This window comes from Saimiri boliviensis, chromosome 10 (assembly GCF_048565385.1).
Source record: "Saimiri boliviensis isolate mSaiBol1 chromosome 10, mSaiBol1.pri, whole genome shotgun sequence".
Lineage (NCBI taxonomy): Eukaryota > Metazoa > Chordata > Mammalia > Primates > Cebidae > Saimiri > Saimiri boliviensis.
The window spans coordinates 7,795,805-7,851,476 of NC_133458.1; the positions used below are offsets into that span (position 1 = coordinate 7,795,805).

Here is a 55,672-nt window from a genome sequence, read left to right on the forward strand (position 1 = left end):
ACCCGCATGCATGTGCGTGTGTGGTCCTAGTGTAAGTGATGTCTGCGGCCACACAGGATGCTGACTGCGTGTGTGACTCGTGGGCGTGCAGATGCAAGCAGACCTACGACACGTCTGTGTACAGGCTGAAGATCACAAAGGGTCTGGCCAGGGTCCGCCGCCGGGCTCCGAGCTGGCGAGCACACCGACTGCTGGATGGGGCGACGCTTCCTGCTCCGGTCCCTAACTCATTATTAAGCTCCTCGCTCTTTGCAGACGCTCCCTGCGCCTCCCCCGCTCCGGGCTGCAGCGGCGCAGGCGCCGGGCCGAGCTGAGCGCCGAGCGGGGAGCGGGCGGCCGCGCTCCGGGCCGGGGTCCCGGGGGAGCAGGTGAGCGACCCGCGCCGCGCGGCCCCCACGGCCCTTGGCTAAGGCGCCTCCCGGCCGCGCTGCGCCAGCGCCCCCGCCTTCCCTGCCTGGCAGTATCCGCTCGCCTCTGTTGGCATCCTCCTCCTCCCCCTGCCTGGCATCCCCCTCCTCCTCCTGCCTGGCATCCCTTCTCCTCCCTGCCTGGCATCCCCCTCCTCCTCCTGCCTGGCATCCCTTCTCCTCCCTGCCTGGCATCCCCCTTCTCCCCCTGCCAGGCATCCCCCCCTCCTTCTCCTGCCTGGCACCTTCCCCTCACCTGGCACTTCCCCTCCTCCCTACCTGGCATCCCCTTCTCCCTTCCTGGCATCTTCCTTCCCTCCTCCTTTCCAGGTATCTCCCCCACTCCCGACTCTTTCCGTCCTCCCGCCTGGCACCTCCCTCCACCCCCACCCCAACCTGGTACCTCTTCCTCCTACCCCTTCCTTGCACCTCGTCCCTGACTGGCAGACTCCCATTCAGCCCCTCTGTGACACCACCGCCTCCCCAGCTCTGCCTGGCATCTTCCCCTCCTTTCCTCTCCGGTACCTTCCTATCCTCCCTCCACCTGCATCCCCTCCTTCCCTCGTCTGGCACCCTCCTGCCTGGCACCTTCCCCTCCTCCCTCTCTGTCTGGCACCACCTCCTCCCATTGCCTGTCACCTCCCCCCTGCCGAGCACTTTCCCAACCTGCTCCTGCCTGGCATGCTCTGCTTCCTACTCCCCCTGTCTGGCACCTTCCCTCCCTCCCCTGCCTGGCATCCTCTCCCTCCTTCCCCTACCTAGCACCTTCCCATCATTCCCCTGCCTGGCACCTTCCCTGTCTCCACTTGCCACAGTCTTCCCTGGATGCCCCTCTCTGATTCATGTTGTCCCTCTGTCCCCTACCTTCTTGCAGGGCACATCCCCCCCAACCCTGGACTGGTAACCCCTCCTCTACCGCATCCTCCTCTCCTCATCCTCCCCTCTGCTCTGTCTCCCAGACCCCACCAGCTCCCCTATCCCCAGCACTCCCCGTCTCCAGCCTCTTCCCTCCTCATCCCCTTTCCTCCCAACCCTGCTCAGGGTTAACCCATGGGCAGCAGCCCCTTTTGCTCACATGGCTTCACCGGATCCTGAGCCACTCTCAAGCCTCACCCTGTCACCCACCCCCCACACCTACAGCACTGCCCTCTTCTGAGCTCCCATGGCCCACTGTCTGTCCAGGGACTTCAGTTCAGAAGTTGGGTCCTGACCCCAGCTGGAGGCCTTCCTGCTCTTCCAGAAGGGAACGAATCTGGGAGGACAGGACAGGGCAGCACTAGCAGGGACCAGCACGGGGGTGCGTAGGCCAGCCTTGGTCACGGAGCAGCCTGACTGCCTGCTACCACCCCTGGAGTCTCTCCTGCTCCCGGGCTCCGGGGCCATCCCAGTTACAGTCTTGACCTGCCCTCTGGTCTTGCCTCCAATGCCCAGCTCTCTCCCTCCACCCGTTGCCACACCCCCAAAACTGGCCACTCCAGTCAGGGCTTGGGGTCTGCCTTGAGTCCCTGCTCTGTCTTTCAAGTTCTTTGTCCTGCAGGACCCTAGGGCCGGTCTCCATCTGCTTCCCACACACACCGCTCCCATCCACACCCTGCCTCAAGCCGCCCCAGCCCCAGCTGGCCCGTGCTGGTTGTCTCCATCCCAGCCCCTTTCTGCACAGTGCCGGCTCTTCCGCAGACCTCCGCGCTGCGGAGTTTGGCTCCTTCCCAGCCTTCCCAGGCCTCCTTGAATCTGCCTTGGGGCTCAGGGTCTGGCCTCTCCTTTCAGATCCTCAGAAATGGCCCTTGGTGCTGCAGGCGCAGTGGGCTCTGGTCCCAGGCACCGAGGGGGCACTGGATGACTCTCCAGGTGCAGCACCCTGCCATCTATGACTCCAGGTCTTCAGCACCCACCCACTTCGGTACAGGTAGGTGCTTCCTCCCCCACCAGCCCAGGAGCAGGAGCTCTGGGGCCCCACGGAGAGTCAGCCAGCCCTCGGCCCCTGCCCCGGCTGTGTGCCCCCTCCTAGCATTTCTGCCCCCAGCTGGACTCCTCAGTGCCCATGGCAGTGCCTCTCTGTCCTTCTGCCCACCCGGGCTGGCACCTGTCATTCATGTCCTTTCCTCCATCCCACATCCCTTTTGCTGCGTGTCCTCTCACCTCCTGGTGTCCCAAAGCCATTCTGAGCCAGGGAAAGCTAGCCTGAAACCATGTGTTGGGTTCATGTGAGCATGGTCTGGGCTCTGGCGTGCTCCACTTCCTCCTCAGCCAGACACCCAAACAACACCCCATCTCCTCTCACTGTGCACATGCAGAAGCATGCACATACGTGCACACGCTCACACGCACACACACCACATGCTCTCCGAGAGCTGGAAGGAACCTGCTGATTCCTTGGCACAACTTGGGCTCAGAAACCTATCCCTAGACATGCTGTGCAAACTTCTAAAAGCCCTGCAGGGCCCCAGCAGGGTTCTGCTTGTGGCAGCCGTCTATGGCGCAGCCTGCGGTGGGAGCCAGCCCTGCCCTGCCCTAGGCAGACAGCTAGCTCTGATGCACTCTGGGGCGGTTGTTTGCTTGTAGGACCCTCCTAAGCCTCCTAAGCCTCCTCCCCAAAGAGTGAGAGGGAGATGGTCTGCTGGTCCCATATCAGTCCCCACTTGTTCGAAAGGACACACTGAGGCTCTGAGCAGAAAAGCCACCTGCCCCAGAGCCCCACCCTGCATGGAAACAGATGGGAGCTGAAGTCTGATCTGAGCTCTGTCTGTCCAGCCCCACCCATTGTCACCCTGGCTGGCCACAGCGGTGGGCATCACTTGGCAATCGGGTGGGTGCTGTCAGGTCCTCACGGCATGGGGAGCCCAGTCCCTGTCCTCAGGGCCTGCTGCCTTGGAGAGCAGCCTTGGCAATCTGGCAGAAAGGGCTGCAGGACACACAGGCCTCGGGACACTGAGGAGGGAGACATCAGGAAAGTTCTGGAAAGGTGCAACTGGAAATGGCTCTGAGGTCACTGGGGTTTGGGGAGGTCTGGGGCTGTGGGCGGAATGGGAGTGAGTTCTCTGCTTCTTCCTCAGAAGAGGGCAGAGGAACTCATCCTCCTGCCGGGCTGCACTGAAGGCTAGGGACGGTGCTGTTCCCTTCCAAAGTCCTCCAGTGCCGCTGCTCTCCCAGCGAGGTCCGGGCCCAGAGGAAAATGGGGCAGGACTCTGGCTGCTGGGGAAGCTGGGCTGGCCCAGAGGATCCAAGCCACTCAGGGCAGCAGCAGGTGCCAGTCACCTGGTACCATCACCAAGGAAACACGCCTGGTGCCGGCATGCCCAGCCCCACACCTGAAGCCCCTGACCACCTGCAGGAAAGTCAAAGCCTCCAACCACCTCCCTAGCACCTGAGGTGAACTGGGGACTGGTTTCTCAGTTTGTGGTGGTTGGTTTTTTAGCTGAAATTCATAAAGCAAATGTGTGAACTGGTATATGAAACCAAGCACTCTACAGTTCTGGGGTATCTGAGGGCAGAGGCCAGGTTGAATTGGGGGCAGGCTGATGGGAGGCAGCTAAGCTCTCTGGGGGGTACACCTGAGGTGGCCCCCACGTGGAGAGTCCTCCTAATACTTGACGTGCACTGAGCTAGGCCCTAAAGGGCTCCCCAGCAGCAGTTGGTGGGAGCCCTGGGCTGTTCCAGACCTCTCCTGAAGGGTCGCTGCAGGATGGGCACAGGGGCGGAGGGCAGGGGAGGCCTGTGAAGATTGGACTTGGTCCATCCTAGTGACACCCGGCCCCAGAATGGCCCTGGCCATGAGTCAGAAGCCCCAGCTCCAAGAGTGACAAGGTGGGAGAGGTTTGGCATTTTATTTTGGAGTCACATTAACAGGCAGCCGGTGGTGTGCGCTGCAGGCTCTTGGCAGCCAGGCACTCGGGCATTTAGATGGTGACAGGCCCTGGTGTGGTATCTAGGCGTCGGTCCTCACCCCACGCTGGCAGTGTGATTGCAAGTGAGTGCGCATCATTAGGGAGAATTAACTGGCGGAGGAATGAGCTAGAGGTGTCACCAGGAGGAGGCTGAGCTGCCCATTGGAGGTGAGTGGGCTTCCCTCAGCTGTGGCTGGACTCCCAGCCATCTGGAATTGCTGTACCAGAGGGGCCAAGCTGAGGCCACTGCCTGCTTTTGACGGGCACTCGGCTGAGGGACATCTCGTAGGGAGTATAGCTGTGTCCCCCCCACCTCCACTGTGCTCCTTGCTAATGAGAGTATGGGAATCCTTGGTGACTTATCAGGGATCATAGAGGAGGGCTGATCATTTCAGCCAGGCCCACCTTTTGGGATAGCACATTCTGTTTATTGAGTTTCCAAACTGCGACACCAATTCTTGGCACCCTACACTTACTTCCAGGGATTTGAGAATGTGCCTCGTGAGCGTGTGCCCCACACCGGCCTCCTACTGGAACTTACAAACTTGGACCATCTCCCATGTGAACCTTTTTCCCAGACCGAAGAGCATTCTGGGAAAATGCCCTGAATGAGGAGCACTGTGCCGGGAGGGAGGGAGAGGAAGACGCAGGGAGGTGTTCTTACGTTCCACCTCAGTTTCAGGTAGTTTGCAAAGATACATGTAGTGAGGAAACTGAGACAGAGGGAAGAGATAGAGGAGGGAGAGCATGATGTCACCAAGGATGCAGTTACTGCATCAAATGCAAACCATGAGGCCTGGAGACCGTGATCCCCTCAGAGAAGCAAGCAGTTACATGATTTCTACTGTGCATGAGATACAAATCAAATGACTTGCTCAAATCACTGTGATTTCTGGTCCCAAGCCCCGGGGACGTCTCTCCTGTATGAGGAAATGAAGGGGATACTAAGTGAAAGAGTTACACAGTGTCCTCAACAATGTCACAATGGCTTCCTAGGGCTAAGGCAAAGACCAACACAGTACTGCTCGGCCATAAACATATTGGTAATATTGCTTAATCCAAACATAACATTCAGAGCAACTAGAGGAATGCACTACCACCTTCATGAAATACTCCTGTCTTTCTCTTTTGTAAGAGACAGGGTCTCACACTGTTGCTCAGGCTGGAGTACAGTAGTGTGATCATGGCTCACTGTAGCCTGTAACTTCTGGGCTCAGGCGATCCTCCTGCTTTAGCTTACTGAGCAACTGGGACTACAAGCTCAAGCTGCAATGCCCCCTGGCTTTTGTTTGTTTTGTTTTTATTTTAGTAGTGATAAGGTCTCACTGTATTTCCTAGCCTGGTCTGGAACTCCTGGGCTCAAGCAATCCTCCCATTTCAGCCTCCCAAAGTGCTGGGATTATAGGCACGAGCCATGGAGCCCAGCCAGGAAATACTCTCTATGTTGATATTTACAACAATGTTTCTGATAAATAGCAGGCAGCAGGAAGGTATATTTAAAGTTGGAAATTAAGTACAGAGTGACATTCTCCAGGTAGGGGTAATATCCTGATAAAGAGCTCCTTCAGCACATAAGCCCCACAGGTGAGTTTGGGTATGAGGAGGGACCAGTCCTGGTCTTTCCCCACAGGTTCTGAACCGGTGGAAAAAGAGGCACAGGCATCAGTTAACTTAAGGGCAGGGAAAGCTGAACTGAAGAGAGGCTTGAACCTGAGACCCAAGTGTAGGAGACAGGTCCTGTTCCCTAACCGGGGTTTGCTTACCTGGGCATGGGCACAGAAGGAGATAATCTGTGTCCTGCAACAGACTAGCCCAGAAGGGGAGCACTGGCCACAGGAAAGCAGCCTTGCCTTCAGTACCTCACCCCAGCCACCTGGGAGAGGGATTGTCCGGCTGGTACAGCCCTTGCCACCTCATCGGACACAGCCTCCTCCCACGGGGAAGAAGCGGCAGGGGTGAGCGCTCGGGTCATTCCAGCATCTCCTCTCCTGGGGAGTAAGTTAGATGTTTCCTTGTGAACATGTAAAGATGAGGGAGTAGGGCCCGTCAGCAGCGGGGTGGATGGGACACATTGCTGGACAGTGACATCAAGGCTCAAGTCCACCCCTTTCTTATCTCTCCATCGAAACAACTGCCACATCCTTTTATTTGATTTTATTTCCTAGATAAGCATCAAGTCCATCCACTTCTGACTCCCACGTCACAGCCCTAGTCCATGCGCAGTTGTCTTCTGCCCCTATCTAGGTGCCACATACCCAGCCTTGCCCCTGCCTGCATCAGACCCCAACCCAGCACAGGAGCCAGAACGAGCTTCCTAAACACAAATCTGATTTGTTCAGCCTTCCACTTCCTCGTGGCTTCATTCTTATGCCCTCACTCAGGGTCCTCACACATGCTGTTCCCTTCACCTCCGACACCCTTCCCAGCTCCCCTCACCTGGCTAATTGCCCTCATCCTTGAAGTCCCCACTTATGTTTCACGTCTTCCAGGGGGTCTTTCTCCCAGCCCACCCACTCTCTTTGTCTTGCCGCACCTACCAGAGAGTCTAAGACTGAGTTGCAGGGCTCCATAAAGGCATGGGCTGTATCTGTCTTGTTCCACACAGTGCAGAGAAGTATTTCTTGACTGAATGAGCAAATTGTGTGAGGCAGTGGGCAGAGAGAGGGTAGCTTCCCAGCTCCATGGCTGATTCTAAAATGAACCCCCAATGACTCTTGGTGCTGTCAGCCTCACCCTCTCTACACCACCATGATGCAAGGGTGAGCCTTCCCTGCCTGCCAGCCTTGTCCTGCTGTCACCTGAGCTGCCCCATGCCCTGTGCCCAGCAGCTCCTATAACTGTGGTGGGAGAAGTGCTCCATGCTCATTCCCCTTCACTTACTCCTCTGGTGAGGGAGAGTGTCACTCCCTCTGACCATGGTTTTGCCTTTTGGAGTTGCAGGGAGAAACCCCTTTCTCTCTCTAAGCCATCTGATACCGCGTTTCAGCATTTGGAGGCAGTTTTCCCATATGCCCTGCGTCTCCTCCTGGAAACTCCAGCTCTGGCCCCTTCAAATATTCGCCAACCCTGTGCACCCCTGGGGAGCACTGGAGAGGCTGTGGCGTATGCTTGGAGCCACCCGGGCCTGTGCTAGGAGGTGAGCTCTCCCTGTCCAGCCAGGCAGATGGGGAAAGGGTACTCAGTTTTCTGAGTGACATGTCTCATCTGTAGAATGGGACATTCTGGCCTTCTATAAAGAAGCAAGGGTAGGCCGGGCGCGGTGGCTCAAGCCTGTAATCCCAGCACTTTGGGAGGCCGAGGCGGGTGGATCACGAGGTCAAGAGATCGAGACCATCCTGGTCAACATGGTGAAACCCCGTCTCTACTAAAAATACAAAAAAATTAGCTGGGCATGGTGGCACGTGCCTGTAATCCCAGCTACTCAGGAGGCTGAGGCAGGAGAATTGCCTGAGCCCAGGAGGCGGAGGTTGCGGTGAACCGAGATCGCGCCATTGCACTCCAGCCTGGGTAATGAGAGCAAAACTCCGTCTCAAAAAAAAAAAAAGAAGCAAGGGTGATGCCTGACCTTCTGCACAATGCCTGTATTCATCAGTGCCCCTTGCCCCTACAAGGCTTCAGATGGGATGCTGAGCTCTGTCCCTGCTCCAGGTGTCATCTGTGGTCCCCGAGCACCATCTAATGCCACCGATGCCTTCCTTGGCTGCAGGTCCCAGCCTGCCATTCATGCTGCCTGCATATGCCACTGGCCACCACCCAGAAGTCTGTTTTTCCTGTTCCATATCTGTGAGCCCCAACATGGAGCTAGCTTAGCTTTAGCCCATCATTCCAGCCTGCAGCTCCCATCCAGCCTGGTGCAGTCTACAGGTGTGAGAGGCATTTCTTCTTTGCCTTTCATTTTTTTTGAGACGGAGTTTCACTCTTGTTACCCAGGCTGGAGTGCAATGGCACGATCTCGGCTCACTACAACCTCCGCCTCCTGGGTTCAAGCAATTCTCCTGCCTCAGCCTCCTAAGTAGCTGGGATTACAGGCACGTGCCACCATGCCCAGCTAATTTTTGTGTGTGTGTGTATTTTTAGTAGAGATGGGGTTTCACCATGTTGACCAGGATGGTCTTGATCTCTTGACCTTGTGATCCATCTGCCTCGGCCTCCCAAAGTGCTGGGATTACAGGTGTGAGCCACCGCGCCTGGCCATTATAAAGTTTTTAATTGGAAAAAAAAAAAGGTGAGCCAGCAGGGTCCAGGATGGAGCCCTGTGGTCCCTGAGATGGCTCAGTGTGGGCCGGCAGCTGAATCCACAGCAGGAGCCTTGATGGTCGGTGGGCTTGAAGGAGGTGTCCGGGAGTGGGAAGATGACCCCTGTGGAAACCTAAGTAGATGCAGGGGAAGCTGAGCTCCAGCTTCAGGCCTACAGCTTCTACTCCACTCTTCCCAGCAGGAAGCAGCACTGTGCTTTTCTGTTTTCCTGCCTCAGTTTCCCCTGTAACTCCCCCTTCACCATCACCTCACTTGCATCTTACCCAGGCTTCTTCCTTCAGAAAAAAGTCTGTCTTTGAGACACTTTTGAAGGTGTATCCATTCAGTGGACAGGGATGTCTCCCGCTGCCACCCACCATCACAGCCCCAACCTGAGATTCAAGAGCAGCTGCCACAAACATGGTGACCTGCAGGAAACGAAAGAGTAAAGTGGCTGCAGGCAGAGTAATAGCAGCCTGTAGAGCTGAGGGCTCATTGTGGGTTTTGATAACTATTTCAAGAATTTTAGCCTGGGCGCAGTGGTTCATGCCTGTAATCTCAGCACTTTGGGAGGCCAAGGCAGGAGGATCTCCTGAAGCCAGGAGTTCAAGACCAGCCTGAGCAACAAAGCAAGACCCCATCTCTACATTAGAAAAAAAAAAAAAAAAAAAAAAGAATTTTACATGGTTTAATTTATCCTAACCATAACACTATGAGGCAAGCGTTGTAATCATCATCACTCCAGATAAGGAAACTGAGGCACAGGGCATGAAGGAACTTTCCCAGTGGTCAAGGCAAGAATCCCAGCTGGGGGTCTCTCCACCACATTTAGCCCTCAGACATTTGCTGTGCCCAAAATTCAGGGGACCTCACAGGGACAAGACAGCCACTGCTTTATTCAAGGTCTCAACCCAGCCCCTCCTCTTTTGTCCCCAGCACTGAGTCTCAAGGTCAAAGGCCATTGATCATCTCACACACAGCCTGTTCCACTCATCAACCTTCACTCCTGTGTCCCTAGGGTCCTTTGAGTTTGCAACCCTTAAAACGGAATGGGGAGGAGACACGCCGGTCGGAGGGCTCTTGCCCCTCTGCAAAGGGAAAGCCTCTCCCCACTTCCACCTGATTGTCTCTAAGTGGACTGGTGCTCTGGTCTTGCCAAGTTTCTCAGTTTTTAACAGATTCTGGAAATCTGGCTTGTATGCGAAATCTCCCAATCTTTAACGTTGGTGCCTAAGTTTAAGTGTTTAGGACACAGCGTGGCTCAGCTAAACCTGTGACCCGCCCAGCGCACGGCACCCACCTTAAGCTTGACTTGCCTGCCACTTGTACCCTGCCCTCCCTTCTATCCCCCAGCTCAGAAAACAAACCAGCATTTTTCACTGAGAACTCAGGGGCCCGAGTTTGAGAAACACTGCATTAACAATTGCTGTCACTTATTTATTTGTTTGTTTATTTATTTGTATATGAGACAGGATCTCAGCTCCGTCGCCCAGGCTGGAGTGCAGTGGTGCAATCATGGCTCACTACAGCCTCGACCTCCCAGACTCAAGCAGTCCTCTCACCTCAGTGCCCCAAGTACCTGGACTATAAGTGTGTACCACAACACCTGGCTAATATTTTTGGATTTTAATAGAGAGGAATCTTGCTATGTTGCCCAGTCAGGTCTCAAACTCCTGAGCTCAAGCAATCTGCCTACCTCAGCCTCCCAGAGTGCTGGAATTACAGCCTCAAGTCACTGCACCTGGGCTGCTATCACTTTAGTTGGTTTCTTGTCAACAATGAAATTATAAACAAATGCGGAGTCTTTTCAAAAACCTGAGGACCCTCCCGCCAGAACAGATCCGAATCCCAGTTTGAGAAGCAGCACTCATAAATCCTCATGAAGGCTGCTAATGGGAAGGGCAGGGCTGTTGTAGAATCCCTCTCAACTTGTCTGTGCCTTAAACCCAGAGTATTAACCCCTGAGGACTTTGGGGTACATTTGATAACCAATGGGGGAGCAGTCAGGTAGTGACTCAAAAAGAACGTGGACCTTATGATCAGAAAACAGGAGTTTGAGCCTCGCTTTTGACACCAACTCGCTCTCCAGCTCTGAGTCAGTCTTTAAAGAACTCTGTGCCTTGTGTTCCTGTCTTTAAAATGGATGTAGTAATAGTCATCCGTTCGGCTTCCTGGAGTGTGTAGAGAACCAAATTGGATAATGCATGTTGAACCATTTTGTAGGCTAAGCTGCATGAAACTCTATGTGTTAATTTGGAGGTGTTTGACAAAGTGTTTCCCTGTATCTTTAGGGTATGATACATAAACGTGGGCTGGATGCAGTGGTGTGCTGATAAATGTTTAACAACTGGCTCTTGGCAGGATGGGGAGCAGGAGCAGAGCTCCGATTTGTATTGTTCGCCAGTTCCTGTAGTCTAAACACTTCCCACTAGCTGGGTGCAGTGGCTGAAGCCTGTAATCCCAGCACTTTGGGAGGCCACTGTGGGAGGCTCGCTTAACGCCAAGAGTTCAAGACCAGCCTGGGCAACAAAGCAACACCTCATTTTTAGAAAAAATTTGAAAAGTTAGCCGGGCATGGTGGCATGCAACTATAGTCTCAGCCACTCAGGAGGCTGAGGCAGGAAGATGGCCTGAGCCCAGGAGGTCCATGCTGCAATAAGCCATGATCACACCACTGTACTCCAGCCTAGGTGACAGCCAGACCCTGTCTTGAAAGATAATAACAATAATGCTCCCACAGTGGCTGATGTTAAGTTACTGACATGACACACTAACACATTGCTGGCTGGATGTTACTATAATTGGGCAAATTTGCTAAGAATTGAAGAAAGACTAAGCCCCAGAGGGTGTACATTAGTCTGGAGAGAGCCTTGTCTTGCTTCTGGTCCCTTTCTCAACACATTCAGCAAAGATTTAGATGCAGATTGATGGTCACACTCACTGGATTTATGAATGACACACAGCCAGAAAAGATGGTGAATATTTTGGATAACAGAATTAATATTCAAAAGCTGTCGACATTCACCTTCTAAGAATTATGGGCTAATTCTTAGAAGATGAATATTAACAGGAATAAACATTAAGTGTCCATTCTTGAGACAAAAAGGCAACTTTACAAGTAGGGGACAGGGAGACATGTTTTGCACAGAGCAGAAGAAAAATTGGCTGGGCGCAGTGGCTCGTTTCTGTAATCCCATAACTTTGGGAGGCCGAGGTGGGCAGATCATTTGAGGTCAGGAGTTCGAGACCAGCCTGGCCAACATGGTGAAACCCTGTCTTTACTAAAAATACAAAAAGTAGCTGGGCATGGTGGCATGTGCCTGTAATCCCAGCTTCTTGGGAGGCTGTGGCATGAGAATTGCTTGAACCCAGAAGGCAGAGGTTGCAGTGAGCAGAGACCGCACCACCGCACTCCAGCCTGGGCAACAGAGTGAGACTGTATCTCAAGAAATAAAAAAAGAGGTCGGGCGCGGTGGCTCACGCCTATAATCCCAGCACTTTGGGAGGCCGAGGTGGGTGGATCACGAGGTCAAGAGATCGAGACCATCCTGGTCAACATAGTGAAACCCTGTCTCTACTAAAAATACAAAAATTAGCTGGGCATGGTGGTGCACGCCTGTAGTCCTAGCTACTCAGGAGGCTGAGGCAGGAGAATGGTTTGAACCCAGGAGGTGGAGGTTGTGGTGAGCCAAGATCGCGCCATTGCACTCCAGCCTGGGTAACAAGAGCGAAATTCCACCTCTAAATAAATAAATAAATAAATAAATAGACTTAAATTGACAGTAAGGTCAATTCAAATCCATAGTGCAATGGGTGATTACCAAGAGTGATAAATTAATGGCCATGATGACTTTATTCAGTACTCTGTGACTTAAAGAGAATATGGCAAATCATTACTATTTTGCTATTCACAATAACCCAGTCAGAGAGGTAAGATGATAAACACCCACTTTAAAGATAAAGAGACTGAGATCAAAGAGGTTAATGTGACTTGACAAGTTTATGCTCCTGTCAATGGATGGTGGAAGAAACGCTCAAACTCAGGCCTTCTGGCTCAGGTTCTGCCCTGGGCTTTGCACCCTGCTCAGAGGCGTTGCTTTCAGTGGCTCCGGGCAAACCAGAGGATGTTCTGAGGGGAGTCCCGGGTGGTGGGTGGACTGGCAAGCAGGTCTCATGACAGCCACCCTGGAGGTCCTGAAGAGCAGAGCTGTGGGGGTGTTGGGTCACAAGGGCCACCCCAACAAAATGCCACAGACCTGGCAGCTTAAACAACAGAGATTCCTGGTCATAGTGTGAGAGGCTGGAAGTCTGAAATCAAGGTGTCAGCGGGGTGGGTTCCTTCTGAAGGCTGTGAGGGAGGGATCTGTCTCAGGCCCCTCTCCTGAGCTAGAAGTTGAGCATCCTCTCTTTCTGTCTCTTCACATCATCATCTCTCTGTGCAAGCCTCTGCGCCCAAATTTCCTTTTCTTGTAAGGACACCAGTCCTACTGGATGAGGACCCACCCTAATGACCTCATTTTAACTTGATTAACTCTGTAGGACCCTATCTCCAAATAAGGTCACATTCTGAGATATTAGGGGTTAGGACTGCAACATATGAATTTTGGGGGACACAGTTTAACCCACAGGGGGACTGTGACAGGTGCCATCAGAATGTGGAGATGGATCTTACAGAGGAGCCAGAAGGTGAGCACTAGATGGTCAGAGCCTCAGGGAGCTGACGGGGCTCAAAACCCTGGGCTTTTGTGTGAAATGAAGGGGATACCAAGTGACAAAGTTACACAATGTCCAAACTCCTGGGCTCAAGTGATCCTCCTGGTTTAGCCTCCTGGGTAACGGACTACAAGCTCAAGCCACACAGGAGGAAGATCTGCTGGGTGCAGGGCACAGGGCAGCTCAGGCAACAACAGGACAAGGTTGGCAGGAAAGAAAGGCCCACCTTTGCATTGTGGTGGCGTAGAGAGGGTGACAGCACTAAGAGGGATCAGGGGCTCATTTCAGAATCAGCTGTAGACTTGGGAAGCTACCTCCTTTCTGCCCACTGCCTCACACATTTGCTCATTCATTCAAGAAATATTTCTCTGTTCCATATAGAATAAGACAGATGCAGCCCATGTGTTTCAGGAGCCCCAGGATGAGCCTAGGCCCCAAGGGACAGGCCAACTCCCTGCCACTGTCCAGTCCTTGGGCCCCTGGGCTGCTGGAACACCAGTTCCCCACCTGGCTCCATGAAGAGCCAGAGAGCAGCCTCCAGCCCTCCTGTTCCGGTGGCTACCCTGGGCATTCAGTGTGCCACCTTCCCAGCTAGTCCCCGACCTGGCCCCGTGGTCAGCCCCCACCACTGCCACCACCACGGCTGCTGCTCCGTAATGGCTGCTGACTGCCTCCAGCAGAGGCTTGGGCCCAGCTACGCCGGGCTCCCCAGAACTCCGTAGATCCCACCTATCACTTCGTCACCTCCATGTCAGGGAGAAGGAGGGGGGCCTCCTGAGGAGTTAAGTCTTTAGGGGGTGATTGCCTCTATTCTCCAGAGGAACTCTCACAGTTCCTACCCCAGGCGCTGGCCAGGCCTAGCCTGGTGGCTTCTTGTGTGAGCCCATCTTCACAGCACTCACCTCGGCTCCGGAATGGCCTGCACTGGTGCTCTCCTCTTCCCACACCCTGTGCCAAAAGCCACTACTGTCCTGGAGCACCTTCCAAGGCAGGAGCTGACATTAGCTCCTCTCTGTTTAGGGGCAAAATCCTGACTTTGAGGCCGGGCGCGGTGGCTCACGCCTGTAATCCCAGCACTTTGGGAGGCTGAGGCGGGCGGATCACAAGGTCAAGAGATCGAGACCATCCTGGCCAACATGGTGAAACCCCGTCTCTACTAAAAATACAAAACATTAGCTGGGCATGGTGGCGCGTGCCTGTAATCCCAGCTACTCAGGTGGCTGAGGCAGGAGAATTGCTTGAACCCAGGAGGCGGAGGTTGCGGTGAGCCGAGATCGCGCCATTGCACTCCAGCCTGGGTAACAAGAGCAAAACTCTGTCTCAAAAAAAAAAAAAAAAAAAAAAAAAATCCTGACTTTGGCTGGGCGCAGTGGCTCACACCTGTAATCTCAGCACTTTGGGAGGCTGAGGCAGGTGGATCTCTTGCGGTCAGGAGTTTTGAGACCATCCTGGCCAACATGGTGAAAGCCAGGTCTACTAAAAATACAAAACTTAGCTGGGTGTGGTGGCGGGCACCTGTAATCCCAGCTGCTTGGGAGGCTGAGGCAAGAGAATCGCTTGAAATGGGGAGGTGGAAGTTGCAGTGAGCCAAGATTGTGCCACTGCACTCCAGCCTGGGCAAGAGAGTAAGACTGTATCAAAAAAAAAAAAAAAAAAAATCCTATCTCCAAGAACCTGACCTTCAGACCCAGTGCTGGTCATTCCAGGTCAAGGGATGGTAGGTGCAGAGGTCCTGAGGTGGGCAGGGACTCAATGAGTTTGAGGACCAGTTAGGAACTGGTGGAGCTGAAGGGACCCACAGGTGGGGTCAGCCCTGTGAGCCCTGGCAAGGAATCCGGATTCTGCCAGTGCAGTGAAACCATTGTTAGATCTTAAGCAAGGATGGACTGTGGTCCTCATTGCATTTTTAAAAATCACTCTGGCCATGCTGTAGAGAGACAGGATGGAGAGACAGGGCAATCAGTGCAGAGGAAAGATGGTGCTGGCCTGGCCTAGGGTGGTGGCAGGAAAAGTGCAGAGACTGGGGGGCCTGAGAGATCAGATAGCAGCAAAGCCAATACAACTTGCCTGTGGATTAAACATGAGGGCCGAGGAAGAAGAAGATGTTCACAGTAACAGCATGGATCAGCATGGAAAACGGCAAGACCCTGGAGTTGAGCTGATGGGCTGGCTTGAAGGATATGGTGAGGTAGCTGGGCAGGGTTGAGGTTTGGAGGGGTCAGAGGACATTCTCTAAGGTGGAACCTGTGAGAGCAAAGACCTTTGAGGCTGATGAGGACGGCCTTTGGTGAGAGCGGTAGGGCCTTGGTGGATACATGGACATCCTGCCTCTCCCTTCCCTCCCTTCCCAGCTGCCTCCTATGTTTGAAGTTGTGCTTACAACTTCATCCTTGATTTAAGTCTCTCAGAGCACCCCTTGGCATTTTTTTAATTTAAAAATCATCCATTTAGCAGGAGTGTCTGGGACGTTCCACTTCCTCCCATCAAGTCTGCCCGCAGCCTCTGGGCTGGGATCTAGACTACTCCTAGTCCACCCGCATGAAAATCCCAGCCCCATCCCTGCTAGCTCTGCCACCTGGCACCGACCATTTTGCCTCCTTGGGCCTCAGTTTCCCCAGCTGTAAGGTGGTTACGAATTGTACTCGCAGGGTAGGGTGACTGAACATCAGTTGAGCTTAGAACAAACAGTGCTGCTCACAGTAAGAGCTGCGGGCGCTGGCTTCCTTGCTGCTAGTTTTAGCGGGCTGGGCTCTGCAGGGCCCCTGTCCTGCCCTTTCCACTATTCATGACTCTCACCAAGATAAAGCACAGGTCTTGGGTGCCTCTCCCCTGTCCTTCACAGAGGTGCCCAAGGAAGCAGAGCCCCTCAGACCCACAGCACCCCATACCAGCCTTGGGCATCTCTCCCAGCTGGAGCTTTCCCTGGCTGTGCTCAGGGTCCTGCTTGGCGTTGCTACTCTGAGAGACCTGTTGGGGGGCCCTGTTCGGGGCCTCTCCTCCCTGCTCCCTCAGGGACACCTGGCACAAAGCCCTTTACCCATCTTGTCTTTCTCAGTGACCACCAGATCCCAAGGGCAGAAGCCATGCCATGTGTGTAAATGGGCAGCACTCCCCAAAGGGGGTGCTCACTAAACACACACAGAGGACAGAAGGAAGACAGAGGAGTGCCCAGGATGGGAGGAGGCCCTGCTTTTCCTTGGACGCCATGATCAGCAGTTCCCAAATCTCAGCTTTTCTAGGCCAACCGCTGGACTTACAGAGTCTTTTTAGGTTTAAGGCCAAAGGCTGGGCATGGTGGCTGGCCCCTGTAATCCCAGCACTCTGAGTGGCTGAGGTGAGAGGATTCCCTGAATTTTAGATCAGCCTGGGCAACATCGCAAGACCTCGTCTCTGCAAAACATTGAAAAACTAGCAGGGCATGTGGCATGTGGCTGTAGTCCTAGCTACTCAGGAGGCTGAGGGGGAAAGACAGCTTGAGCCCAGGAGGTGCAGGCTGCAGTGAGCTGTGATCACACCACTGCACTCCAGTCTAGACGACAGAGCAAGACCCCGTCTCAAAGGTTTCAGTGCAGTGGCTGTGCTACATGTGGTGGCTTCTGAATGTCTCCCTCCTGTCCCGCAGCCCAATCTCAGCCCCGACAGTTCAGTTGTGGGGCCACAGGCTTCCCACGGCATGACCCCCTGCACTGCATGCTAACACCACTTGTGGCTGCTCTCTGCCCAAGAAAGCTTCCAGTGGTTTGAATAGCCCCCACACTTCCCGTGGGGCTCCCAGAGCCGCCATAATTAGCCACTCTGAATGATCACCTGGCTGGCTTCTAAGAGCAGCAGCTCAGCCCTTGCCTGTACCCGCCATGGCATTTGTGATGAGCCTGCCACTGAAGGGCTCTGAGAGCCCCAGGGTTCCATTGCGTCCCACCCTAGCTGGGGGTTGGTTGGCAGCAGGATCATCCGGGTCCGGGAGATAAGGCAGATGAGCAGCTGCCGAGGCCACAGGGAATCCAGGCTGCACGACAGGCAGGCAGGCCCATCGGGAAGCTGATGCTAACAGCTGCCGCTCGTTAAGTGTTGACCCTGTGCCAGGCGCTGTGCTGAATTCTGCACACGCTCAACCACATTTTAATCCTCACATCCACTGTGCGTCTTTTTGAAGATGGGGACTATGAGGCTCAGAGAGGTCAGGTAACATGATCAGGGTTATGGTCACTCAGTGGCTGGGTGGGGTTTGAACCCAGAGCCAATTGACTCAAGAGCTGTAGTTCTCAACACTGGGGCAATTTCACCCTCCAGGAACAAGGGTCAGTGTCTGGAGATATTTTGTTTGCCACATTGGGTAGAGGATAGGGGCTGGGGGTGCTCCTAACTTCACACAGTGCACAAGACAGCCCCCACAATAAAGCATCAGCCAGCCAAGATGTCAGCGGTGCCAACTGGAGAATCCCTGTCCTAGAATCCAGGCTAAGAGCCATCACACCGTGGAGCCTGCAGAGGCCCTGCCCAAGGCAGTGGGTTCAGGCAGGGGTAGGGGGCATGCCAGCCTTAGTTACAAGGGTTTGCAGAGAGCAGGCCCCAACATCTGCCACCTCCCCTTTGCCCACCCCATGGTGAGTCTTCATGAGGCTTTTTGGTGCCAGTGTAGCCATTTCAGCCCCAGAGTAAAGTCTGCTGAGTTACCAGTGTGCCATGTGGGGACGGAGAGATGCCGAGCTTACTGTGAAGTCCTTGGACAAGCCTCACAGGCCCCAGCTCTTCCCAATCCCACTTACTCTTGCCTGGCTGGTTCTCCAAGAAGTCAGTGGTCCGCTAGGCATAGACAGAGCCTGTTGCCATTCTCATTGCTGTCCTACCCATCTTAAGGGCCAGATGGACCCTCCAAGTTCTCCAAGCCTAGCACCAAGTGGCAACAGGAAGGCAGGGCAAGGTGATATGGGGCTGTCCCAGGGGACGGCTTGGCTGTGTCGGGGCAACCACACATTCCCAAAGGATAGCCGACTGAGGGCCAGGGAGGGGCGGGGAGGCATGTCACTATGGGATCCGAGCATGTACTTTGCATAGGAGTTACGCTTGGTTGTGAGGACCGGAGAAGCCACAGGTACCAGGGGCTTATTCCAAGTTTAACTAGGATTCATTTTTCATTTTCTCTTGTTTTTAGCTAAAAAGTATTTTTTACACAGTAACAAAGGGAACCTTCTCAAATGCAGTGAAATTGATTTCAGACACCTTGGTGGTAGCAAATTTTCTAGAATGTATTATATTCCCAATGTTTGGAACAATCAGCTTGAGGTTTTAAGGAGTGTGTTTAAAAGGCTGATTAAGGGTGATTCAGCTTAGCTCTACAGACTTCCAGGGACCTTGATTTCCTTCTTTAAAAGGCAGGTGTCTGGGGAAGGTGGCGTGCGTGTGTTGGCAAGTCTGTCACTACCCCCAGCAGGCAAGCTTTAGCACTCTGACACTGGGAAGGCAGCTTGGGGTGAAGGAGAAAACCCAGGGACCTTGAGGGCCGGAAACCTGATTTACAATCCTAGCCCCACCCTGTGATAGCACAGTGACTTTTGGCAAGTCACACAACTTCTTAGAGCCTCATTTTCATTATCTTTAGAATGCTGACCCTGCCAGGAACCTGATAAGGCTATCTGTTGGGATTAGACAGGTTACGTGTGTGGAAGTACTTGGTCAGTGGTAAAGTCCTATACAAATCTAAGCTGATGTAATTAATCCTATAATAACAAGTCTTGGCCAGGCACGGTGGCTCACACCTGGAATCCCAGCACTTTAGGAGCCCAAGGCTGGTGGATCACCTGAGGTCAGGAGTTCCAGACCAGCCTGGCCAACATGGTGAAACTCTGTCTCTACTAAAAATACAAAAATTAGCTGTTCGTGGTGGCGCGTGCCTGTAGTCCCAGCTGCTCAGAAGGCTGAGGCAGGAGAATCACTTGAACCGAAGAGGCAGAGGTTGCAGTGAACTGAGATTGTGCCATTGCACTCCAGCCTGGGCAACAAGAGCGAAATGCCATCTCAAAAAACAAGCAACAACAACAAAAACAAGTCTCAGGTTGTAACCTCAGCTGGCATTTGGAAATCCATGCTGAATATCCTGAATGGGCTTGGAGTGGGCTCTCTTCACCTCCACCCATCACATGTTGGAGGCTCTGCCATGTGCCAGATACTTGGGATTTAGCAGCGAAGAAAACAGATAAAATGCCCTGCCTCCTTTAGAAACACACACACACACACACACACACACACACACACACACACACACACACACACATAGAGCGCCCCTGCCTTTTTGGAGCTTACATTATTATTATTTATTTTTTTAAGACAGAGTCTCACTCTGTCACGCAGGCTAGAGTGCAGTGACATGATCTCGGCTCACTGTAAGCTCTGCCTCCCAGGTTCAAGCGATTCTCCTGCCTCAGCCTCCCAAGTAGCTGGGACTCCAGGTGCCCGCCACCATGCCCAGCTAATTTTTGTATTTTTTTTAGAGACAGAGTTTTGCCATGTTGGCCAGGCTGCTCTCAAACTCCTGACCTCAAGTGATCCATCCACCTCGGCCTCCCAAAGTGCTGGGATTACAGGTGTGAGCCACTGGGCCCCACCCTGACTCCCTGTTGAGAACAGACTATCAGGGCAAGACCAGAATCAAGCTACCCAGTAGTTGTGATTTGGAGCTCGGGAAGCATCCAGGGCGAGGTGAGAAGCGTTGGGCTGCTGAGTCCATAGCCAACAGATGTGCCTTCAGAGTGGATGTGGGGTGTGAGGGAAAGGCAGGCGTCTGGGGTGTTCCAGGGTGTGGGCCCGGGAAGCTGGAAGGAGGGAGAAGACTGTGGGTAGAAGATGGGGTTTGAGGCAGAAGAGCAGGAACTTATTCTGGACAGAGCACGTTTGAGCTGTCCACGGAAGACCCAGGTGGGAATGCCGACCAGGTGATTGGATACATGTGTCAAAGGACTGGGAGAGAGGACGGAGCTGGAGGAAACCGGGCGCTGCCAACACACAGGTGGTGCTGGATGTGATGAGGCGGCACAGGGGACGAGGTCTCCCGGGAAGTGAGCAGGGAGAGGTGCAGAGGACCCAGGCCTGAGTCCTGGTGCTCCTGCATGAAGAGGGGAGGAGAAGAGCTGGGTGGTCCCAGGGGACTGGGGAAGAGCTGCCCGGGAGGCAGGGGGTCAGCCAAGAGAGGGACGTGTCCTCCCTCCACAGGAGGAAGTGTTGGAAAAGAACAGAATGTGTGGAATGCTACAGCTGGGTAAGAACCGACGGTGGCAGGCCGCGCAGGGTGGCTCATGCCTGTAATCCCAGCACTCTGGGGGACCGAGGCAGGTGGATCACAAGTTCAGGAGTTCAAGACCAGCCTGGCCACCATGGTGAAACCCTGTCTCTACTAAAGATATACAAATTAGCTAAGTGTGGTGGCAGGCCCCTGTAGTCCCAGCTACTCGGGAGGCTGAGGCAAGGAGAATTGCTTGAACCCAGGAGGCGGAGGTTACAGTGAGCTGAAATCATACCACTGCACTCCAGACTGAATGACAGAGCAAGACTCTGCCTTAAAAAAAAAAAAAAGAGAGAGAGAGAGAGAGAGAGAGAACTGACTGCGGCTTTTGCCAGTGTGGAGGCTACCGGTGGCCCGGCAGGAGCATTTCAGTGGAGCAGCAGGAGCTGCATCCAGGGTTGGGATTCAGGGAGAACCGAAGAGTGAAAATGAGACAACTCTTCTGAGAAGTTTTATCGCTGCTGGGCAGCAGCCTGTAGGATAAGTAAGGTTGAGAGAGCTTGTTTCAGGAGGCTGGGTACAGAAGCTCATGCCTCTAATGCCAGCACTTTGGGAGGCTGAGGCGAGAGGATCACTTGAGCCCAGGAGTTTGAGACCAGCCTGGGCAACATAGACCTCGCCTCTATTATTAAAAACATAATACAGGCCGGGCACGGTAGCTCACGCCTGTAATCCCAGCACTTTGGGAGGCCGAGGCGGGTGGATCACGAGGTCAAGAGATCGAGACCATCCTGGTCAACGTGGTGAAACCCCGTCTCTACTAAAAATACAAAAAATTAGCTGGGCATGGTGGTGCATGCCTGTAATCCCAGCTACTCAGGAGGCTGAGACAGGAGAATTGCCTGAACCCAGGAGGCGGAGGTTGCGGTGAGCCGAGATCGCCATTGCACTCCAGCCTGGGTAACAACAGCGAAACTCCGTCTCAAAAAAAAAAAAAAGAAAGAAAGAAAAAAAAGAAAAACATAATACAAAATGAAAGAAGAGTGCTTGTTTTCAGTGGGTACCTAACAGCACTTGTGCACGCTGCTGGGGGAAGTCGAGGGGAGAGGGGAATGCTGATGAAACGATAGTGTAGGAGAGAATTGCTGGAGCGAGGCCCTTGTTGTGGAGAAGGGATGGAGCTGGCACACGGAGGCTGTAGTCAGGAGCACAGATAGCTCATCTGGACGAACGGGATCAGCTGCTGGCAGGTGGAGGGTATGGTGGAAGGCTCTGGAAGTTCTTCAGAAGCTTCTCTTTTCTCAGTGAAGGGGGAAAACAGGGGCATGAGCTGGGAGTGAAGAGGGTGGAGGAGAGGCTGGAGGTCAGAGAAGGTAGAAGATGGGAAAAACTCCTGTCGGGGTATGGGAATGGGCATGGATGCGCCTGGCAGTGTGAGGCCAGCCAAGCTCATGCCGAATCCACAATGAGACAGGGGGGTGGGGGTGAAAGTGTGTCTTTCTCTGGCCACATTCAGGTGCACAGTTTCAGGGAAAGTGTTGGTGAAGCTAGATTTACCTCTTAAGAGAGTCAAGAGTATATGCAGGGAGCCGGGCACGGTGGCTCACGCCTGTAATCCCAGCACTTTGGGAGGCCAAGGTGGGTGGATCATTTGAAGTCAGAAGTTCGAGACCAGCCTGGCCAACATGGTGAAACCCTGTCTCTACTAAAAATACAAAAAGTAGCTAGGCATGGTGGTGTGCGCCTGTGGTTCCAGCTATTCAGGAGGCTGAGGCACAAGAATCGCTTGAACCCAGGAGGCAGAGGTTGCAGTGAGCTGAAGTCGCACTTCCTGGGCGACAGAGCTAGACTCTGTCTTTGGGAAAGAAAAAAAAAAAGGCCAGGTGCAGTGGCTCATGCCTGTAATTCTAACACTTTGGGAGGCTGAGGCAGGCAGATTGCCTGAGGTCAGGAGTTCAAGACCAGCCTGAGCAACACGGTGAAACCCTGTCTCTACCAAAATACAAAAAATTAGCTGGGCATGGTGGTGAACACCTGTAGTCTCAGCTACTTGGGAGGTTGAGGCAGGAGAATTGCTTGAACCTGGGAGGTGGAGGTTGCAGTGAGCTGAGATCACACCACTGCACTCCAGCCTGGGTAACAAAGCGAGACTCCGTCTCAAAAAAAAAAAAAAAAAAAAAAAAAAAAAAAAAAAAAAGTACATGCAAGGGAGGTTAAGATGGTCAATATGTATTATGTGTCACATCAAAAGAGCCAGGAGATTCAATGTGTAAGAGCAAAGGGTGGCTGTGGTGAGGGGTGCAGAGTGGTGAAATGAAACAGGATTTGGAGGTCAGGGAGCTGGACAGGGTGAGCTGGAGAGAGAAAAGAGGAGATGGTGGTTAGAGAGTGGGGTGCATGGGACTGAAAGTGTGGGGCTGTGGTTGCTGCAGTTATCTAAGAGGTGACCTTGGGAGCGCATGGCTGAGGGAGGGGAGAGGATCCCTGGAAGAGGAGCTGCCAAAGAATGGAGAGGCCAGAGGTGTTCGGAAGAGCATGCAGCAGGCTGGACTGGAGTGGCGCTACAGAGAGTGACATGAGCCAGGAGCCAGAATCCGCAGGAGTGAAGGCTCCCTAGATGGGGGTAAGATGCAGAGCCAGGGGTCTGGAAACAGCAGTGAGGGACAACGGGGGGCCATACCCACCCTGAGGCCAGTGGTGGAGCCACTGCTGGAAGGGAGCCCGGCTTCTGCTTCTGGAAGGCAAAAAGGATGCTTCCAGAAGCAGTGGAGCATGTTGGAAATGTTCCTTAGGACAGACCACACAGCTGTACAGGAGGCTGAGGCACAAGAATCACTTGAACCTAGGAGGCAGAGGTTGCAGTGAGCTGAAATCGCACTGCCTGGGCGACAGAGCTAGACTCTGGTTTTTTGGGGGCCGGAGGGGAAGGCCAGGCGCAGTGGCTCATGCTTGTAATCCTAACACTTTGGGAGGCCAAGGTGGGTGGATTGCCTGAGGTCAGGAGTTCGAGACCAGCCTGAGCAACACGGTGAAACCCCGTTTCTACTAAAATACAAAAAATTAGCTGGGCATGGTGGTGGGCACCTGTAGTCCCATTCCCTACAGGAAATGTTCCTTAGGACAGACCACACAGTAGGAGGGTGTCGGGGTGAGGGAGAAATGGTAACAGCAGAGGGGTCTAGGGCCTTACAGGGCTCAAAGTGCAGGAGGTGAGGGGGTCTAGGGCTTTCTGTGGTAACTGTTGCAGTCAGAGATAAAGGCAGCATAAGATTAAACCTGGTGCCCTCAAGGCTGATGGCAGGTCAAGGGCTCCCCTGGCCCCATGGGTGCAGAGTGGAAGGTACAGTGCCAGACCTGCAAGGACAGCCAGGTGGCAAATCCACACAGCACTTCCATGGGGGTTTTATTTACACATCCCACTGCCCACTACCATTTGATTTAATCGTCTCAAAAATGTATTCAGGGAAATGCAGTTTCCCTAAACTTTTTCTCACTATTCAGTTATCTTCACTCTGGTGACACCCAGACCTCAGAATGCAGTGGTTGGCAGGAATCCCCCTGAGCATCTGGTCAGAGCAGTAGCTGAGGTGGGTTCCTGCCTCCCGAGTCCTCAGAAGCTCCCTGAGGTGAGAGGCAGGGCGCTGGGCCACCAGAATTGTCCTGACACTGTCAAGGGCAGCTGTTGGCTGCAAAAGACAGAGAGGAGAATTGGAGGTGCCGGAATGGGGCTCCCCTCACTAAGAAAGAAGAGGGTTGAGGCCTGGGGAACACAGGGCACATGTGGGGACAGCTAGCAGGGTGGCCAAAAGCCTCCCAACACCAGGCAGGGTGGGCAAGGTGGGGCCCTGGCCCAAAGCCCCAGTGAAGCGGGCAGCACTCCGTGCCTTGCCAGCATTTCCGGAGGTGGAGGTTGGAGGGGAGGCAGCGGCACCCTCATGTTACAGATGTAGACAGAGCTCCAGGGAGGAAGCGGCATTCCCAGGGCCACATAGCTTGACATGAGCAGACCCCAAGTCCACCAGAAGCCACAAGGCTGCCCCCCAGATCTGCCAGGGAGCAGGGCACACAACATCTGGATACAGCCAGCATCTGTAGAGAGATGGGGAGGTGGGTAGGATGTCTGGGTACACTGGGTGACTCCCCTGGCTCCTCAGGCATTTGGTACGTGGCAGGGGCAGGGCGGGACTGGGGCCTTTGCAGGACCAGGGGATATTGTAAGGATGGGTGGGCTTCCCAGCCCTGGCTGCCTATTGACCAAAAGGCTGGTGGAGCCAGAGATGGCTCCCACACACCTGAGACGAGGAGAGGGAAAGACTAGCTACTATTTGGAGTCTCAGTCACCCTGAGTCCAGAGGCCATGTGTCCCCCTTGTGTTTGCCCTGGGTTTCAGCCACCTCTAAGCTGCTGAACCTGGCCAGACATGCCAGGTGTTGATCCAGAGGGAGAGGAGAGGAGAATAAGGATGTCTCTGGGTGACCCCTCCCTCCAGGGGCCATACAGCCAGCAAGTGAGGGACTGCCTAATTCAGGGTCCCTGGGTGTGGCCCTGTTGCCCACCAGGCAGAGCCACTCCCTGGAAGGTGGGGGAGACGTTATAGCACCCCTCAGCATCCCACATCAACACCGCCTCACAGCTCATAGCTGTCCTTGCAGAAATGGGGACCAGGCCTGTGTGGTGCGTTTTTATGGGGTACGTGACCTGCTGCAAGTGACCACTTCATTAATGGTCTCCATGGGGGGATAAGAAGAATCCAAAATGTGCCTTCCCTGTGGGCCAGTGGGATGCTCCAGAGCCCAGCGGCCCGGCTCTTCTCCTGCCACCAGCGGTTCATTGTGTTGTGTGTGGTGGGAGGGATGTCAAGGAGCATCCCGTTAGACTGAGAATCCCACACAGGCAAAGAGAGGAAGGAGGCCTCATTTATTCCACTAACCTTCACATGCACCTGCCCACCGCACAGGATGCTGGGGACCCCAAGGTAAGGCCTCTCCCTGCTGGCTGCATGTTAAAGGCGTAGGGCTGAGGGCTCAGCAGGTGTGCATTACAGGGGGCAGAGCCGCCCAGAGAGCTACTCTGAGCAGAGGATGGAGGGAGCAAGTGGGAGGGCAGAGTCCCTGAGAACCCCATAGAGGAGGGGGTGCTGAGCTGGACCAGGCCTCACTCCTGGTGAGCAGCCCCCGCTCACTGGGTGGGAGTCTGCTCTCTGCTCTCTCCCTCTGTCCCCTTTCTTCCTCCCAGTCTGCCTTGGTTTCTGCCTCTGTCTTAAGAAATCCTTGGATTTCAGAGCTGGAAGGGCCCTAGGAATGCTCTGACTGAAGCCTCTCCTTTCACTCCTGAAAGGAGTGACTTGCCCAAGGTCACACCATTATTTCGGTGTCCTACTTTTTCTTTGTTTTTTGCTTCTTTCCATTGCATTTGTCTCTTTCATGTATGTTTGCAAAAGGGACACAGAAAAAGTCACCCAGACAGACAGTCCCCCTGATAGCAGCAGAGAGCATCGAGGGGCACAGAAACATCCCAACACAAACAGGGAGGCATCCAGCTGCTCTGGCCTGGGAGCAGTGTGGGGGCAGCCAGGAGGAGGAGGAGGCAGGTGCCTGATGCCCCTGGCCTGGCCTTCCCAGCTCCCCTCTGCTGGCCCTCACCACAGGCCAGGGTTGAGGTAAGGACCCCTCTCCTCCTGTCTCTGGGGCTGGGCCTGAGTCCCCCCGGGGTTGGGGCTTAGTCCTGGCTGGTGGCAGGTAGGCTGGATGGTGGAAAGTGGGGGCCTGGTTTAGGGATGGCCAGAACACAGAAACCAGGCTTTGTGGTCCTCAGCGCCAAGTGGTCGGTCGGTCTCTCTCTCTCTCTCTCTCTCTCTCTCTCTCTCTCTCTCACACACACACACACACACACACACACACACACACCCCGCCCCAATCAGTGAGGGTGATCGCATTCCCCTAAGGAAAGCTTTATTGCCGGGGTGTAGGAAAAAGGGGGCAGAGGAAAGAGCTCGCTCCCAAGCAATCCGTTCTCCCTCCAGTCTCGCTTCCTTTGTTCCTCCCTTCCCTTCCTCCCTCTCCCCTCGCCAGCTTCCCTTCTCTCCTTCCAGCCCCTTCTTCCCAGTTCCCCGCTCTCCGACTCCTCCCGCCGCGCCCCCCGAGCGGGTCCCGGTGGAGGGACCTTCGCCGAGGGCCGGCGGGCGGGACTGCGGCTGGGGCCCGGCCTCGGTGGCCATCTTCCCGCAGGGAAGGAGTTAAGTCTCTTCCCCGCATCCCTCCTCCCTCCGCCGCCTCCCCGGCCGCCGTGGAGTCCTGCAGCTGGGCCCCGGGCTGACCTTCACCGGGAGGGAGGCCGCGGCGCGCATGCCCAGGCCGGGGACCGGCGCGGGCGGAGGGAGGGGCGGCGCGGGCCGGGCCCGGCGGGGCCCCCCAGCGCCCTGGCCACCGCCCGCTCGCTCGGGCGCGGTGGGGGCGAGGCGGCCGAGCCCGTCCCGCAGGCCGCGGCGCATCTCTCCCTGCGCGGGGAGCGGCGCTTTGCCATTTGGTGCTGGTGGTGCTTCAGCGAGGGAAGGAGCGATGGGGGGACGGCAGGGGGGACTCCGGCTCCGGGCGCCGGGCGGCCGTCCTCGCCCCCGACAGGCGCACGGCCTGCCCCGAGCGCGGCGGGCGCCCTATTGCGCCGGGAGGACTCCGGGCTCTTCACCGACCTCCATCCCACTCGCTGGAGCCTTAGGCGGCGTGGCACCGCCGAGTGCCCTTCCGGGGCTGAGCCACTGGGGATCCTGGCCTTTGTGAGGAGGGAGCCCTGGCCCGGGCCCCCACACTGGCGCCGCCCCTGCTTTCTGGTCTGAAGGCTCCTCACGTCGTCCACCTAAAAGCAGTATGCAAATGTGTCTGGGCCTGCCTTGAGAATGGGGCCCGCCGCGGGATGCGGAGGTGCTCCAGGTGTGCCTGTGTGTGCAGAGCCATGCATGTGGCTTCCTTGGCCTTCCGGCACTCGCATTGGTGTGTGTGCTTGGTGTGTGTGTGTTGGGAGGGTATGTGTGCCAGGTGTTAGCTATTGTCTGTGCACACTTAGGGATGCCTCCCAGAGGAGTTGACTCAGGAGGGGGCTTATGTATGGACTTGGGTGAAGCTCACCAGCTCCTCCGTATGGGCCTCACCATAGCCCCGGGTCTAACCACCTCCTGCAACCTCCTCCACCAAGACCAAGCCCCTCCCTCAAACTTCCCAGCGGCCCAGGCTGGAGTGCCCAGCATCTCCTCTGCTGTCTTCTTTCCCAAAAGCTCTCTCCAACAGTCGAGAGCACTGAGCTTTAACAAAGCCTAGTGGTGTCTACCCCCAGCCCCCAGAACCTCCAAAGCCTGTGGTTTCCCACGACCCTTCTTGAAGCACCCGCGGTGGGTGGGGGTGCCCGTGGTAACTCACACCTTCAGGTAAATGGCAGAGTACCAGCTCCATCCATTGGCTCATTGAACTTTGCAAGCATGGGGTATCTGGGGTATTGTTGAGCTCCTGTGCCCAGACATGGAGGAAGAGTGAGAGTTAAAGATCAGTCCCTGACCTTATAGGGGCCTTAGCCTTTTTGGAAAACCAAAGCTAATGCCCACAAAATACAGTGCACATCAGGCCAGTCCAGTGCCAGTGCATGGTGCTGGGTAGATGGCAGTGGGCATTTGGAGAAGAGAAAAACCCATGCATACAAGTAGGACCAGGGAAGGCTTCCTGGAGGAATTGGGGCCTGAGCTGAGCTTTAAAGGATAGATGTGATTTGGACAGGTAGAGGAAATTCCGAATAAAAGAATCCAGGGGCAAGGGCTAAGAAATGGGAGTGAGCGGGGATTTTGGAGGTGAGCAGGCAGACTGAGCACATCACCTCCCCAGGTTCCCAGCAGCCACCTTCATGACCTAGGGCAGACAGTGGCAGCCCAGCCACCCATCCCCACCCTGTCAGGCCCAGGCTGTGTGTGTGTGTACGTGTGTTTGGTCTAGGCTAAAGCTCTGGGAGAGACTTGGTAGCAAGGGGATCTCTAGGTCTCCTTTTAAGCCGGGGTGGTGGAGGGGCATCCTGGACCAGATGCCCTCTCTGGCATTTCAGATTGACGGTGGGCACCTAAATGAACAGTGACAGCTAAGAGCACCACCAGGACCGGCAGAAATCAGGCTGCGGGCAGAAAAAAACCCCTGGGCAAAGGCATTCTGAAGGGTTTAGGGTCAGGACTCGTCAGTCTTCAGGGCCCAACTTCAAATAAGTGTTTCACCAAACTCCCCTAGGCACTAGGCATGGCCCTGCCCTCTCCTGGATTCTCGCAGTGAGGCCCCAGCAGGCGCACAAACTTGACCCACGGTTCCTTGTCCCAAAGCCCACGAGCTCCTCCCCGAGACGGAGGAAAGGGGCGTGGCCTTTGGGGGACTAGGGAGGGCCAGGGCTCCCAGCCAGGGGATGTCCGGATTTGCCCCTCCTCCTTCTGGTCTCTCCTCCACTCCAGGGACTGCCAGCTCCTTCCACACGCCCCTTCTGGGGCTCCCTCGCCATCCCACCCCACACCCCAGCCTCAAGACTCCTCTCTCTGGGATCTGGAGGCTGGCCACCATAGCCGGCCCAGCTGCCCCAACTCCTCCGGGTCCACCCCCATCCCAAGGAAACCAAGCCGGGCTTGCCTCGTTCCCTCCACGCACCCACCCCAGCACCCCCCTGGCGCCGCGCCATTCCCCACATTCGTTCTCTTCCTGTTCTCATGAGCGCAATCCCTGTCCTTCTTTCCGAAATACTTCCCCCGTTGCCCTCACTTTCTCACAGAGCGACAAACAAAGACTCACATACCCAGAAATAGCCTCGCACAGAGCTGAAAGGCACAGGCCACGTCCTGCCACACACGCAGGCGCGCGCGCACGGAGGCTGTCGTGGAGGGAGGCACACAGACAGGGCGTCTGTCTGCACGCACAGAGCAGCCACGCCACAAAAGGGCGCGGACACACACGGCGTGCCAGACAAGGGCACACACAGCCGTGGACGCAGGGCCACGCCGCCGCCCGGGCACACCCACCGCCGCCGGCCCAGGGCAGGCGCGAGGCCTCGCGGCCGGGTCCCCGGCTCCTGCTAGCCCATGTTTCCCGGCTCGGCCTGCCAGGTCTCTGGGGAAAGGGCCTCAGAAATGCAGCAGGAGCCGCTGGGGGGAAGAAAGTTGGAACTGACTGTTCCCTGCCTGGCGCGGCCGGCGAATTCCCTGACGGAGAAACTATTTGTGGCGAGAGCCGGTGGCCGGCGACCCCCCGCCGCCTCCCCTGGCGTCCCCTCCCCGCGCCGCCTCCCGCGGCCCTCGGCGGCCTCGGGCTGCAGCGCCGCTGCCCAGCGCCCGCGGCCGGGCTGGTCGGCGCGCCTCGCCGCTTATCTGCGCTGTTTGGACAGCAGGCTGGGAAAGGCAGGCGGCCCCGTCCCCGCCGAGTCAACAGGCAGACCCCGGGCCGCCGGACTATTTCTGGCTTATCAGTGCAGGAATGCGGCAGCCGCGGCGGCGGCGGCGGCGGCGGCGGCGGGCGGGCGGCGGCGGCGTGGGCCGTGGGCCGTCAGGGCAGCCCTGAAGGGGCCCCCTCCCCACTCCGCTCGAGTAGAAGTGTGAGAGAGCCCAGCAGGACTCAGAGGGGAGAGTTGGAGGAAAAAAAAAGGCAGAAAAGGGAAAGAAAGAGGAAGAGAGAGAGAGAGTGAGAGGAGCCGCTGAGCCCACCCCGATGGCCGCGGACGAAGTTGCCGGAGGGGCGCGCAAAGCCACGAAAAGCAAACTTTTTGAGTTTCTGGTCCATGGGGTGGTGAGTGGGGGAAAGTTAGCGGGGGAGGGCGAGTGAGCTGGCTCGGGCTGAATGGAGGGCTGATCGGGAGGGGCCGGGAGGGCGCTCCCGCTCTCCCACCCCTCTAGCGGGGGCCGCTACGGCCCACGGCCGGACCCCGGGACCGTGCCAGCGCCCTGGCACCTGAACACGTCGCCAGGCGGCCGGCCGGGTCTGGCGCGAGGCGGGGAAGGGAGGCGTTTGCATGGCTCTTGTCAGGGGTGGGGGTGGGACTTGGGGACTCTCCCCCCCCAAGTGGGGGGTCCTCGCTGTAGGGGACAGGTTGATTTCCATTCTTTTCCTTGTGGGCCCAGGTGTTGCCCCTGCCCTCGGGGACGGGGTGGGGGATGGGGACATGGCAGAGTCTAGGCTGGGCTGTCTCTTCATCCGTTGGGACAGTGTCACTGCTTGTGTCTCCAGAGCAAGGAGCAGGTGACCCTGGAGGCACTGTCGCGGGAAGCTCACAGGCTGAGCCACCTCTGCATCCCAGCGGGAGGGCTCTGGAGCTTCTGCCTCGGGGTGGGGGAGAGGCCTGCTCTAGGGACTTACCCCAAGTTACGGGCTCTGAGGGTCCCCTTGGCGGACTCAGCCACCAGAAGCTGACGTCCTAAACTCCTCGAAGGTGTGAAGGAAGGGCTGGAGTTGGGGACGTGAGGCCTAGAGACTGAAGGGATAGGGGAGTACTGGCCTGCCACAGGCAGGCTGTAAAGGCACGTGGGAGCCCTGGAGGCTGCCGCTGAGTCAGTAGGCCCGGCTGGGAGGGGTATGGAGGGGTGTGGAATGGGAGAGGCAGGGGCTGCGGCTCTTGGGATGGATGAGGGGGTGGAGGCCCTGTGTAGAGGAAGCAGTTGGGTTTACTATGGCCACATTTGGTTGTGACCCCAAGGATGGCACCTTCTCAGTAAGGCCAGAGTCCTTAGGATTTTGGCCTTTCATAGGGGTGGAACTGGTGGCTGGGACAGCTCTCGGGGGCTCTGGAAGCCTCCCTCTCAAGGCCTCTTCAGCAGATGAGCCAGTGTCCCTGGCCTTGATAACTAGGGAGAGCAGCTGACAGGAAGAGGGGGCCTCCAGCCCCAGGGACCCCTGGGCATAACTTCCCAAGGTGTGCATGTCAGCCAGCTGCGTTACCAGTCCTAACCTGGCTGCTGGTGGGAGCCTCTTTAAAATGGCCCATCTAGTGGGGAGAGAGGCTGTACACGTACCCTTTTTTTTTAATCTGGTCAACTTAGAGCTTCAGTTCTTGGGTGGCTGTGAGCCCTAGTGCCCCACCTATGCTGGTGGCCAGGCCTGGGCTCCATTCTGGGCTGCTACCCTGAAGGCGTGACTGACAGGGTCAGGTGGGGTAAGGGAAGCAGACACAGGGACAGGCAGGTTTCACTGCAGGAGAGACGGGCAGAGACAGCTGCTGACTGAGGGTGGGAGGACATTAGGGCTAGACACAGAGCCTGGAGGGCCAGGAGGGAGGTGGCAGTTGGAAGGGGAACAGCAAGCTGGGGGTGAGGTGGGTGGTATGTCGGTGCTAGCAGGCTCAGGGTCTGCATCCCCTGCTCCCTTATCTACTTCCTGCTCCCGTGGGCCCCGTCCCCATCCCACCCCACTCGTTCTGTTTCACAGCCCCCAAAACTCTCTCTGGCCCTCCCCATCTCCCTTCTGGAGTCTGGACAAGTGGGGTTTGGAACACTTCGCTGGATGCATTTGCATCTCATTTACACCCCATCTGACCACCCAGGGGTAGTGGCAAGGGAGGAGGAGCCGCCTCCTCTCAGTCTCCACAGCCCCCTCTGAACCCTGACTCCTCACCTGGCTGGGGTGGGGATGGGAAGAGGAGGAGGGGGCTGCTGACCTGGGCAGACAGGAAGGGAAACGTCACTGCCCTGACCTTCCCCAGGGCTCCTGGGCAGCCCATCTCTAAGGCAGCTCCCGTCCTCCCAATCAGAATCCTGGCGGGGTCTGGGACACCCCAGCAGGCTGCCCTTGCCTGCCTCCAGCCCTCACCCTGGGAGTAAATTATGGGGGCCGCTTCATCAGCGAAGATCCTGGGTGTGGAGACTTGGAGCCAGCCGAGGAGAGTGGGGTTTGGGACCGAAGGGTCAAAAGCAGGGATACAGGGAGCAGAGTGGCTGAGATGAGCTGGTGAGCGCCAGGCAGAGCCGCCCAAGAAGTGGAGCCTGAGGAGGAGGAGCAGAAGTTGGGGCAGGGAGCTGGGTCCCTGACCTCAACCAAGCCTGCAGAGAGCCAGGCCCTGGCCATCCCAGGGGATGGCCCTTCAGGGGCTGCCCGGGCCAGGATGAGCTGGGTGACCTTGGCGAGGTCGTTTTTCTCCTTGAGAGCCACAGTGGCCTCATCCGTCCAGTGGGGATGAATGGACCTGCTGAGACTGCCTTGCAGAGCAGCGTGTGGATGTGAACATCTTTGAAAGGTTGAAAGACGCCATTCATATTCATTTTTGCGGTACCTTCCGCAGCCCCGAGGTTCGCAATGCCCTGTGCGCTGCCTGGCTTCAGTTAGCTTACTGCAGCCAGACGCCAAGCCTCTCCGCCAGAGCCGCGCGGATTCCGGCGCCCCTGCCCCTCCTACCCATCGCTCCCACCCATCGCTCAGCGCTCAGGGTCAGCAGCCGAGGGTCTTGTGGGGGAGGGGAGACGCCGGCTCACCGCGCCTGGAGCGGGGGCCCTGGTCTGACCCGCGGGCGCCCGTTTCTGCTTCACCCCCGCCCCACCCCCAGCGCCCCGGGATGCCGTCTGGAGCCCGGATGCCCCACCAGGGGGCGCCCATGGGCCCCCCGGGCTCCCCGTACATGGGCAGCCCCGCCGTGCGACCCGGCCTGGCCCCCGCGGGCATGGAGCCCGCCCGCAAGCGAGCAGCGCCCCCGCCCGGGCAGAGCCAGGCACAGAGCCAGGGCCAGCCAGTGCCCACCGCCCCCGCGCGGAGCCGCAGGTGAGTGGGGGGCCCGGCGCGGAGGGGGCGTGCAGAGGCGGGCCCTGGGGACCCGCAGGGACCAGGTGGGCGAGTAGCGGGGATTGGAAGGGGCGAGGAAGAATGATTAGCAGTGAGCGAGGCTTCCCGGGTGGGATGCCCTCTGGGGAGGCGGACTTAGGGGGCACCGGCCTGATTCTTTTGTGTGCCTACAGTAGAGAGAGGCTGCGACCCTCGGCAGCTGGTACCGCTTCCCTGCACGTTCCCCTCACCCTTCTCCTTGTCACCTGCTCAGTCTCTCTCTCCACCCATCAGGTTCTCGGTGATGCTTCAGTCTTTGGGGTGGGGGCGGGGCTTCCAGTGGGACTGAGGGCAGAGCTGTAAGACTGCGTTGCCCGAAGTGTGGTTCTCCGCTGAGCCTTCCTGCCAGCCCCTCTCGGGCTGTTTCCAAGCCACTCCAGATTTTCTCAATGGGACTCTCTGGCCATGGGGGTGGAGCTTGGGGATTTGCCCGGTGGGTAGATGGTCTATGCCCTGTCCCGTTCTTAATTCTTAGGCACTCTGGACCAGGTCTACTCCCAAGTCACCAGGGCCAGCCCATTTCCTTGCTTTCCTCCAGCACCTGGTGACACCCTCAAAGCCCCTGCTGGCTCCTGGCAACAGCAGTGCTCCTCTGGGCCTCAGTATTTAGCCAAATACACATGCTTTTTTTTTTTTTTTTTTTTTTTTTGCACAACAGATGGATTTCCGTAAAAGGTGTAATATCAATTTTATCTCATTATTAAGTATTTTTTACACATCAGGGAAAATTCACAGTTATAGGAATCCCACGATGAATTATTTTGCAAAGCGCATCGTCATCTGTACAGCAAATGGTAATTCCCTGATTTATCTTGTATAAGTGGAGAGTTACACATAGATAATCTGTTTAAAACAAATCAGACCTTTAATGAAATCTGCTTGTTAGCCTTCGATTTCTGCATAGGGAGGGGGCAGTGGTTGAAAACACCACACGGGGGCAGTATGGAGCTATTCGCTAGGCTGCGTTTTCATCTCTTGACCCGCCGAGGTTTTTTGGGCGAGTCAGAAGCAACAGTGGGTCAGAAAGAGCCCACATCCAGCTGCTACTACCACATTTGGCCCCAGCCTGAAGTCATACCCACACAGGAGAGCATCCATGCACTTCTGGGCCCCTGTGGCTGCAGTGTGTCCCTCACCCTGTTGGCAGGTAGGCCCCAGACGAGCACCCCCTGCACATCATCGTTCTCTCTTCCAAGTTCAGGGTGGCTGGCCGGGAGGCAAGTCCCACCAGCTTCACACCATCACCTCCTGCTCCATGGATAGGAAGGAGGTCATCTGTCTCCCCTTTGAGCTTAGACCCCTTTGGACAGGGCACCCCCTGCTTTGCAGAAAAGGTCCTGAGAACCTGGCTTCCCTCTCCTTTGTCCTCCCTGATCCCCACCTTTCCTCCAACACTTCTGCAGCTCCCATCTTTGGAAGCACCGCCCCTACCCGCCAGTCCCTCCCAAGTCTAATTTCTCTGTCCCTAAGGATGTGGCAGGGTGGAAGGGGCCCCGAGGCCAGAGAATATCGGATGGGACACCCCTATGTCCTGAGAGAGGACAGAGCACCAGTTCCACACACAACCACCATAGCCCTTGGGCGGGCCGACAAGCGGGCTGTGGGAACCCCAGCCAGGCAGGCAGAGATGTCGGGATAATTTAGCAGGTGGCCTCGTTACTCCCAGATCTGTCGCCATGGTAACCTGGGTTTTTCTTTAAAAAATGTACAGTGCCAAGAGGAGGAAGATGGCTGACAAAATCCTCCCTCAAAGGGTGAGTGCCTTTCACGGCGGCCCCCGGCCCACCCCCCACCCTTTGCTGCTCCGCCCTCCTCTCCCCCAACCCAAGCTGCCTCCCCTCCCCCCTCAGAAGCAGAGCTTCAGCGGTACACTCACTTTCACTTTTTGCTTTAAAAAGCTCATTAATAAGTGAGGCTCCCCAGGCCAGAGGGAGGGAGTCCGGTGCAGGGAAGCAGAGCCACTGGGGCCAGAACACGGGGCTGAGGGTCAGGGGGATTGTACCCAAGTGGTACTAAGACCTAAAGGTGTAGGCCCAGGAGGGGACAAGGGCTAGGGGATCAGAGGCTGCCAGGCAGAATGAAGGTGATAGAAGGTGGCCAGAGATCCTGGGCATCCTAAAGGGACCCAGGTCCAGCTGGGTATGAGGACAGCACAGTTGGGACAGGTGCAGGGACTGAACGAGATGCCAGCAGAGACGCAAACACCACTGTCCAACTGTCTCTGGGACCGAGCCCTTACTAGGCACTTTGCGGGGCCCAGGGGAAGCCCAGCAGGTGTATGACGTGGAAAATGACAAGATGAAGAGACTGAAGGCTAGTGCTTGCTGGGCTCCACAGTTACTATCTCCTTTCCTGATGATGAAATGCATGACTCTTCCTAAAGGGAGAAGCAATTGTTTTCCCTACACAGCGAGGGCCCTACTGCTAGATAATGGCATTCTGAGGAGAGAGGTCCCGTTCCCACTATGAAAGCTCCATGCCCAGAAGTAGGATGGCTCCCCTCCACATCTTTTGTACCCTAGGATCACACAACATGCATACATTCCATGGTACAACCCTGGACTTAAGCCTCTGACTCCTGCCCTGTTCTTCCTTCTCCAGATTCGGGAGCTGGTCCCTGAGTCCCAGGCTTACATGGACCTCTTAGCGTTTGAGAGGAAACTGGATCAAACCATCATGAGGAAGCGGGTGGACATCCAGGAGGCTCTGAAGAGGCCCATGAAGGTGCTTTAGTTTGGGGGTAGGAAGGGGACTCTGAGTCACATGCCCAGGATGGGGAAGCAAGGTGGTCGGGGTGGGAGCACACAGCATTCACTTGGTTCTACACTCTTATTTCTACAGCAAAAGCGGAAGCTGCGTCTTTATATCTCCAACACTTTTAACCCTGCGAAGCCTGATGCTGAGGATTCTGACGGCAGCATTGCCTCCTGGGAGCTGCGGGTAGAAGGGAAGCTCCTGGATGATGTACGTCCCAGCGCAGGTCTCTCCAGGTGTCCTAGGGTGGGCATGGGCTGCACCGAGAACAGAACTAGGTGTCTGCACTAAGGCCTAGAGAGTCAGCCCGGGCCAGGTCAGGGCAGGCCTAGAGACATTCCAGGTGCAGAGGATTTCATCTAAGCCCACTGCCCTGTTTGCTGCCAACTTGGCCTTCTTCTGTCCCCCAGTCCCTATTCTGCACCCATGGTCCCTATGTCTCTCCCACAGCCCAGCAAACAGAAGCGGAAGTTCTCTTCTTTCTTCAAGAGTTTGGTTATCGAGCTGGACAAAGATCTTTATGGCCCTGACAACCATCTCGTTGAGGTAAGACCAAGATCCCCTCTGGTCTTGAACTGCCACCCTCCCACAGGCCAGAATCCCTGAAGAACCAGCCCAGATTCGGGTCAGGGGCCACCCTAGAGTCCTGGGCCCCAACCCTCCAGACGGGCCTTTGGGTGACCTAGCTCTTCTTTCCTGGACAGTGGCATCGGACACCCACGACCCAGGAGACAGACGGCTTCCAGGTGAAACGGCCCGGGGACCTGAGTGTGCGCTGCACGCTGCTCCTCATGCTGGACTACCAGGTCTGCACCTGCCATGCTGCCGGGCACATGTCACATGAGGCCCTCAGGGCAGGCCTAGGTCCCAAAGTGGTCCATCTTGAGAGACCTCCTTCCCCTCCCAACCCTGTCTTTCCCTCAGTCAACACATCCCCCTAGTCCTGAATGGCCTGGCCCTGGGCTCCTTCCATTCTCTCCCTTTGATCTAACTTTCACAGTCCCCTTTTCCCAGCCTCCCCAGTTCAAACTGGATCCCCGCCTAGCACGGCTGCTGGGGTTGCACACACAGAGCCGCTCAGCCATCGTCCAGGCCCTGTGGCAGTATGTGAAGACCAACAGGCTGCAGGACTCCCATGATAAGGAATACATCAATGGGGACAAGTATTTCCAGCAGGTAACCTCTCTCCTGAACCCCGGGATCTGGGGAGCAGGCAGAGTTCTCCAGCAGGGGAAGTACCTCTACCAAGGTAACTACCACCCTCCCTTCGAGATTCCTGAGTAGCAGAAGCAGTACAGAGTTATGGTCTTGGAGCCAAGAGACCGACCAGGATTCTAGTTCAGGCCCTACTGTGGATTAGCTCTGTGCTGCAGCCAATCCATTTTAGCGCCCCCCCCCCCCCACCAAGTTAGGAAGACCTGGAACCCTACAAAGCCAACTGCTTTCTGGAATGTCATATTCTTGGCACTTGGAGTTAGGATCCCCAAGTTCTAGTGCTGAGTCTGGACTCTGGGTAAAGTGACTCAGCAATTCTGAACCTTGTTTCCTTATCTTTGAAGTGGAGTGACAATACCTGCCCCGTCTACTCTCCTGGGCAGTTAGGGAAGATCAAATTGCTGCAAAAGTGACTTGGCGAAATTCCACCAAAACAGAGAGTATTCTTATTAATGCGTTTTAAAATAAATACGGCAGATAAACCTGAGGAGTAAAAATAGCAGTTCATATTTATTGGGCACTTACCATGTGCCAGGCACTGTTGCAAGCACTTTATGTGTATGAGTTCACTGACTTCTCACGACAGCCCTGAGATAGGTGTTGTTTTCATCCCCACTCTAGCGATGAAGACACTGAGGCCCGAGGTGTCCGCTTGCTCACAGTCGCATTGTGATGGAAGAGGCAGGGCCGATACAGAGACTGACCCAGGGCCTGCACTCTCAACCTGCCCCATACTGACCCACCCCAGGCCTTGTCAGCCATGCCGATGGCTCCACCACCAGACCGGCCCACCCCAATCCCATCCCCATGTGCACTGAGGAATCAGACTCACTCTCAGCTTCTTGAGGCCCTTCTACAATGAAAGGATGTACAACTGTGTGATGATCTCTTCAAGAGAAGAGTGATCTCTCTCTCCCCAACTGTCTTGCTAGATTTTTGATTGTCCCCGGCTGAAGTTTTCTGAGATTCCCCAGCGCCTCACAGCCCTGCTACTGCCCCCGGACCCAATTGTCATCAACCATGTCATCAGGTGAGGTGGCCCCAGCTTGCTTCTCAGACCAGGGAATGATCTCATTCCTGCCTTCCCTGCCCCTCCCTCTCCTCCCACTCCCATATTTTCTCCCTCCCTGTTGGAGCTGCCCCCACCCCGGGGCCCTGAGGCCTCTATGGAGGCATCATGAACACCGAGGGCTGCACTTCCCTGGCAGCGTGGACCCTTCAGACCAGAAGAAGACAGCATGCTATGACATTGACGTGGAGGTGGAGGAGCCATTAAAGGGGCAGATGAGCAGCTTCCTCCTGTCCACAGCCAACCAGCAGGAGATCAGTGCTCTGGACAGTAAGGTGGGGCCCAAGCCCAGAGCCGGAGTGGGACATTAACCCAGAGATGATAAAGCAGACTTTTCTGAGACCAGGGTGTGGTTGCAGATGAGCAGTCTGGGTTAAATAAAAAAAAAGGAAAAGAAAAAGAAGCGACCAGAGTGTGGGCCAGTGGGGCACACAGGCTCTTCCATGCTACTTGGAGTTGAACCTTATTTCAAATTTAGTTCTGCCCATCCCCTCCTCCCCTGGGACTTCAAAGGAATCAGGGGCTCCGAGGGGTTGTCTTTCACCGAAGAAAACCCCTCCCTCCCCTTCCCACCCGCCTCCTTTTCCCCTCCTCTCCCACATCACCACAGCCAGGTGGAAAGCGTCTATCTTTCTACCTGCAGATCCATGAGACGATTGAGTCCATAAATCAGCTCAAGATCCAGAGGGACTTCATGCTAAGCTTCTCCAGAGACCCCAAAGGCTATGTCCAAGACCTGCTCCGCTCCCAGAGCCGGGACCTCAAGGTGAGAGGGAGACTCAGGGAGTACTGGAGTAGAAGACAAGCACATCAGGAGAGAGAGTAAATGTACTCCAGGGCAGGTGAGGGGATTCGGGGCTCAGGGCTGACCCCATGCTCCCTCCCAGGTGATGACAGATATAGCTGGCAACCCCGAAGAGGAGCGCCGGGCTGAGTTCTACCATCAGCCCTGGTCACAGGAGGCTGTCAGTCGCTACTTCTACTGCAAGGTATGGAGGGTCCCTTGCCCTGAGGCTTTCCCCTCAACTCCAAGAGAAACCTCCCTGTTCAGCTTGTGGGCAGCCCTCGCAGCTCCCCACAGTAAAGCCTCACCACAACGCCTGACCATGCAGCAGCCCCCCTACTCCCAGAGGCTCTTCCAGGGTGGGCAGTATCAGGAGGTGGGCTGGTCCTGATCACTCACCAGGAACACTGACACCTGCTCCTGCTCTCACTTCCTCTAAAGATCCAGCAGCGCAGGCAGGAGCTGGAGCAGTCGCTGGTTGTGCGCAACACCTAGGAGCCCAGGAATAAGCAGCACGACGGACCTTCTGGCCGCGCCCAGAACTCCAGCGCTCCGCCCCAGGCTCTGGCATCACTCCTCTGCCGCTTTGGGGTGCGGGGCTGGATTAAAAGTTATTCATCTGACAGCAGCCATGTGGTCATTGGAAACTGGGGAGGGAAGGGGGAGGGAAGGTGGGTGGGGAGGCAGTGGGTCCCTCTGGACAAACTCCCCACACCCTTCCCTTGGATTCTTCTCTTTACTCAGTTTTCCCTAGATCTAAAAACAGTTTAGTAGAAGACACGTTTAATAACATTTTCATACTTTAAAAATACAGCAACAAGCTCTCTATCTGTGGACCACCTTGCCTTGCCCTTCCTGGGACTGGGGCAAAGCAAAGCTGAGGAGGTTAGGGCCCTGAGAAGGACTAAGTGCTATTGGCCTGCTCCTGCTCAAAGAGAGCCATGGCCAGCTGGGCACGGCCCCCCAGCCCCTCCAGGTTGCTGAGGCGGCAGCGGTGGTAGAGTTCCTCGCTGAGCCGTGGGCTGCAGTCCCGCAGGGAGAACTTCTGCACCAGCCCTGGCTCTACGGCTCGAAAGAGGTGGAGCCCTGAGAACCGGAGGAAAACATCCATCACCTCCAGCCCCTCCAGGGCTTCCTCCTCTTCCTGGCCTGCCAGTTCACCTGCCAGCCTGGCTCGGGCCGCCAGGTAGTCAGCGTTGTAGAAGCAGCCCTCCGCAGAAGCCTGCCGGTCAAATCTGCCCCCTGTAGGAGCCCCCCGGGAGGGGTCAGCGCCAGGAGGGGAGGGGGGGTCAGGGCCAGCCCCCAGGGGCCCTGGGGGTGATCTCTGTGGCGACAGGGCAGGATTGAACTCCTGGAAATGGACTGGGAAGAAGGCCTGCCAGCCAGAGATGGCATTCATGCGACAGCGGTTGAGTACTTCGGGCCCAGGCCTGGTCCACACAGTGGTGAGGAAGAAGAGAGTGTCCACGGGGTGCTTCTTCGAGACTACGTCCATGAGTCGCACCTGGGAAGGGGCCTCTGCTCGCACAGCGAGCCAGGCCAGCCTTGTCCCAGGGTACCGTCGCTCTAACTCAGCTGCTGCAGCCTTCACACCAAGAAATGGGTCTGGAGCTCCACGGCCACCTTCTCGTGGCCCGTAGACCAGCAACAGGGTGAGCAGTGCATGTTCCCGTGGCTCCAGGACATTGGCTGCAAAGGCCTCAAGGAAAGCCGGGGCTGCAGCAGCTTCAGCCACCAGGAGTGGTAGTACCAGCTGCACTCGGGTGGCCTCAGTGACATAGGGCATGGGGAGGATTTCCACCCGGCTCAGTGGCCGCAGCAGGCTGACCCTGCGGGCCAGGGCCCGCCGGTGCCCACGCTGAGTCACACATTCCAACAGTAGGTCCAGGGTATACTCCATGCCCCGTGCCGGGTCGAAGCGCCGGTAGCCGTTGAGCAGCCGCTGCTTTTGGAAGCGCAGACGGGGCTGATAGCGCCGATTGAGCTGCTCCAGGGCAGTCTCCAACGCATCACCTACGTCTGCCCTGCTGGCCCCCTGTAGTGGGCACTTCGGAGCCCCATCTGCACAGGAGAAGGTGTGCTGCTCTGTGAAGTAGTCCCAGCCCAGCACCTCAAAGCGAGAGTGTGGTGTGAAAGGAGCAGGGAGCCCAATGGGCCAGCTCAGCCCTGCCTCCCCTTCGGGGGTCAGCACCGTCAGGTTCCGGATCTGAGCCTGGGTTGGAGGGAATGTGCCTCACGTTAGTGCCAGCCCCAGGACCCTACCCAGCTCCAACTGCCTGGGCTCTGAGATTCAAACAGCTGAGCTCTGTCCTAACTCCATCAACAGTGAGGGGTTCCTTGCTAATCACTGAATCCCCTGTATGTTACTCTTCACCTCTAAAATGTAGATGGAATAGGAATCACACCCGCCTTACACAAATGCCATGAGAAAGAAGTGGAAAGTGTGCTTTTGTGCAGGTAAAAGTATCTTTAAATAGAAGCTCAACAGCCTTTCTCTTCCATACCCAAAGGACCCGCGTCCTCTTCATAATCAACCCTTGTTTCTATCTACACTCCACCTCTGCAAACCCCGACATTCAACTTAAGAATTCTTCTACCTTCTACCCTTGGGCTTTCTTGGGACACTCACAGAAGTTCAGAAACCAGACTTTTTGCCTCCTCAGTGGACAGGCACTACAGAGGAGGAGCTAAAACTATTCGGTCTGAACACTGTGCGGAGTTTCTTGATCCTGAGTTTACTTACAAACTCCTTTAGCTGCATTCGAGTGGTCCTAGGAGCTTACCTTATGATTGCTTTGGACCCCCAAGGACCTTCATCCCTCTAGTTGTTTTACATTTCAGGATGGTCAGCCTTTTCCTGCCCTGCCATTATACAGAGCCTAGCCCAGCCCCACTGCCAGCTGCTCACTCATTGTACACCTGGACATCTCAGGCTCTCTCTGACCCTCTGACCGTGGTCCTCTGCCCACCTGCTCCTCTTCAGCTCACCTGCAGTTGTTCTATTTCACTGTAAGCCCGCTCCAACTCCAGAGCGCTGAAGCGTTTGTGGAGTCGGTACATGAGGGTACCTTCGGAGACAGGGTGCACGGCGAAGGCACTCAGGAAGGCCGAGCTCCCTTCCTTCTCAGGGTCCCTATTTTTGGCCAGTTCAAATGAGCGATACTGCTGCCCCTAGAGGGACCAATCAGACCAATCAATTCCACACACAAGAGCTGCCAGTCCCAAACCACCCTTAACCACACTCAGCGTTCACATTCTGTTAGCACTGCTGCGTTAGAACAGAGGACAGAGGAGGCACTCTTTCCACCACCTCCCTTAACCCCGGTTCTTTCACTGCCCGCACTTTGGAAAGTAGAAAGCAAGCAGGCAACTAAGGACACTCTCGGCGACTCTCAGCGCACTCCTTATGGGCCAGCCCTACTCTGCAAGGAGCAGTCACAGAAATAAAGTACTAAAAAGAATAACAAGGATACTCTCCTCCCCCAAAGAATCCCATTGTTCCTCAAGGGAATGAAAGCCACAAGCTAGAAAATCTTCCCTGTAATTTGGTTTGAGAGGATGTGCCACCTCTGGGCTCTTCCACTCTTCTCCAGAACAACAAACAGGGAAGCCCTCTGGGCTGGAAAAGTGATCACCTCACTTCTCTGAGGAGTGGTCATCTCTAAGACACGCCCACATTGCCATGTCAGGGGAGGTATGGAGGGCAAGGGACGGTAAGAGCACACTTTGGTCTTGCTTAGGAGTCCCTCACAAGATACCACTTTTGATAGCCCTAGGTTCTCAGATTGCCAAAAGTGAGCAACCGAGGGTCCACAGGGTGGCCAGTGGCTAGGAAGGGTGAATAATGGCCTCCAAGGTGCTGCTGGAAGGAAGGCCAATCACTCATCCCCCACTAGCTTATCAGGGACTGGGACTGACTTGAAAGAGCTGTCACCTGGTGCTGTGAGACACAGCCGACGCCCAGAGAGTCAATGAGGCAGCGTCCAAGCCACTCATCAGGACGGGCACTGAGAATGTCTCCTCGGCAGCCATCCAGATGTGGCCGCAGACGAAGCAGGAGACTCCGTGACAACAGGTAGCCAAAGCCCCCATGACAGTATCGGGCCTGCTCGCCTGCACCAATGAACTCCTCCGCCCGGCCCAAGTACAGGTCTTGGTTGATGCTGAGGTGGCCAGCAAGGGCTGCCAGGCGGGGGGCCTGCACATATGTGTCATCTTGCATGATGAAGAACCAGTCGTAGTCAGCCCCAAAGTGTGTGTGAAGGTGACGCAGGGTCTCTGACATGAGCCAGGCTGGCCGCTCATCCCCATGAGACACCACGTGCATCCCTGCCGGAGCCCGGGCTCCCCGCTGCCCAGTGAAGTAGAGTAATCGAGGGAAGTGATGGGCCACTGTACGGTTCACAGCGACAGCCAAAGTGGACAGTGTGGCTCGAGAGGTCAGGACAGCCACCAGCAACCGCTCACGGGAGCCCAGCTCTGTCTGGATGTACCGAGTCCTGTGGAGAGACCAGTGTGCCAGGGGTCAACTCCCTCATCTTCAGGAACCTAGCTTATTCAGTATATACATCCCCCTCTAGGGAGTGAGTGAGTTGGGGCTGAGAAGGGAGAAACTTCCTTCCTTGTCAATATTAATTAGGTTCTGAACTGCATATCACTAAGTAGCTGACACTGGAATTGATTTGGGAGGAAAGGGAGTCTACTAAAAATAGATTAGATGGGTTAGATGCAATTTAAACTCTGTTCAAGAACATCTAACCCTAATTTAACACCAAAGGGTGAGACTTTCTAAGATCTGAGAAGGAGAGAAAAAAACAAAAACCATAACGGGAAATAAGACAGAATAGCTCCGAGTCACCTGACACCAATTGCCAATAGAAAGGCAGAGGCAAGAATTTACACCAGCCCAAAACAGGGCCAGTGTCTGGGGACTATGCACACACATAGTTCTCACCTGAGCACCTTCTTGTAGGGCTTGTTGGGGTCCCTATAGTAGGGGACAATCCGGGGTTTGAAGTCTTCATCAGTTTGGTCTAGCCGAGCTCTTGAATCTGGATTCTGTGGCCCTCCCCGCTCCCCTACAGCCTCCACACAGGGATCTTCTCCCTCCCCTTGGATCCAGGAAACCCGCAGGAGACTCAAGCTGCACCCCAGAGACAGCCCTAGGATGAGGGGAAGCGCTGGCCGCAGCAGGGCCAACAGGGAGCTCAGTCGCATGGTGGTAGACCCTGCCATGTGGGTGCCCCACGGGGCACAACCTCAAGGATCAATGGATTGATGGGCACCAGGCCAGCGGTAGGCCTGAAGCTTTAACCAGGGAACCTGGGGTCAATGAGGCCAACAACAGAGCAAGGCACACTGGCTTCCAGGCCCAGCATCCCCAAGAAGATTGACTGTCCTGTCTTCACAACTCCCTCTGCCTGGTCTTCAACTGTGAAGGTGCGGATCTAACCCCCAGCCCACGCGGCAATACATGTAACAATCAATTTCACTCACACTGGGACTACGGTCTGTCTTCCAGTAGAAAGAGGAGGAAGTAAAACTACATACCGCCAAAGCTAACCCAAAAAGGAGCACTATACACATCTGCAGACTGGGCCTAAGTCAACAGATGACAGCAAGCAATTAGAGGTTGGGGAAAGCACACGATCCATCAAAAACAACAGCCCCCAACCAGAGGAGCCGGCGCCGGCCTCAGTGGGCCTTTCCTGAAGAATGCCTGGCTCTGGCACGGGTCCTCAGGCAGGCTACTGACGGGGCTGCTGAGCCACCGCGGCAGGCTCGGCGGGCACAAGGGAAGGGGCCAGAGCCTCCTTCTACTCTGCTCCTCGTGTGAGGAGACGCAATGGCTACAGGAACCCGCCTCCCACTCAGGAGCGGCCAGGAGCCACTCGCATGGCACACACAAGTTCTGCCCACCCGAATGAGCTAGACGGATCGATGACTCAGCACTGACAGCCTCTCAGGAGCGCCATGGCCGATGCAGCCATCTTGCAGAGCATTCTCCTGGGAACCCCAGCTGCTGAGAGGAGACAGCGGGCAGGGACGGGAACTCTTGCTGTGTGCAAGCAATTCGGTGCCTGGTTTTACCAGGGCCCCAGAGGCCAAACGAAACAACCCAAAAGCAAACAGAGAGGCCTCTGAGAGCACAAACAGAAGCGCAGCCGGCTTCCGGCAGGGATCCTGCCGGGGGCCGGCGCCCCGGCTCTACCTCCCGGCGATCAGAGACCAAGCCTAGCCCTAGAACGAAGGCCCGACGCGAGTCCTCGCCGTTCGTTTCAAAACAGAAATAAACTGGCCACGTCACCCGGCTGCTGAGAAGGGGGCTCGGGAGTCCAGCTCGGATCGTTCTGCGAGCCGGGGTCGGAGGTCGCCGCTGGGAGACTGAGGCACAGACCTCGTTCTCAGGCCCGTCGGCGGGAGCAGAGGCCGCGCCAGAGATGGCACCGAGGCCGCGAGTGCAGGACCAAGAGGGACGCCCAAGCCCCACGGGGAGGAGGCCCGGGTTTCAGGGCCCAGGACCAGCGGACGCCAGATAAAGGGCGGCCGGGGGCTCTCGACGTCCCGGGACGGGGCGGGGCGGGGCGGGGGCGTGGGGACCAAGAGCGGCGTCCCGCACGCGCCTGGCAGGAAGCAGGGACGGGGAAGGGGGAACAGACCCCAGTGCCCGCCGAGGCGCCGGCTCCGCCGCTGCAGCCGCTGCCACCTCACAGCCCCGGCCCGCAGCTTCCTCTTCCGTTGCCTGTCAGTCACCTGTCTCTATGGTGACCGCATCCGGCCGCTCGCTCTGCCCCCGTGCGCGCTCTCTATGGTCGCTCCCGTGGCTTCTCCGCACCGCGCTCAGTCTCCGCTGGGATCCCAACGGCTGGTCCCCAACTGGCAACTGGCCGCCCACCGAAAAGACGCGTGCGCCCGCACAGACGCGAATCCAGACAAATCCCGACTGGACCAAAGGTGCCCCGTAGCTTCGGCTGAACCGCATGTGCCCCGGAAAAAAACATGCCCCCACCCTCGGGAGTGTGCTTCTCCCAATTAGCTGGGGAATCCCATCAGCCTTTCAGTTACCTAAGAAGTATTTGTTGTTTCCCAGGCGCGTACGTCCATCTAAGGAAGCTAAGATCCGGGCATCTTCGTGAGTGCTGGGGAAATAAGCGGTGGACGAGATGGGCATGGTCCCTGCCCTCAGGAAACTGTGAGTTGAGGGAGACAGGCAATAAACACACTGACATAACAAGAATAAAACGGGTAGAAATCCCAATCCATTGCAGAAAAGCACAGAGGCCTGTGGAAAAACTAAACAGTATTAAATTAGATTAGGAACTTGGCAATACTGAGATCCAAAGGTTCAGGAAGAGTCATCCAGACATGAAGTGGACAGTTGTCCATGCAAAGAACACTAGAATGTCCTAAGAGAGGAAACATTGGCTTAGAGAAGAACTGGGAAGGCCCAGGGCATCTTAGAGCCTGGTGCGGGGAGAACAGCCCAAGGTACTTCTGGGGACAGGGAACAGGAAGGGCCTTCGGACCACCACAGTGGTTCCCCAACCAGAATGGCACCCTCCCTAAGGAGCAATTTGCAAATGTACGGGGCAATTTTGTTATCAAATGATTGGGAGAGAGGGGCCAAGGAGGCTCCATGTCTTGCACATTGCAAGATGGTATCACACAAGAAAACTGTCCTAGGCTGGCGCAGTGGCTCACACCTGTAATCCCAGCACTTTGGGAGGCTGAGGCGGGTGGATCACCTGAGGTCAGGGGTTCAAGCCCAGCCTGGTCAACATGGTGAAACCCTGTCTTTACTAAAAGAAAAGAAAACTGTGCTGATCCCACACAGCTTTCTCATGTCCTACTGAACATTTATATAGATTCAAAACAAAACAAAACAAAACAAAACTGGTTATAATCATCTGACGTGCCTGTGTCTTTTTTTTTTTTTTTTTAGATGGAGTATCGCTCTGTCGTCCAGGCTAGAGTGCAATCTCGGCTCACTGCAACCTCCTCCTCCCAGGTTCAAGCAATTCTCCACCTCAGTGTCCCTAGTAGCTGGGATTACAGGCACCTGCCACCACGCCCGCCTATTTTTTGTATTTTTAGCAGAAATGGTGTTTTGCCATGTTGGCCAGGCTGGTCTTGAACTCTTGACCTTGTGCTCCACCCCACCTCGGCCTCCCAAAGTGCTGGGATTACTGGCATGAGCCGCCAAGCCTGGCCGCCTGTGTCTTATATACAAAAAACGAAGTAAATTTTTAGGGGTGTGAAACGTGCTAAATTTTTAAGAAATGTAACCACCATGTTAACAGAAGGTAGATTATACTTTGATTTATTCAGGAATGTCCTAGGAGTTACCCAGCATTTTGGAGAACAGTGTCATTGATGACAGTGTTATTCATGGTGTTCAGTCTGCATTTGCACTGTCACATTCAAGGTGCTCCTATGCAAGCATCTGACTGCTTTCTAGCATACTGAAATAAAATTGTTATCTTATTATAGAGGGTTTCCTTTTATTTCTTCTTTCTGTTATGGTTCAGACACTATCATTGATTTGAAATTATGTATGTAATTAGGCTATATCATCTATGAACTTCATTTCAAAACAGTAAACAGAGTTATAAAAATGTTATTAAGGCCAGGCGCAGTGGCTCATGCCTGTAATCCCAGCACTTTGGGAGGCCCAGGCGGGCAGATCACCAGAGGTCAGGAGTTTGAGACTAGCCTGACCAACATGGAGAAACCTGGTCTCTACAAAAAAATACAAAAAATGAGCCAGGCGTGGTGGCACATACCTGTAATCCCAGCTACTTGGGAGGCTGAGGTAGAAGAATTGCTTGAATCCGTGAGCCAAGATTGAGCCATTGCACTCCAGCCTGGGCAACAAGAGCGAAACTCTTTCTCAAAAAAAAAAAAAAAAAAAAAAAAAAAAAAAAAAAAAAAAAAAAGTTATTAAAAGGGAACACTGGAGCTGGTAAAGTTAAGAACCACTCAAGAATCTCTTGTATGTATATCTTATATACACCATTCTAGGGGTATTAAGATAGAACTCACTGATACATTACCCACCAGCACCTGTTGTCCCTGTTTTAGTCTCATCCTTAGACTGCAACTGAGTCTTTCCTCATCAACTGGCACATGATAGGTGGTAAATGACTTGTTGGAAGAGACTCTGGGAAACAGCAGAGACACCTAGCTCAAGGTTAGAAGATTTCTAGACTAACGCTATCCAGTAGAAATCTAGTGTAAGAAACAAATGTGAGCCATATATGTAGTTTAAAATTTTTTAGTAACCAAATTTTTTTTGAGAAAGAGTTTCACTCTTGTTGCCTAAGCTGGAGTATAATGGTGCGATCTCGGCTCACTGCAACCTCCACCTCCCAGGTTCAGGTGATTCTCCTGCCTCAGCCTCCTGAGTAGCTGGGATTACAGGTCCATGACACCACGCCTGACTAATTTTTTGTATTTTTACTAGAAACTGGGTTTCACCATGTTAGCCAGGCTGGTCTTGAACTCCTGACGTCAGGTGATCCACCCGCTTTGGCCTCCCAAAGTTCTGAGAATACTGGCATGAGCCACTACATCCAGCTAGTAACCACATTCTTTAGACTAAAAAAAAAAAAAAAAAGATGAAATTAATTTTAATATTTTATTGTATTATTAGATATATCCAAATCATTTCAACATGTAATTGATAGGAAAATTATTGATGAGATACTTTACATTCTTTTTTTCGTATGGAATCTTTGAATTCCGGTGTGTATTTTACACTTAACAGCAAATCTCAATTCAGACCTGCTGCATTTCAAGTGCTCCATAGCCATACGTGGCTGCAGGCTACTGTATGAACAGTGCAGATCCAGAGTCTTTTCAGTTACTAAGTTCCTAGGTAATTCTCCAAGAGATAATTCCTTCCTTGGGGCTCAGTTTCTTCATAATTCAAACAGAGTCTCAGCCAAATGTTCTTGCTTCCAGCACTGACCTCCTATGATTTTCTTAAATTTAGCCAGTCCTTTTCTCCTCTCTCTTTACTCATCCCCTTTTCTCCCCCATTTTACCATTTCTCTTTCCCTATTTCTTCTCCCCTCATCCCAAGTTCTTTTCTCTATCTAATCCCAGGGTGGAATTGGCGGGGAGACGGACAGTGGCTTACACCTGTAACACCAGTACTTCAGGAGGTCAATGCAGGAGGATTTCTTGTGCCCAGGAGTTTGAGACCAGCCTGGGCAGCATAGGAAGATGCCATCTCTACACAAAATTTAAACATTGTAGCGGGTGCAGTGGCTCATGCCTGGGACTGCAATCCTAGCACTTTGGGAGATCATTTGAACTCAGGAATTCCAGACTAGCCTGGGCAACGTGGAAAAACCTCATTCAAAAAACACAAAATTTAGCCGGGCATAGTGGTGCTTGCCTGTGTAGTCCCAGCTACTTGAGAGGCCAAGGTGAGAGGATCGCTTGAGCCCAGGAGGTCGAGGTTGCAGTGAGCCATGATTGCGCCACTGCACTGTAGCCTGGGCAACAGAACTGCTTGTCACCTTAGTTTCCTAATCTGTAAAATGGTGATAATATTCACCTCAGAGGTTGTTGGGGGGATTTAATGTGATGGCGTAAATGAAATAGCATAATAAACATTGTTCTCTATAATTGTTCTCATTTTAAAAATGAGGCTGGGGAAGGAGAGGCATTATCATTCCTAGGAAGCACAGGTGCTTGACTCTGTTTTTTGTTGTTGTGTTTTGTTTTTTTCAGACAGAATCTTGCTGTGTCGCCCAGGTTGGAGTGCAGTGGTTTGATCTGGGCTTGCTGCAGGCTTGACCTTCTGGATGGCTGGGACTACAGGTATGCTCTACCACACCCAACTTAGTAACTGAAAAGACTCTGGATCTGCACTGTTTAATACAGTAGCCTGCAGACTAATTTTTGTATTTTTTGTAGAGATGCGGCTTTGCCATGTTGCCAGAGCTGGTCTTGAACTCCTGAGCTCAAGGGATCCACCCACCTGGGTCTCCCAAAGTGCTGGAATTACAGACGTAAGCCACTACGCCTGGCCCAAATGAGTGCTTTTTATATGATCCACAATCATAAATAACTCCTTTGCTTCATACAGAAGGGATTTACAGTCATTTAACTGTATTCTTTTTAAAACTATCATTCCCATTTTACAGAGAACATGTACTTTGCCCAAGGCCACACAGTGAAGGGTAGAACTGGGGTTATGCTCTTAATTATGCTATGCCAAGTGAGGTCTCCACCTAGGTACGCCAGCAGCACACTGGGAATACAGTCATGAGCCACCATGCCCAGCTCATGACTGTATTCCACACTGTAAACGTTGGTTACAGAGAAACAACAAAAGTGTGTGGTTACAGCAGCATACGTAAGTCACTTCTGGGCACTTAATGTCATAGTGTCAATGTCTGGTTTGTTTTGTTTTGTTTGCTTTTGAGACAGGGTCTAGCTCTGTCACCCAGTCTGGAGTACAGTGGTTTGATTATAGATCACTGCAGCCTTGAACCCTTGGGCTCAAATGATCCTCCCACCATGGCCTCCCAAAGGGCTTGGATTACAGGCGTGAGCCACCACACCCAGCCTGTTTATTTATCACTGTAAGGCTGGTTGCCTCGCTGGGAGTTCAGACACGCCCATCTCCCTTCCCGCTTGAAAATTAGAATATGTCAATCATCTAGCCCCACCTTGGAAATCCCCTCTGCACTAGGATGCCAATCATCTAGCTCCGCCTTGGAAATCCCCTCTGCACTCAGCACCTAACCCCCACTCTTGGAAATCCCCTCTGCACTCAGCACTTAGCCCGCTCACAGGAAGTCCCACCTCCCTACCAATAGCAGCTCCCGCTGTCCACATCCTGTTTCTCCAAATCCAATCGAACGCCTTCACTCCCTATAAAACCCCACTCCTGAGAGGAAGCAGCGCGACTTCCTTGGCCCCTCTTTCCAGGACCACAGAACCTCGCCTGGGAGCTTAGTAAATTGGAATTGGCATCTAATTTTCTTGTGTGGGCCTCAGTTTCCTTTTTTTTAACTCAGTGGTAAACCTAAAGAGAATAAACTTTACAAGTGTTGCCAAAACCCGGGAGGGAGTTGTACGACCCCTCCTGGGGGAAACTGACTCCTCCACCCGCCGGACCAGGGAACCCCTCCATTGCAAGGTAACAGGGAACTGCTCCATCGCAAGGTAAGACTTCTGTTACCCACAACCTCCCTCACTGCCTGCCTCGTGGACTCCCTGCTCACTATCGCCAGGGACTCCTCATTTCTCACTGTGGACCCGGGGCCCCAGTGTTGTTTTGCCGTGGGCCTGGGGCCCCAGCCTCGTCTCGAGGACCTCAGCATAGAGGAGACATCCCTACTCTCTTGTCTTCTCCCCGTGAGGGGATTCCGGGGGTCAGGAATTTGAGGGAGATGTCTCCATCTTCCTGAACCCTCTCCGGTGTTCGGTAAGGCGATCCGGGATGCCTTCCGAACATCTCCACAGCAGCGGCCGAGGTTTGGGTATTCAGAAGCCCTGTTTATAAACCCAAGCCCTGCCTAACAGCAGGACCAAATCTCCGGCTTACTATACTAAAACATCTATCTCAAGTTCTCAGATCAGCCCTTTTGGCATATAAGCCCTCCTTAAGTAACTTTTCTTTTTTTTCCTCCTCTTCTACTGAGGTGTCTCTCTCTCTCTCTCTCTCTCCTCTCTCTCTCTCTCTCTTTGTTAAATTGTTACAGTGTTACAGCCTGTAGGCGCTCTCAGCCACCCCACCCCCCACAAAGGAGTACTTCTGCCTGTGTTGAGTGTAAGACCTTCCCTATTCATTTCTAACCCCTAACTACCCCACAAGAGTGAACCATGGGCAATCAGAAGTCCCGCCCAGACCCTAAATCGCCATTGGGATACCTAGTCCAAAATCTACCCAAGCTAGGTCTCTCCATTAAAAAGAAAAGGCTGCTTTTCCTCTCCACCGTGGCCTGGCCACAATATCTCCTAGACAACCAGTCTAAGTGGCCTCCAGAAGGCATGCTCAACTTTAAGGTCCTCACAGGCCTAGACAACTTTTGCCAAAAGAACAGTAAATGGTCAGAGAGAGGTTCCCTACGTGCAGGCTTTCTGGTACCTTCGCTCCCAGCCTGCCCTCTGCTCTTGTACCATCTCCCAGGTTCTGTTAGCCAAAACCCCACCTTTGCCTTCAGCCCTGTGTGGCTCCGCACTCTCCGAAGACCCAGAAGACCTGTCATGCCCTGCCTGCTTTACCAAACCCCTCCTTATTCGAGGCCTCAACTCCCTCCTCCCTCTTCTCTTTCTCCTCTACAAAGCGCTAGTATAACTTCCCGTCAGTGCTCGTACCCGCTTTCACGACCCCCCACTCCTCTGCCCTTTGCGTGAGGTAGTGGGAGCAGAAAGCGTTGTCCGAGTGCATGTTCCCTTCTCTCTGTCTGATCTGTCAGCCATTGAAAAATGCCTAGGGTCATTCTCTACCAATGCTACCGTGTATACCAAAGAGTTTCGTTACCTCACCCAGGTGTACGACCTAACCTGGCATGACGCCTATGTGATCCTGTCTTCCATTCTTACTCCTGATGAGCGTGACCGCATTCTTACAGCGGTCCGAGCTCACGCTGATCGGGTACATCTCACAAACAATCAAATGCCAGTAGGCGCGGTGGCGATCCCCGAGGCTGACCCTAATTGGGACTATCAAACCGGTCAAGATGGCTGCTGCCGCCAAGACCAAATGTTACAGTGCCTCCTAGCAGGCATGCAAAGTGCAGCTCAGAAGGTAGTTAATTATGACAAGTTAAGGGAAATAACTCAGGGTTCTGATAAAAACCGAGCTGCCTTCCTAGACCAATTAACTAATGCTATGATCCTCCATACCCGGCTAGATCTGGCCTCCTTAGCAGGGGCTACAGTCCTAGCCACCCACTTCATCTCCCAGTCAGCAGCTGATATAAGGAGGAAACTTAAGAAAGCTGAGGAAGGCCCCCAAACGCCCATACGGGACCTGGTGAACACGGCATTTGAAGTTTTCAATGGCCGAGAGGAACAGGCTGAGGCCACCTGCCAGGCCCATTTACAGCAAAAAGTAGGCCTCCAAACCTGAGCTCTTGTAGCAGCCCTGAGGCCGGCAGTCCACCGAACATCTGGTGGAGGGGGTCCATTGAAACCCTCCCAAAATTCGTCAAAGGCTCCGCCTGGGCCCTGCTTCAGATGTGGCCAGGAGGGACACTGGGCACGGCAGTGCCCCTGTCCTTGTCCACCTCCTGGGCCCTGCCCAAGCTGCAAACAGACTGGACACTGGAAGGTTGACTACCCATCCCGGGCTGCAGGCTCACCCCCCACACCTCTATGTGGAGGGCAGGCCGGTCCACAGGAAGCGGTTCCTTTGCTTGAACTTCTTGGTCTTCTGAATGACTGATGCAGCCCGGACTTGAGGACCCCCATCACCCTCACCAAGACCAGGGTAACACTGCAGGTAGCGGGTAAGTCCATTTCCTTTTTAATGGATACAGGGGCTACCTATTTGGTACTGCCTTCCTACTCAGGACCTAGCATACCTTCCCAGGTTTCAGTCATGGGGATTGATGGAAAGCCGTCCTCTCCTAGCCAAACTGGTCCCTTAGCCTGTGTCCTTGAGGGGCACCCCTTCTCCCACTCCTTTTTAATTATACTCTCATGCCCAGTCCCCCTTTTAGGACGAGATATTCTCCAGACGGTAGGGGCCACCCTCCAATTCACTGGCTCCCCATATTCAAGCTCATCCTCTGCCCACCTCCTTCTGCTACTCCTAACCAGTATAACCCCCTGCCTTAACCCCTCGCCTAAACCCCTCATCCCTCCTAAGGAAGTTAATCCCTCAGTATGGGATACCTCCCAGCCTGTGGTGGCCAGACACCACACACCAGTTAAAATACTCCTGAAGAACTCTACCCACTTTCCCTCACGTCCTCAGTTTCCCATCTCAAAAACCCACCACCAGGTCCTAAAGCCTATCATCACCCAACTTCTGGCCCAGGGACTCCTTATTCCCACTAGTTCCCCCTGTAATACTCCTATCTTACCGGTCCGAAAGCCGACCGGCAACTACCGCCTAGTTCAGGACCTGCGCCTCATCAACGAGGCGGTGGTACCCATCCACCCGGTGGTCCCCAACGCATACACTCTGTTATCCAACATTCCCTCCACTACTTCTCATTTTACAGTCCTTGACCTTAAGGATGCCTTCTTTACTATTCCCCTTCACCCAGAGTCTTACTTCCTTTTTGCCTTCACCTGGGCTGATCCTGACACTAACCTATCACAGCAGCTCACCTGGACAGTCCTGCCCCAGGGATTTAGGGACAGCCCCCATATTTTCGGACAAGCCTTAGCAGCTGACCTTAACTCCTGCTCCCTCAAACCCAGTCTCCTTCTCCAGTATGTGAATGATCTGTTACTTTGTAGCCCCTCCCTCCCTCTTTCTCAACAACATACTGCCACTATCCTTAACTTTCTTGGATCCAAGGGGCACCGGATATCTCCCTCTAAAGCACAGTTATCAGTCACCTCAGTAGTCTACTTAGGCATTTGCCTCACCCCCAAAACTAAAAGCCTAACAACCGACCGCCGGCAAGCACTTCTTTCATTGTAGCCCCCAGACTGCAGACCAGATTCTCTCCTTAGGATTTGTAGGATACTTCCGTCACTGGGTATCTAACTTTGTCGCTCTAGCTAAACCTCTGTATGTGGCAGCTAAGGACACACCCACGGGACCCCTCTCTCATCCCAGAGTTGTAAAACAAGCTTTCAGAACCCTACAATCTGCTTTATCCATGGCACCTCCACTTCATCTGCCAGACCTTAACCATCCCTTCCACTTGTTTACTGACGAGAAACAAGGGATTGCAGTTGGAGTCATAACCCAATCCCTAGGTCCCGTGTATCATCCTGTAGCATATTTATCAAAACAACGTGATCCCACAGTCAGGGATGGCAGCCTTGCCTGCGGGCCCTGGGGGCAGCAACAGAACTTACCAAGGAATCCTAAAACTTACCTTAGACCACCCTATCTTGGTGTTCTCTCCTCATCGACTGACCGACCTTCTCTCTCTCAAATCTCTCGCTCACCTAGGACCCTCTCACCTACAGGAATTTCATCTACTCTTTATTGAAAATCCGTCAGTTAGCCTTCATTCCACTTCTCCACTCAACCCAGCTACTTTGTTTCCCCTTCCATCCCATTTCCTCCTCCCCAGCCCATTCCTGCCCTGAACTAATAGATACATTTGCTAAACCTCGGGAGGGCCTGTCTGACCTTCCCTTGCCTAACCCAGACCTTACCTTTTATGTAGATGGGAGTTCAATAGTGACACCTGAGGGGTGGCGAAAAGCCGCCTATGCAGTAGTCACAGACTCAGCCACCCTAGAGGCATGCCGCCTCCCTGATGGGACCACATCACGAAAGGCAGAGCTCATTGCCTTAACCCGAGCTCTCACGCTAGCACAGGGAAAGCGAGCAAATATCTACACTGATTCAAAGTATGCTTTTCTTATTACCCACTGCCACGCTGCCCTCTGGAGAGAGCGAGGATTCCTTACTACGAAAGGGTCCCCCATAATT

General features: G+C 54.8%; 2 protein-coding genes across 4 annotated transcripts; one reads left to right on the forward strand and one right to left on the reverse strand.

The window, feature by feature from the left end:
* Positions 1 to 260: 260 nt before the first annotated feature.
* Positions 261 to 39,704, forward strand: SMARCD3 (SWI/SNF related BAF chromatin remodeling complex subunit D3). 3 transcript variants are annotated; one of them, XM_039472545.2, is made up of 14 exons: positions 261 to 368; positions 2,175 to 2,313; positions 32,988 to 33,199; positions 34,971 to 35,013; positions 35,861 to 35,983; positions 36,101 to 36,223; positions 36,464 to 36,559; positions 36,718 to 36,819; positions 37,028 to 37,189; positions 38,161 to 38,258; positions 38,437 to 38,572; positions 38,941 to 39,063; positions 39,185 to 39,286; positions 39,523 to 39,704. In XM_039472545.2, exons 2-14 carry the CDS (start codon positions 2,275 to 2,277, stop codon positions 39,574 to 39,576), a joined length of 1,413 nt encoding a protein of 470 aa, XP_039328479.1. In that variant the 5' UTR covers positions 261 to 368; positions 2,175 to 2,274; the 3' UTR covers positions 39,577 to 39,704. The 3 variants fall into 3 exon arrangements, with proteins under 3 accessions (XP_039328479.1, XP_074235009.1, XP_003929931.1); XM_074378908.1 differs by lacking the exon at positions 32,988 to 33,199 and having other exon boundaries at positions 267 to 368; XM_003929882.4 differs by lacking the exons at positions 261 to 368; positions 2,175 to 2,313 and adding an exon at positions 29,995 to 30,244.
* Positions 37,720 to 45,816, reverse strand: CHPF2 (chondroitin polymerizing factor 2). The gene is made up of 6 exons (XM_003929884.4): positions 44,036 to 45,816; positions 43,016 to 43,580; positions 42,070 to 42,252; positions 39,481 to 41,293; positions 38,935 to 39,086; positions 37,720 to 38,665 (listed from the first exon to the last, which is right to left on the reverse strand). Exons 1-4 carry the CDS (start codon positions 44,314 to 44,316, stop codon positions 39,986 to 39,988), a joined length of 2,337 nt encoding a protein of 778 aa, XP_003929933.1. The 5' UTR covers positions 44,317 to 45,816; the 3' UTR covers positions 37,720 to 38,665; positions 38,935 to 39,086; positions 39,481 to 39,985.
* Positions 45,817 to 55,672: the final 9,856 nt, after the last annotated feature.

Excerpts from the sequence above, each read along its gene's own strand:
- SMARCD3 (XM_003929882.4), top strand. The coding sequence starts at position 30,167 with ATGGCCGCGGACGAAGTTGCCGGAGGGGCGCGCAAAGCCACGAAAAGC. Across the intron at positions 36,820-37,027 it reads TCCTCATGCTGGACTACCAG|CCTCCCCAGTTCAAACTGGA; the intron begins GTCTGCACCTGC and ends CCCTTTTCCCAG. Across the intron at positions 37,190-38,160 it reads GGGACAAGTATTTCCAGCAG|ATTTTTGATTGTCCCCGGCT; the intron begins GTAACCTCTCTC and ends CTGTCTTGCTAG.
- CHPF2 (XM_003929884.4), bottom strand. The coding sequence starts at position 44,316 with ATGGCAGGGTCTACCACCATGCGACTGAGCTCCCTGTTGGCCCTGCTG. Across the intron at positions 43,581-44,035 it reads CCCTACAAGAAGGTGCTCAG|GACTCGGTACATCCAGACAG; the intron begins GTGAGAACTATG and ends GTCTCTCCACAG. Across the intron at positions 42,253-43,015 it reads GCTGTGTCTCACAGCACCAG|GGGCAGCAGTATCGCTCATT; the intron begins GTGACAGCTCTT and ends TGGTCCCTCTAG.